Source organism: Aythya ferina, assembly GCF_964211825.1.
Source record: "Aythya ferina genome assembly, chromosome: 2".
Lineage (NCBI taxonomy): Eukaryota > Metazoa > Chordata > Aves > Anseriformes > Anatidae > Aythya > Aythya ferina.
The window spans coordinates 121,702,696-121,774,784 of NC_140297.1; the positions used below are offsets into that span (position 1 = coordinate 121,702,696).

The 72,089-nt window shown below is 39.4% G+C and overlaps 2 protein-coding genes across 4 annotated transcripts; one reads left to right on the top strand and one right to left on the bottom strand.

The window, feature by feature from the left end:
* The first annotated feature begins 4,191 nt into the window (after positions 1-4,191).
* Positions 4,192-17,906, top strand: SDCBP (syndecan binding protein). Its single transcript, XM_084508305.1, has 9 exons — positions 4,192-4,296; positions 8,136-8,201; positions 9,712-9,790; positions 12,292-12,401; positions 12,738-12,896; positions 14,237-14,412; positions 15,665-15,836; positions 16,225-16,316; positions 17,190-17,906. Exons 2-9 carry the CDS (start codon positions 8,151-8,153, stop codon positions 17,242-17,244), a joined length of 894 nt encoding a protein of 297 aa, XP_084364431.1. The 5' UTR covers positions 4,192-4,296; positions 8,136-8,150; the 3' UTR covers positions 17,245-17,906.
* Positions 17,907-20,704: 2,798 nt separating this feature from the next.
* NSMAF (neutral sphingomyelinase activation associated factor) lies at positions 20,705-57,572 on the bottom strand. Of its 3 annotated transcripts, XM_084508302.1 has the most exons (31): positions 57,438-57,572; positions 48,006-48,095; positions 47,828-47,906; positions 47,668-47,735; positions 47,544-47,580; positions 44,697-44,747; positions 42,248-42,319; positions 41,821-41,868; positions 41,670-41,722; positions 41,046-41,175; positions 40,019-40,090; positions 39,044-39,152; positions 36,964-37,140; positions 36,032-36,111; positions 34,583-34,673; positions 34,426-34,489; positions 34,245-34,296; positions 33,170-33,290; positions 32,744-32,875; positions 31,192-31,234; positions 30,638-30,795; positions 29,038-29,146; positions 27,971-28,029; positions 27,250-27,317; positions 25,501-25,568; positions 25,144-25,267; positions 24,342-24,425; positions 23,376-23,526; positions 22,831-22,933; positions 22,103-22,212; positions 20,705-21,076 (listed from the first exon to the last, which is right to left on the bottom strand). In XM_084508302.1, the coding sequence occupies exons 1-31, from the start codon at positions 57,488-57,490 to the stop codon at positions 20,982-20,984; spliced, it is 2,751 nt and encodes a 916-aa protein (XP_084364428.1). In that variant the 5' UTR covers positions 57,491-57,572; the 3' UTR covers positions 20,705-20,981. The 3 variants fall into 3 exon arrangements, with proteins under 3 accessions (XP_084364428.1, XP_084364429.1, XP_084364430.1); XM_084508303.1 differs by lacking the exon at positions 39,044-39,152 and having other exon boundaries at positions 57,438-57,506; XM_084508304.1 differs by lacking the exons at positions 31,192-31,234; positions 32,744-32,875; positions 33,170-33,290; ... (15 more) ...; positions 48,006-48,095; positions 57,438-57,572 and having other exon boundaries at positions 29,034-29,146; positions 30,638-30,777.
* Positions 57,573-72,089: the final 14,517 nt, after the last annotated feature.

The window sequence follows — 72,089 nt, forward strand, 5'->3', positions numbered from 1 at the left end:
TGAGGTCTGCCTAACCATCTCAGTGTTACTTCTTTGGGTAGCTGCATTCAAACCTATCTAAATTCCTGCTGTGTTTTCCTTTTCAGCAGGATCGAGTATTGCTGTGACCCAGTAAAGGCAGCACACAGAGGTGTATGGTCGGCCAGGGCAGAGAGACGTGTTTGTAGACCTCTAGTCTGGTGTCACGCTTCATCGAGACCACAGAATTTCACCAGTGGTGCCTAACTCAGAGACCAGGGCCTCTGCCTGAGCTAGACCGTATCTAATGTGAATGTATAAATGTTCACTTAGAGACATTGAGTGAAAGGAAAAACAACAAAAAAACCCCACTGCATTCCTGAGGAAGCAGTGCTAACAGTTAAGTTGCTGTTACTGTGAACTACATGCCTTACTTCAGCTATGCCAGGCTTCTGTTCTGTCTTTACGACATTAAAACAAAGGACGTGGAAATGTAGATGCCAGGGAAGAGCTGCTGCCTTTATTTCAGTTCCTTCCAGCAAAGTCCTGTCTGTGTCCCGGGCAGAGGAAAAGTGCAGGCGCCCCTCCTGTGTGCTGCTTGCAGCTCACGTCCACCCACTTCCTCAGGGCGCCCTCCGGCCTTCCCCTTCTGGCCTCCCCGCTTCGCTTCGTGAAGGAGCCTGAAGCCTGCGGGACCACTGCCACAGGGGCCGAGAGAGGTCTGAGGAGTAGGGAGGAGGACCATGGAGAGAGAGAGTGATGTTTGGGGGTGCCGCCCTGGGGTGGGTGCTGCTCCCTGCTCACTTAGAGGTGATAAACAAACGCTCTCGCCAGGCTCTCCACAAGCAGCTGCTGCGTTTCCCTCGCTCTCTGGTTGCCCCACAGGAGGCCCTGGGGGCTCGTTTGGAGAAGTGTTGGGCACACGCAGCCCAGAGCGAGCTCAGGAAGGTGGTCATTTAACAAACAATCCTCTGTATCCACACCAAAGCAAGGTAAAATGTCATAGAACAGAAAGCTCAAAATAATGCACTGTGAGCACACTCCAGTGAAGTGCCTCGACTCCCTGCCTGTACCTTGGGAGTTAGGACAGAAAATAAATTAGCAAGTGTTTGCACAGCACTCAGACACTAGAGTGTTACTTGGAAAAGACTGTGACAACATTAGCATTTCCATCTTCACAGCGGAGTTTGAATAGCAGGCAGGAAATTGGGCATGAAACTGCAGCTGAACAGTGGAAAATCATAAACTCCCCAAGCACCATCCATTCTGCAGGCTGGCAGGGGACAATGGGAGTAATATGTTAGATAGGCAGGATGAAATGTATGTGAACAGGGAGTCAGAAATAATGTTACCTAGGCTATTTTCATTCCTGTAGTTTCTAACATTACATACTTTAACTTGGTGAAGCTCCCATGATGTAATTTCTTCTACAAAGCAGGTTTTTACACTGAAATTCTTGTTTCTATATGCCAACTGCAACAATTCTTGTTTAAGAAGTCTAGAGGTGAGTGGGTACAACTCAGTGCAATGCAGCAGTTCCGCGTGTTGGTTTGGGGCTGGTTTGTTCCAGAAACACAAACAACACGTCAGGATATTCCTTGCACCTGGCTTGGAGCAGGGCCAGGTTAACTCATTCACAACTGCCCCAGGTTCAGAACTGCTCCGCTGCAGTTATTCTACTTCCAGTACTGACAGGGTGCTGTCTTGCACAATTTGTACATGCTTTCTGTGACTATTTGTAACGTCTCATTGTTGAATGGGTGGAGAGTTTCCTAGCAAACAAAAGCACAGTTTATTCCCAGGTTCAAAGGAGAAATGCAACTTTTAAAGTAACTACCATGTATTATTTTATTATGATTTTTGCAGCTGCTGTGACTGATACCAATCAGTAGGTGGCCTCTATTATTCTTTGAAAGTTGGCACAAGACCGGGGAGGTGGAGAGGGAGTATATTGACAATGGAAAATTACCATGAGATTGCCCATGGGTGTTCTAATTTTGGTAACTTTTACCATTTGTTCCGCTGCTCTCAAGCAATAGATAATCTTGGAATCCTTTTTGCAAATAGCTCGGGAACTAATCAAGAGCCATTTATTTGGGTGTTTCACATCCGATTCCTTCAAGCTCTCCAGTCTCAGAGGTGTTCTTGGAAAGGCAGAGGAGCCAGGCCCTTCTGCTGCCCACCTCTGAACTCTAGGATGCAGAAGTATCTCCCTAGTCCCAGATTCTCCCTTCACATTGCAGAAACTGAGGCACGTGCCATCCCCTTCCATGCTTTGGTTTCTCTGGGAAGGAAACTAAGAGATGTGGGTTTGGCTAGCAATGTAGTTGGAATTGCCTTTGGTCTACAGGTTCAAAGCATAAAGACCCTGAGACATGTTAAACTGCACTGGTTGCACAGATTAGACATAGATATTTTCAAATTGTTATCTTTCTATTTTACTACATTTTGTTCCTACATTTAAATGAGCAATAATTTTGAGGAGGTTAATCTTCCTCTGTCCAAAAACCTGTTCTTAAGCAAGAACATCTAAAGCATCTTCATACAGTTCTTCAAAATCTTTAATGAAGTTGTGTTTCATGATGCATTTGGAGATGAAGATGAGATTAATCTTTGTTAATAGGGCTTTTCATTCCCCCAGGTGGATGTGGTACTGAAGCTACCACCTGTAACTTGGACTTGGACACAACGTGCATCAAACAAATAATAGACTATACAGACATGAGTGTTTTGGTTAGGACATCATCATAAAGAATGAATGTCCTTTGCAGCTGCTAGGGTAAATGTGCATTTTCAGTGTAGGTCTGACATCCACAGACAAACGCTGCTACCTGGATAGTAGAATGTCTCAAAAGGTAACAACAAGGGATAAAGTAATGCAGAAAACAACAAGTAACAAGGTAAGGATGGTGTCTCTGCAATGAGAGAGACCAAAACAAAATATTGCCCTTCCATGGTCAGAACCAGTAACCAGAAGAATTGTATCACCTGGATGGCAACCCATTGTATATCTGCCATCTCCGTGCTATAAAGGCACTACCATGGTATGGATTCTCCAGGGTAGGTACAGGGCTTCACTGCACAGGGCTCACTGCAGGATGAAGAGTTAAACCCCTTTTTGAGGTATAAATCTTGTAAACTTTTCACTTCACTCATGAGGACTGGAAAATGCACATTGCAACAAAAATCTCCGTTTAGCATTAATTAAGGTTTTAATTGCACAGGTAGGTCAAATGACGAAATAGCCTGTTAGTGCCAGAAGGAAGGGAATCCCTTCCCTCCCAATCCCATTTCCTCCTCCTCCTCCTTCCCCCTGTTTCCAGCCACACCCTCCCTTCCTTTGCTCTGGCTGGTGCTGGTGCTCACAAAATCCTGTTGTTGCTAGTTTAGCTCACTAGCCCAGCAGAAAAATATTCATATTTCTGGGTGGATTAGCGTTGTGCTGGAGCAGAGTTTAAGCTGTCCCACAGAAGAGCCTGACAATTGCTGGGACTGGCTGAGGACCAGCCACCAGCTACAGGGCAGGAGAAAGGGACTGGAGATGGGAGCAGATCTCCCTTTGGGGCTGCTGAGCCGTTAAACACCATTGTTGAATGCTCAAGTTTATTTAGTTTATTTATTAAGGGAAGCTTTAGGGCACTCAGCATATTTCCATGCCTATATGATGAACAAGCTGTGCCATCAGGCAGTCTAGTGAAGATTTTGAAGACAGAGAATTGATGGTAGCCAAGAAGCATGGCAAATGTGTAAAGAATTATGGTAATGAAGTATAAATTTCCTCTGTTTTGGGTGTTCTTTATGCGATGGTTTATGCAATAGGGGAGTTTCTCCAGACGAACTGTGGGCAGCGAGCCACAGGCCAGGTGATGTGGTCACGGCAGGGCCCCGCGACGTCAGGACTTACAAACGCATGACGAGGGAAGGGAAAGCGAGACGAGATTAAAAATAAATAAACCAGTCACCGAAACAACGCGGAAAGAAAGAAAAAAAAAATAATTTATTTTCAAAAAGAACAAAGGAAAGCGAGCCTTTCCTCAGGCAACCAGGCGGTGAGAAGGCACTAAGCTGCGCGACACGCCGCGGGCAAAGCCCCGCATCTAACCAGGGACCAGGGCGAGGCACCGAGGGCCGGGACCCCCTTCCCCGTGGGGCAGAGCCGCCCCCAGCCCCGGGCTCCCCCTCTGCGGCCACCTCCGGGGTCCGGCCCCTTCTCTCGGCCGCCGCCGCCAGAGCATGCGCGGGGCCGGGCCAGCCCCGCCGCCGCCCCCGCTCCCCTCATAGCGGCGCCGCCGGGAGCTGCCGGAGCCGCTGGTGCCGCCGCTCGCCCCTGGGCTGGAGGTGAGGGGCCGGGAGGGGGGGGGGGCGCTTCGTTCCCCTTTGTGCTTGGGTACGGGGCGGTGTGTGGGGAGGGTGAGGGGTGAGGAAGAGGAGGAGGGGGCCTGGTGGTGTCAGAGGGAGGAAGGAGAGAGGGAGGGAGGGAAGGAGGAAGGGAAGGGCTTCGCCCGCGGAGGCTGCGCCGCCGTCGCTCGGTGCCCGGCGCGGAGGAGCCGCCGAGCAGCCATTTCGTGGGGCCGGGGGGCGGCCGGCGCCTTCCCTGCCGGGGCTGCCTCCCGCACCGGGCTGCGGTGGAAGGAAAAGAGCGATTAAATAAAGGCTGTCTGCGCTGGCGTCCTCTTCGTGTGTTGGGGTTTTGGGGAGAGGGGTTTGGTCGGGGTCTGTACTGCTTTCTCTGTAGGGCTGCTGTGGGTGTGTTGCGCCTTTTGGGGCGAGGGAGCCTTCCTTCGGGTCTGAAATGGAGGCGGCGGATTCCTGAGCAAAGTGCGCAGCGAGAGCAAATGCTCAGAGGCCGATTAGATAGTATCAGAACAAAAACACTTCTCTCTTTTTTTTTTTTTTTTTTTTTTTTTTTTCCTCTTTTATTGGAGGACGCTTCTTGCAAAACAGTTCCTGTCTTCCTGCTGTCTCAGCTCGACCTTCGGGAGGTTTTGTCCTTTAAAGATAAAACTTCGTCTCATGGCTTCTAGCTGCTCGGGAAGCCGAAACCAATACTTTGCTGTAGGTGCTGGTTTTGTGGCCTGCTGTAATCTCTCCACAGGACAAAACACTGTTATTCCTTCCCTTTGCCCCATCCAAATACCGTCTGTGGCTCCTTTCAGAGACGGCAGTCGCCACGGACAGGTCAGACTTCAGCTGGCTCTCAGCCTGCATTCAGCTCTGGTGTTTCCGACCCAAGAAATGTCGGGAAGCCCGTCATCTTCCAGTAGAGCCACTGTGTGTAGTAAGAGCCAGCTCCTGCATACAAAACTTCCTGCTAATAGTCCGAGAGTGTCACGAGTGCAGCCTGTCCGCGGTCTCTGCCCAGTGGTCAGGCACTTCCCTTGGTAAATAGGATCCTCTTGGTGAGACAGCCTGCCCACGGGGCTGGCAGCTGGGTTTATGAGCTTGAGGGTACTTGGAAACTGGCATTTTCTCCTTTTGCTTTCATTTTTGCTTTCCTGAAAGCTTCAGGTTACTATAGGTGTTCTCCACAGGATGTAGGAGCTTGCAAACAATTGGGGCGAGTAGCTCCGTGTTGGTGTAGGCTTGGGAGTCGCCCACCTCCCATCCTCTCCGCTCTGTGGTTACCACTCCCCTGCTCCTGCAGAAAGCCACGGCTGTCCAAACTTCATGTTCAAATCTGTTTGTGTTGTGAGTCATGGACGGATTCTTCCTGAGATTACTGGCAGTCCCCGACAGCGACGATTGCTGCTGAACTGTCATGTTTTAAACTAAACAGGGTATTTTGGGGCGTTTCACATTACCTAATGAGATGTGTACCTCGGTGTTACAACTGCCTGCAAGGAAATCAAAAACGCTCCTTGCTGGTGTAAAAGCAACAAAGCTGGTATGCAGGGAGCCGGGCTCGCTGGATGCAGTGACGGGTGGCCGTTATTTTGGGTATTTATTGAAAAACCAGAAATAGCAACCAGTGAGATTGTAAGGAGGGAGCTGGCAGGGCAGCTCCTTGGTGGCCCCGACAGAGGGTTGGAGTTGGAAGCTTCCAGCTGGGGAAGGGAGGTGGCCTGGGCGGTGGCAGAGCGGTCGGGTAAGCTGCTGGAGTGCTTCCCCATGTGTTTGGGGAGCTAATATATGTTGAGTTTTGCTAGTACTCTTCAACAGAAAGCTCCTTGTTCCTCATATTAAAGTAGAAGAAGTTTCAGATGGCAGTCTGGCAAGTGTGACCAGGGATTGCAGGGCAGGATGAGGGTGGTCTGTGGAGGAAAACCAAAGCTGGTCCAGGTGGAAGTTTGCTGGTGTTTAGCTTAGTGATATGGTTTAGCGGAGGACTTGTTAGTTTTAGGTCAGAGGTTGGACTTGGTGATCTTGAGGTCTCTTCTAACCTTGAAATTCTGTGATTCTGTGTGGAAATGGTCACTGGGACCAGAGACACAGCAGACCCTGGGTGCTGTCTGTGCTACCATGCAGATGTTGGAGCTCGTGGTGGGCTTCTGCTCCCTTTGTTGCCCTATGATGGGACCACTCTGTCCCGTGGGGTGCTGACTGCTGACTTTGAACGTGTGCTGCAGCTGAAATCACCGTGACCAACGTAGCTTGGAAGGAGATATCCAGCCTGATGTGTGTGCTTCTTCACTGGTATTGGCAGCAGAGTGCAGTGCCCAGGGACTGCATACCCGAGCAAGCATTTTGCTGGGCTTAGGTTTGCATTAGCCATTACCCCTTTGTGTTGAGCAAAAGCATTTAATTGTTTTCAGGTCAATGCTGCCTTAAAATGGAATTTTAAATTCTCTTTAAATGTGTTTAATTTTTAAGGCTTCCAGGTCTTGGCTATACGTGGTTTAGCTGCATCAACTTCACAAAATTATCAGTTGCACGTAATTACAAACACGTGGCCTGTTATGTCAGGGCAGTTCAGATCCCTGCCACGTTTTGGGCTCTTTTAAAGTTTTAATTGCAGTTTGACATGATACTTGAGCTCCTGGGCACTCTGCTGAACAAGTAGAAAAGCTGTTAGTGACCTTGATGTAATGCAAGGAGACATCTATTGTGTTCCTGCAGTGTCATGTTAGGCATCGGATTTTTTTTAATCAATTCGGTATCTGCATGTGAAGAAGCAGTTGCTCAAGGATTTATATAGTGGTTGCTTTTAGTCTGGACTTATAGTTAACTCGTTACGCAAATGAGGACCTCTGAAGTGTTTGGATGAGAAAATTAATCCCCAAACCAGAAGCTATTAGTAGTGCTGCCCCGTTAACTGTGTTCTCTGTGCCATATGTAACTTGCAAGACTTCGTCATGTTTTGATCTCTTCTCCTTCTGTTCCTCTTCTAGCCTTCCTCCTCTCAGTTAACACGTTCACGTAATTTGGGGTGAAATGTCTCATTACTCTTTTGCAAAGCTCTGTTGACCTTGGTGAGAACTTGAGTGAAGGATCTCTTGAAAATGGCATTGCCTAAAGCCTCTGGTGCCCAGCTGTAGCAGAGCTGAGCGTCGGTATGGTGCATTACAGGATCATGTGAAGTGTTTTTTTTTTTTAATTATTACTTCCTGTTAATGTTGTCACAGGGCTTTCACAACATCACATGAGAGGCAGGCTGAAGTCCCTGTGGATTTTGAAACTCACCTCTGACTGAATCTGGCTGGCTCATAATGTGGTACAAGCAGACATGGGAAGCCAGCTCTGTTGAGTGACTCCTTTTGTAGGAACATCAGAATTATCAGAGTGTTTAGATACTTGGGGTAATAGTGTGAAAGCTTACAGAGTTGTATATAAATTACTGTTGTGTTTGTGTGGAGGAATATGATTAGGTTTTTCTTTCAAACCTCCTCACTGTTGCATCATTGCCTCCTACACTCTTTCTTTGTGATACTTACTGTGAAACAGTTTTCTCTGTGTGGGATTTCTCATAGCTGAGACCTAAACTTTGGCACCACTAAGTATAGTAAATAAAGCCTATTACACAAAGACTATTATTGATAATAGATTAAATAGATAGCCTTAATGGAATTTGTCTCTAGTGCTGCGTATCTGTCATGCTGAGACTTGCAGGTCACAGCTGAACTTATTTAATGCTTTGTCTGTTTTCTCTTTTCTTTTTTAAGTTGTAACATTAGGTAAATACCTGATGTCTAACCCTGTTTTGTTTGCTTTTCTCCTTTCCGTGTCTTCCTGTAACTCAGTGAGACTGCATCAAAATGTCTCTCTATCCTTCCCTGGAAGATCTGAAGGTGGACAAAGTTATTCAGGTATGGGAGGCTTTTGTAAAAGTAGTGTTGGTGACAATAATAGATGTGTTGATATTTAGTAAGGGGAGGGGGGGGATTGCTATGGAAGTTGTGATGTAATGTTTTACCATTGCACTTCTAAGGATCATTGGACCCTTGAAGTTGTAGGTAAGGATTGTAGTTGGGATTTCTTTGTTCTGTCTGCCATGTCCCATGTGCTTCTTATGTGAAGATGCAGTTGGGTAACACGAAATTTGCCCCCCTGAACAAACAAACCAACCCACCCTGCCTGGAGCTAAAGATCAACTGCTAGAGTTTGTGATCTAAATGCTAAATGTGATCTATTTACTACTTTTATCTTTTGTGACCTCTGAATGAAGCAGTGAGGAAATGGAAGTAGGGTATCTCTGTGTTGATAGACAAAATCTGTGTCCACAGCAAATCAGTGAGATTAAAATGGCTGCTGGTTTAAACGTAAACTTCTTGCACCAAATATTCTAACCAGTTGTTTTTGCCCAGCATTTAAGTTAGAGACATTTCTTCTAAATATGTTTGATAAATAATGAGTCACTCTTGCTCTGAAACTTCTCTCTAAACAAAACTTCCTGAAGAGGACTACGGAATCTTCTATTTTTAAACATTATTTCCGTGAGGGGGGGGAAAAAAATAAAAAATCAAGTAATTCAATTGTCTCGTTGAATTAAGTGATTCATATGTCCTGTACAGCATAGTTTTCGTTGTGCTGAAACTTTTCCCCACCTTTAACCTGTGTCTTAGAGATAGATACTGGGATAGCTGTTCCTGTCATACTTAGCAGGCCTCTGTATGCTAATTTATTTTGGCCTCATGTATTCATGATCAGTGAAAAACAGGTAGCTGAGATACCATGAGGAGGAAGGGAATTAGCTTACTTTAGTGCTATCTCTTCTATTTGCAAGTCAGCAACAGACAGTGAAAACACTAAGTTTAGTTTCTAAACTCAGTTGTGCGTTTGGGACCTCCTGTAGAAAACTCCTAGGAGGTCTGTTTCTTTCAGAAGGTGTTAAATTAGTAGCACTGAATTGCGTGGAATGTGAATTGCAACCTGCAGGTAACTGTGGCAGAACTCATGGCTGATACCTGTAAGCAGTGAAAATGTAGAACTGCCATTCAACTGAAAACAAACCTACAAAACACTCTGCAAATGCTGTACTTCCATAATTTTAAATTTTAAAGTTTGTCAGCCAAGTTGAATGTGTCTTTCAGGGAGATCTTAGGCTCTTTAACTTGCTTAATAACAAAACTGGAACTGAGGTTGATGGTCAAGCTTTTGTGTTATTTGTGCAACTGTCTTTGAGGAAGGTACGAGTTTGTGTTGACATAATAATGCAGTATATTGTATTAAATCATTTGTTTCAAAGAAAACAGCTAACTTCAGAGCTTCAAGATAATGGCAACAATGTGTAAAATAATGCATAGTCTCCTGGCTTCATAGTAAAGATATTTGTAATTCCTCTTTTACAAGATAACACATGAGTTTCCTTGCTCTTAGGCTCAGACCGCCTTTTCTTCAAATCCAGCTAATCCAGCAATCTTGTCTGAAGCTTCTGCTCCTATTCCTCAAGATGGAGGTAAGATCATATACTGTGTGGTATCCTAATGTTTTGGAAAGCAGTTATGAAACTCTATAGTTAAAGTGCAGTCAAATACCTATAAAGATGAAACTGTTTACTGAAGGTGAGGCCATGCCTTTTTGGAAACGCTTCCCCAAGTGCAAACAAAAAAAAAGTGGCAAATAACATTTTTGTAGCTTTAAGAAGCCTTTTTTTTAAGTGAGCTTAACGTAACAAGATCTGTTGCTGGTACTGTTTGATCTCTCCTTAATGCTTACCTCAAATGCTTATGTACTTATCACGTGTTTGTAAACTTCAGAGAGCAGCCTGAGTCTGAGCGTCTTTCCCCTACCCCACCCCCAGCATATGAGCTTGCTGGGGAACAAACAAGCACAAATCTCTGTCAGTAGAGAAGAGGAACTTCACTACTGTCATGCAAGCAAAATAAAGCTTCCTGCAGATTTTGGGCTCAAAGGTCTGTTGGGTAATCCACCAGACCTAAAGTTGTATCGACTGATACCTCCTCCTGTTTACTCCATGCTCATATACACCCACAAACATGCATGGATATGTTTGAATTCTGGGCTATTAAGTTATGTTTGGTCTAAAGGACCTGAAATCTCTAACGAGCTTGACCAGCTGCAGTGCTGGAATAGCCATCAGGAATGTTGGTGGATCTGATATTAAAGCATGGTAGGTGTACCTTTGTCTCCAGTTCTGCTCTTGGAGTTGGTGCATCTAAGATCACTTTAAGGATGGATTTTCTACAGCTCACCTTAAATCCAGGAAGGATCTAAGTTCTTACCTGACCTAACCTCATTAGAGTAAGTTTGCTTCAGCAGTTCCTCTCCCTGGCAGCATTTCTTTAGACTGTCTGGAGTTTGAATTCTCCTGCAACTTCTATGTCTACTGTACTGCTGGCCAAATGACATTTTGACATCAGCTTGTCTGTAAATTGCTCAGGAGCTGTGTGTGGCTGAAGACTGCTTATCGCTTAGATCACCTTTCCTTTGGGATATGTTGTTAACAATCTCTAGGACTTGCCAAGCCCACAGGGGATCTCTGTCTTGGTAAAGGCAGGACAAGATACATCTGACAGCTCTTGATGATGTTTTCTGCTGTTTTGGAGACTCTTAGAATGAATCTTGCTATTACATTCTCATTCAATGTTGTCTTTTATGAAGAATGAAGAAGAAAAATCAATTCACTGCAGAAGTCTTGGGAAGCTTTAATTGCCTATAATCATAGGGGCTTGAAAGGCAAGCAGAAGATAGCCACAGAGCTACTCATTAGAGGTTTACTAATCTGTATCAGTGAAACCAGTTTGGAAATAAGATTGGGCAGTTCCCACATGAAACAGAATGCTCACGTGACAGCTGACAGTATTAAGGGACAAAAAAAGTTTTTCTTGATGGGATTAGAATTCTTTGTAATGGCCTTTGAGTTCCTTCCTGGAAAAGTAGCTTTCAGTTTCTGGTCAAATGTGGGTTCTTATAATAGCTGTTCTTAAACATATACCCATAAATGAACACTAAAAACATCATCTGTGTGGATCAGGGAGCCTATGTGCTTTCAAGACTGCCCCTTGTACCACTTGGCTCTCTGAGCAGCCTTTTCTGTCTCTGCTGATTTGGTCAAAAGGGCGTGTGTTCTTGTAACTGCTTCTTGTTAAATAGCATCACTTAATTATCTCTGGAATGTCAAGAGCAGCATCAAGCTTCTTTCCAGAGTGGTTTGACTCAAGGTCTGACAAATCTGACTTTTCTCCCATTCCCAGCCACCTGCTCCTCTCAGAGTAGAGGAATGTCCTGCTGGATATTTTAAGGTCCGCAGTTCTTTTTTTTTTCTCTTGGTATGAGGACTGTATCTAAACAAGACTTCAATTTGAACCTATGGGAAAATGACAGCCACTTTCTCATGAAGAATATTATAGTCAATTTTCCTCTGTGTGTTGCTTCTTTGTATGGGCTTCTGTTTTTTTTTTTTTGTTTTTTTTTTTTTTTTTAGTTCTATCAGATCCTACACATTCAGTATCTGTTGGTTCCATGAATTCCTCTTGCACTGCACACTTCTGTCAATGCCATTCCCTCACGCTTTTTCAATTTATCCTGTGTTCTCCAGCTATCCTGCTGTGGGGGTGGGAGGGAGAGTAAGTAGTTCCACACCAATTGCCTGTAAACTTTGGAGGAAAGAAGGGCTTGTCATGATGGACTGGAGTACAGCATTGGTTTTGGACCTCATCACCGCATAGCTAATGTTGGTTGTGCCATGAAAGAAAGGAATGAATGGAATTGCTTAAAGAACGTGGATAACTTTTAGTTATCTCAAAAGCACTGCTCCTGTAGTTGCTTTTCTCAGCTGGGCTAGAATAACAGTCCTGATTCAGGTGGATCTCACACTGTAATTTTCAAGTTACGTACATTACGATACTGCAAGGTTTGTTTAAGTTGTTGTCTGTGTGATAGCAATAAACTGGTTTGTTAAACATATTAATGGCTTTGTTTTTCTTGTTCGTGTAGGTTTATACCCCAGACTATATCCAGAACTTTCTCAGTACATGGGCCTGAGCCTCAATGAAGAAGAGGTGCAGAGAAACCTACCAGTGGCAGCAGCTGGTCAGCCACAAGGGGTAGGTATCAGTCAAGCATACCTTAGAAACTGAAAGTATAAAGAATAAATGTGTATCTACCATTCTAGATAGTAGACTTATTTGTAGTATGTATCCCACCTCACTGGTAAATGATTTTTTTTTTTTTTTTTTTTTTTAAGTAGCAGAGGCTATTTTTCTACAGCTTTAAACAGAACACCACACTTCCAGTTTGGGGGGCAGGAGGGGAAGAACTGGTGTTGTGACTTGCATTTTAATTTTGCTGCTTTTCTTTTTTTTTAATCACTTGATATAAACTGACATACAAGTATTGTAAAAAGTTGAAATTAAGTTGTCTGGCTATTTTGTCTTAATCAGCAACTGGTAACACGACCTTCTACTAATTACATGGTAGCTCCAGTGACTGGAAATGATATTGGAATTCGCAGAGCAGAAATTAAGCAAGGCATCCGTGAAGCAATTTTGTGTAAAGATCAAGATGGAAAAATAGGACTTCGCCTGAAGTCTGTTGACAATGTAAGTACAGAAGCTTGCTTTTGCCTATACAAATCCTACTGCTGAATTAAATTAGTAGTTGAATTAGTGTATGGTCAGAGAACTGTCTATTATATAATACTTGCTTGTCTGTTACTAGCATTTGAAAACCCTCTGTTAGATCTGAAACTAGGGCATAGACTAAGATCTAATTTTATAGCAGTAATTTATTTTCATATAACACCTGGAGAATAGCTGTAGTATTTCTTCAGAGTATAAAATGTCCTTGCAGAGCTGCTGTGACTCTAGTTAGCAGTTTAAGTACTTCCCAGAGTTTCCACAAAGATACAGAAGTCTTGAAGTTCAACAGTAGGCAGAGAAATGAATGTGATATAAAAGGAGAGGTATTTTTACAAACTCTTGCAATATGCTACTCATGAGAAAATTTAGGATAGTGAGGGTGTCAGCTATATACAAGGAGGAATTTAAAATCTCTCTTCTAGTTTCCTTTAACATGACTGTAGCTGCCAAAAGGTCCAGGAGGTTGTCTGCTTCAGAGCTTCCCTGTTTAGTTATTTTCAGATTCTCAGTATGAGAAATGCTACTTCTTTGTCTCTCTTTCTTGAGTGTGTTTTGGCTGGGTCATTTATTTACTCAAGGTTTCACATAGAACTACAGAATCATTTTAATCCTAACCCAGGAAATACTGGAGTTTTCCTAGAAAGTAGTGTGAATTCTCTGTTGCCTGCCCTCACCCCATGGGAGGGTTTATTTATCTTCTGTGTTGACATCCTTTACTTAGTTTTGGGGTTACTTTGACTGGAAACATTGTGTTTTTTTTAACACTTTTTTTTTTTTTACTTGAGGTGCTAACAGTAAGTAAAAAAAAAAAAAGTTAAAAACTAATGGGTTGAGAAAGAAGGAAAAATCTGCTATAGAGTTCTTAGTATTGATGATCTATTTCTCAAGCTATATGTAGACAGTCTTACACAGGAGTTGGTAGTCAAATTCCCAGGCAGACATGCAAATTTAGTACCAGTCTATATGACCTAGTTTTTCAGAATTCTTGTTAAAACAGTATTTACTCCTTCAAGGAAGGTGTTACTGTGAAGCACATGTCTCTTAATTTCTAGAAATCTAAACAGAACAGACTTCCTTATTTCCTAACATCATTCTAACATTAATATCTATCAGTCTCTTAAAGACATCTATAAACTTACTGAAATTTCAAAAATGTGTCTTAAAGACTTGATGAATTCGTCTCCTTTTGTCTATCTGGTTGGTATTACACAAGAATAGAAAACAAGGGCTGTGTATTCAGTGATTGGCCTTCACATTTAAGGAAGAACATCCTGTTTCTACCATGCCCCCTTCTTTTGCAGGGTATATTTGTCCAGTTAGTCCAAGCAAACTCTCCAGCATCTCTAGCTGGTCTGCGGTTTGGGGACCAAGTTCTGCAGATCAATGGTGAAAACTGTGCCGGATGGAGTTCTGATAAAGCACACAAAGTTCTGAAACAGGCTTCTGGAGAGAGGATTTCAATGATCATTCGGGACAGGTAAGACTGACTGCAGATTGTTGTTATCCATCTTGGAATAACTGTGAAGTTCAGGTCTCCCTCACCTGAGAAGCATGGCAGGCATACAAAATATGTTTGTCTACTTTACTATTAAAGATCATTAGAAATGTTCCTTTTTATGGGGAACAGTCAAAATAATATTTCAAAATAGTCACTAACTCGTGAAGTGCCACTGCACACCTCTTGCTTGTGCATGATGAGGCCTAACACCTTCAACATAAACTAATGAGTGATAGTGTAACGAGTGATAGCATAATGTAAATTCTGAGTTCAAGAGTTCTGTGCTTTCTCTGACACAATTTGACTTTTGCTTATACGTATTGAAGCTTCTGCTTACTGAAATACCAATAAAAACAGTATCAAAATAGTCGCTGTATTAATGAGCTTAAATTCTTCACTTCCATTTTTATTTAGCATGGTAGTTTTCTTGTGGACTTTACTGCTCACATACGAGTTCATGCCAGGCTCACTAAAAGTATGCTTGATAAACCAGTATGTTTTTAATCAATATAAGGTATTTAATATATATAGTAATAATGGGACAGATGCAACATGGTCTCTAGGCTGAGATGACAGAGGATGTGTGACGTGACTAAGTACATGTCTTCAGTAACTTTTTCAATGTTCTTTTGTGTTTGAGTCAAGTTTGACCCCAATGGGGGGCATATGACTTCTATTGTATTAAAACATAAGATTCCCTACTGTCTACCACTTCTGCGCCCAACTTCTGCTCTCTTGCTGGATTTCTTAACTTCTTAAGACAACTTAAAGATTTGTTGTTTATAACACAGTGAAAAATCTGTTGGAGAAGCCTTTAATCTCCAGAATCATGCAGTCACCTACAGTTGTCAAAATGGCCTGCAGTATTTTAGCTACCTGGTAACATTGGTTAGGCAGAACTTAAGTTTGAATGGGCATTTGTGTGGTTGGCTGTTGGGTGGTTTAGTAATCCAGAGGGTGGAATACCTGTAGAAAAGAGAAGACACAAAAACTTTAAAAACTAATTTCCATATGGAAAGTGACTTCAGCCTAGAAAGAAGAGATTACAATAGCAAGTAGTCCCAAAATGAAGTTAAACCCCTACCACTTTTGATTGTACTCTTTAGAGACTCATACATCAACTACATTAACCTTTTTGCAAATCAAAGGTACCAAAATAGTGTGTGGTTCTCTCTGTGGTTTGGTAGACTGAAAGCATGTTCTTGCATTAAGGTTATTCTGTTTCTTACAGGCCTTTTGAACGAATTATTACCATGCACAAAGACAGCACAGGGCATGTTGGCTTCATATTCAAGAATGGAAAAATAACCTCAATAGTGAAAGACAGTTCTGCTGCGAGAAATGGACTTCTTACGGAGCACAACATCTGTGAAATCAATGGCCAGAACGTCATTGGACTGAAGGTACATTTTGAGGCTTCTCTGTGGTTTTCTTTCTGTAGGCAGGGCAACTCATTCTCTTCCTCTCTACCTCTACCTTTTATAGTTGGTTCTCAGTTTTTATCTTTAAGGTATGCTTTGCCAACAAAGGAATAAGTTTTCCCCCTGCCAGCCAGTGTAAAATCATAGTAGAATGTCTATATCCTTACTCCAATGAGTTCCTGTAAGGGATGACTCCGTAGGAAGTTCATTAGCACTGCAGTTTAGTGATTTGCCCTGAAGGTTAAATACTGTAAGCAAGGAGTTGTGTGGCTGTTAAGCTGCGTGAATGTGTCTTGATTGGGTTCCTGAACTGCTGCGTTATTAGTCATCTCAAGTGATGTTGCTGATATGATTTCTTGTTCAATAACAGGACCCCCAGATAGCAGACATCTTGGCAACAGCTGGAAATGTAGTGACAATTACCATCATGCCTTCCAGTATTTATGAGTATATAATAAAGAGGTAGGTAACAACCAAATAACGCAGCCATGGTGTTAATTATATCAAAGCTGACAACTTATTTCGCAGATTAAATAAAATGTAATTGTCTTGCCATGAGAACAAACCTGATAGAAGGACTAGTTAAGGTGGTGAAGTCTGAAAGTGTACATAATCCAGTGGTTTTAATCAGACTAATGTGATGTGCTTCTGTTTTTAAACTGTTGATATGTTAGTGATGCTCCTTTGACTCTTATTCTTTTGAAAAACCCCCTTCTAAACATGACTCGACTAAATTTGAATCTCTGAGCACTTAGTACATGGATAATACCAGTCTTTGTTACCTTGCAACTAAACTGCTTCTAGTGCAGCTAGTTCTGGTGATGTAAACATGATTCTTGGCAGGATGTCGTTGGGTTTCTCTAATCCTTTGGCAGCACTAGCTTTCTACAGCTAAATCTCTCCTGGGGGAAAAAAAAAAAAGTTTTAAAGCTGCTAGGAATTAATTGTAACACTTTGAATGCTTAAAGCATAATTAAGTGTTCCTCCCCACCCCCATTGTATGTTCTTCCTACAAAGCTGTTTCCAGGACAGCCGTCTTCCCACCAGCCCTTTTCCTCCCTCCTACTTATGATACTGCTCTGAACAAATGACTGCATCTTGAAAGATGTTTGTATCACAACCCAGCTGCTAGCAAAATGTTGGGTATTGGGACATGTCTTATTTATGCGGTGTAGTGCAGCTTTTCTAGAGCAATGTATTTGTTAAAACAGTGGAGTGAGACTAATTTTTAAATCAAATTAAAGGGCTAGCAAGGACAAAGATACAGTGAACAGATGCTTTTAGTCGGCTTCCATGTCTGTCTTAAAAACCTGAATGACTTTTCCTTTTCTATAGGATGGCAACTAGCATTATGAAAAGCCTGATGGATCACTCCATTCCTGAAGTCTAAACGTGCATCATGTACATGTGTCTGTACATACATTTGATGAGAATTCCACTAAACTCGGGCTATTATACTCAGTGATTTCTTTCTTCTGCACATGAGCCTTTCTGGAGGCCAAGAGAAGATATGCTGCATCAAGCATTTGCATCTATAATGGCTGGGAATGTTACAGTTCAACATATCTTGTTTATTCACAAACTGTAAAACTTGTAGCCTTATATGCTTGACGAATGTGAAATTCCAATTGTGTTATGACTTTTCGTAGATCTCTTCCTTAGTTCACTACTCCTATAAGCCATTGCAACTAAAGGAACCAGATATCACTTGCAAAATTATGTGTTGTTACCTAGGGCAATGCTGTGCTTTGTATGTTTAAGAGAAAAGTATTTTTACTGCTTTCTGTCTGCAAGAGTAGATATGAAATAGCCTATTTAGAAGTATGGCTAGTACTAGTTTATTTCTTGTTCTAGTAAATTCTGTTTACACAAGTATGCCAGCTAAGCTGAATATAGCTGAAGGCATCATTCAGTAAGTATATTAAATAAGGTAGTGTACAGATAATCAAATCTTTTTATTACTTGTTATACGAATTGTAACTGATGCTTATCTCTCGCCTTAACCAAGTTCTTAAAGATTCAGAAGTAACCAAATAAATGACTGAAACTTTAGATGGTGTGTGTGCATGTTCTTGAGGTGAGCTGAGACAGGTTTCTTTCTTAAGGTCATTTTCAGCTGGCAAGAAAGACAAGGTAGGAAATAAAGTTTTAAATAGCTTTCTAACAAAGGTCATAGGCATGTTCAACTGAGATTTTTAAGTGATCTGAAGCTAAATGCCAGGTGGTGAGCAGTTTCTTTTTTCATGTTCTATTCTAGCTTCTAGCTGTGCAGTTCTCCTCCTCAGATGTTGCAGTAGCCCAACGCAAGTAATTTTAGTTTAGTATAAGTATTAATAGGTATGGGAAATCAATTCAGGTTTCCTTTCCTAAATGAACCAGGATCCAAAGTTGGTTGGAGAAGATGGTACCGGACTGACTTGCTAGTCCATCTAACTGAAGAAATATTTCAAAAGGTGAGTGCAAGTGCAATATATAAAAGAGTTCAAAGCTCAACCCTGCAATAAGGATAGTCCCAGGCTGCCAATCCCTTAATAGCCTGTGTAGCTAGCTGTAGCTTTTCCAGCTTGTAGGAAATGCACTGGGGGGGTAGAGTTGGGAACTCACAGACATACTTTTCTTCCTGGGAACACTGCCAAATTTAGCACTTCAAGTTCAGCCATTTCTGGCTTCTCAAATGAAGTTCTGTTACTGCAAGAGAAAACCAGTATTTTCAGGTTGCAGTGGTGATCAAATTCTTCCTGAGAGCCAATTTAATTGGATTGTCTCTAAAAACTAGTGGGGTAAGCACTTACTGGCAGGAACTGGTGACTTCATGCAGCCTTGGTATGGCTCAGAAGTGCATGGGTGTTGAGCCTGTGACCTGTAGCAATAACCTTAAGGAACTCTAGCACAGTAGCTTACTTAACTATGAAACCCCTGTAGCCCAAAGAATATATGGCCTCTGTATCTAATTAACTTCTCCTTAGGAGCAGACTATTTAGTAGGGGACAATTCTATACCCCTTCAAGCTTTAAAACCCCTTATTTAAGCAAACCTTTTCAAATATGTAAACAGCAGCTTGACCAGCTTTTCACTAATTAAATCCCTTCAATTCGCTACTGAGTGTAAGTGGATAAGTTGGTATGCTTATTTTATATATGTAACTTAAATAGTCTTAAAAAAAGTTAAAGAAACACACACAAAAAAAAAAAAACATGCTGCACAGAAAGCCCTCCAATGTGAAAGGAACATGCCTGTCTGAAACTTGAATAAGACAACCTGAAAAAGAGGTGTGTGAAAAGGGAAGGGTAGCTCTTTGTGGTTTTTCAAACACATTATAGTTCAAACTGAAAAACTGCAGGTTAGTACCTTTTATGCAGGTCCTGCTAAAAGGGAAAATGAATTGCAGTGCAAATTTTAAAGTCACAGTAGTATTGTATGCAGGAAGTCTAATGCTTGGGGCCAGGGATGAATACAGTAGGGTAGAGGTAAATGAACAATGAACGGCACAATTAAAACTTTTAACATGCTGCAAAATGCCTCTGAGACTTCTCCAGGCACTTGTAGAATTTGATTTCCATCTTTTTTGGCTATGTACAACTGTAGGTGGGAAATAAGTAAAATGAAAAGCAAAGAAAGAGTAAACACCACCCGTGTTCCTGCAAGATCATGTCTGGTAACAGAAAGTGCATGTGATGTGGCTTAATATTTTTGTTACATATGCCTTCACTACACAATAATTAATTGAATTTTATGTAATCAATCTATCTAAGTGAGCAATGTAGATTATATAAGTTTGCTTTAACTCTATACCATTGCAACACTGACAAGGTTTAAGTCCCATCATAAAAAAAAAGGTTAAATAATGCTACTGACCATAAAACAATTATTTTACAATGCTAACTAAAGAAACAGCTACCTCGTGTCATAGCTGTTATGTTTCAAAACCAAGGCATTATGTCCTGAACCTCAAAGGAGTGACAGTGTAATTTAGAGGAGTGTTTGTCCTGGACACGTTATGGCTAACGCTAAGAAGGTTTGCTAGAGAATACTGTCAGAGAAATAATAATCATGGGTCACAGTGATGAAATACCACAGCTGTAGGTGACTATTTCTTAAATATGGCACTTAAAGTCTATTACTTGAAGTCTTTACCCCCAGAATAGTTCCTTGCAGAGAAACATATTCTTAAGTCCCACAGGGAAAATAAGCTTGATACAACACCACTTTGACCTTGGGTTAAGACTAAAAGGATCACATAAACCCAGAAGTTGTAGCTCTATTTGAAAGTTGTATCGAAATTCCTTCCCAAAGACTATTTGAGTTGAAAGAAGCATATAGAAAAGGTGAAGATAAATAAGAAAAGGATAGTAACAGAAGTGATGAAAGGCAGCAGTAATAAAATCCAATTATTAGGGAAGATTTATATCAACATATGCATATGTATTACTTCTCTGTTAGGGGACCAGTTTTATACTTGGCTTCCTTTCAGGGTATTAAAATAGGGTATGGTTTTAGGTGTGTCCTTCCCACATTTTCTTTTTAACAATAGGAAAAAATAAGATGGAATGTGTTCTTATTCTTCTCTATGCCTTTGCAGATGATAACAGTTGGAAACTAGATAGCTCTAGACTGATCGCTGCTCAGCCCAACAGCTGCCTTAGCAGTAAGTGTTGAAAGTAGTATTTACCTTTGTATGCATCTTCACTAGGAAGAGGTTTCCTACACAAGAGGTACATACATTATGTAATGAGACACAACACAGAGGTGCAAGCATCCTTAAAAGACTTTTGCAAAAATGCAAAAGATTCTTCTTTTAAACCAGTTCAGACAACATGCCGTGATGCAGTCTATGTAAATCAAACAATGACTGCCAGTTAAGAGATCTTTAATTACAGAAAAATAGGTCTTTAATGTCATCTCATATCACTTTAGACAAGCATTTTCAATGATAGTCCATGAAAAATAAATGCATACACTGTGGAAGTTAAGAGCTCTCAGTGAAGTCACCATAATCCAGAAAGCTGTAGTTGAACAGAGCTTCCTATCTGGTTGAACTTCAGCAGCCATCATTGCACACAGTTAAGTTCCTTTAAAAGGTTTGGTTTAAAATAAAGAGTTCGTTTAAGTGTCTGGAGGGAAAGGCACTTAGTATTGCAGTTTCCAGAAAATGATTTGTTTGTCTTCCCCTCCTGTAATAACACTGTTGCATTGTTCATTCATCCACATGGACATTATACCACCTGGGGGAAAAAAATAATTTAGAATACAAGTAGTACTCATGAGAACGGAACATAACTTTTAAATAGGTTAGGGTCATCAGTATATATTTAGTACCTCATTATATACTTAGTGTCTATATACTATAAACTTATATAGTGTGAATGTAATGCAAAGAAGATGAGACTGCAAGGTGGCTGTTCTTATTCACAGGAGTAATCTCATGCTATACTGCCTCAGCTGATTTTTGGAATTGGAAGTGGAACGTAAGTTCCAGCGTATGATGCAGACAACACAGTAGCAAAAGGATGTATTGGGATAAGGGGAGAAGCTTCTCCAGAAAGAATTTTTTTCCTACATCATCTAGACTTGTCATATTAAAAGAATTATAGAATATAATTATAGAATATAGAATATGCTTAGAATATGCCTTATAGAATATGCTTAGAGGCCCACTTTTAAAGATTCTCTAGCTGCAGCTTGATGTTAATACAGCTCAAGTTCCAGATTACAAGTTTACAGAAGGGAAGTTTGAAATAACTTCATGAAAGCAGCCTTAAAAGCAAACTGAATAAAACTGAGATAGTTATTCCTTCTTCGTACATTTTGGTTTCTCATGTCTTGAAGACTATGCACATACATGTAAGATGTTTGTAAATCTCTAAACAAAATACATTTATTTAGCAAATTTTACTTAATCGTTGTTAGATTTACAGTCTGGACAGACTTTGATATAAAGTAGTCTACACTACACTTTATTAAGACTGTGAAGTACAAGAAAATATGGTATTTTTGATGCTACATGAATTAGAAAAGCCTAAGTCATCTGCCTCTGTTCAGTCTTGTAAAAAGCAGTACTGCTCCACTACTGTCACATTTCCTAGGAGGCTCATGTGTACCTCCTTGGGGTGTTCTGGTGTTTCAGGTAACACTTAACATCAAGAACAACTCACAAGCAGAGCAGATGACGCTAGAACTTGTCAATACCAACACAGACAGAAAGTCGGACACTTCCATTCAATTTGAGAACAAGAATAGTTCAGGCATACCTGTATGTCCCCTGATTCTTTCAGTAACTTTTCCACCAAGAAGGTCCCAGATCAGTAATTCACCGGACTGACTTCCTGATAAGATGGTATTTCCATCCCACTTGAAACACCTGCAAAAGTAACTCTGTAATCAGTTCACTTTAAGCTAAACAATTCCAAACAAAGCCAAAGATAATTGAAAACTGAGGTATGAAACTGAAGGAAATTTACCATTTAAGAGTCTTTCTGGAAAGGTTATTCCACATCCATTTTAAAGGGTCATGACCCAAACTTTCTTTTCTGACTGCCCTAAACCCTCCTGCCAGAGGGATAAAGTATATTCCCACAGCACAAGAGGACCCAGTCAGTTGTACATGTGTATGGTACATACAGCCAAGTGTTCTCATCTCATGAACCACTTTCACTTCCATCACTTCATGTTTCTGAAAGAATCACTTGAAGTGCAAAGACGACTTTCAGGGTAATGACAAAAGAAGTTGGTGCTGAAAAAGCAGGAGTTATTTGCTTAGATACCTGTTTGTTTTCATTCCGGTTTGGAAAGCTTGACCATAATGCACACAACGTACTAGGATGTCAGCCTTTGCACTTAAGTGCAAATTAAGTATTTAATTCAGTAAAACAATCTTCAGTATTACTACCCTTTCCATTCTGCTATTGTCAACCATTAAGCATCTCCACAGTTAACTAAGCTGGCCATGCAGCTTCATAGTCTGTGTTCTCAGGATTACCTCTGTGGCTCATCAGCAGTTACAGAAGATATGAGCATTCCAGTCTGCACATCAATCACTTTAAAACAGCAGTCTTCTCCTGCACTGAGTAGATGTCTGCTGTCTGTGCAAAAGAGCAAACAAAACAAAACAAAACACAAAAAAGAGCATGTTTAAACATGCAGCTCTAGTTATCAAAGCAGTCTACAGTACAGCATGTTTGCTGTGACAGGCCTGACCTGCTTATTTATACAAGATTTACTGTAAATTGTCTTCAAGCATGCAATGATAAACATTGGTCTAGAGTCTAGACCGCTGGTCTACACTCTAGTATGGCCTTATATAGAATTAGTACGTTCTTTTATTGTGGAGAATCACAGAATGGTTTGGGTTGGAAGGGACCTTAAAGGTCATCTAGTTCCAACCCCACTGCCATGTGCAGGGACACGTCCACCATTCCCAGTAGACCAGTAATTTCAATAACAAGAGTGTATTACATGAAATCAGGAATAAGATTCCCTTTGAAACTCCCAACAGTGCACATTAAAAACCAAAATCCAACATACCAGGACTAAAAGCAGCTTCAAACACAGTACCAGAATGACATGACAACTGGTGCAACATTGTTGCTGTAGTAACATCCCAAATACTAATGGTACCCTCTTTGGTTCCAGATGCCAGTACAGTATTTGCAGCATTAAGGTCGATTGTATTTACCTAGGAAGTTAAACATCCCATGATTTTCCTGTTCTTTCATGTAAGCCATCTTGAGACAAGTTTTAAACACACCCAAAAAAAGTCTCATCCATTAAGATACCATTTTATTTACAAAGGTTTTACGTTTAATTCTGCAACATCCTTAATTAAGTATAATTATTACCTAGAAAAAGCAAAAGATAGGTCCCTTTGATTATATTTTTAAATATTTTTTCTTCACAGAGTACAGAATGCAATTTGACATTTCAGACTCTTTGTACCCCTACCCTCCACCTAAATGCAAGACATTACCCTTATGGGTAATATTCTCCTTTATTCCTAAAGAACTTCAGTTGTTTCCAATACTCTTGGGTACTATTCTTAAATGTTATCAACACTGTTTCAATACTTGCTTATTTTGTGCCCTGTTAAAAAACAAAACACTAAACTACCAATCAAGTAGGTTTACAATACTTAAATATCCTAGAGTGATACCAGATGCTGTAAGTAAAAGTGCACATTACACAAAACCAAAAACTCTTCTCACTGTTGCTTCAGTCCACAAGAGTGCACCTTCCACCCAAGAAAGTAGGGGACATTGTAGAGCAGGACATTCATCTCAGATTAAAACAAAGAAACAAAAACAATAAACAAAAAACCCCAAAGCAGTAAACCAAACTAATAAAAACAACAACAACAAAAAGCTAAAAACACACAGCCAAACAAAACAATCCCCCAAGACAACCCTCATACTTTAACACATTATCTTGACTTTTGTTTTACTGAGCAACTAGTCTTCAAATTCTCAGATACTGTATCTCTCTCTGCATACTTACACTAACATCATGTTCTAACTCTGCAAGGAGTTCAAAGTGGTGTTTTTTACTGCTCAAGGTCTCTCCAGGAACACAGTGCCACACCTGTAAGACAGACATTTCAGTTTGCTCAAGATAGCATTAGTAAAACTCTGAATGAATTTCTCCATTCCTGAATTCTCGTATTAAAAGGGCTGCTTGTGTAACTGTGGCACAATACAGCAACAACAAATTGCACCATAAATCATTTACACTAAGCAGAGCAACATATTAAACATGATCATTACAACTCCAAGTAGGTTACAGAAGCTTACCAAAGTGATTGTAAATCACTGCACTGAATGTATACTTATCAAAAGCCATTTACAGAAGGCTTTGGGAATTTTTTTCATGTTTGTAACTTTTAATTTTAAATTATCTTTCAATCTAACTGTAAGCATGCTCTTTTGATTAGCAAGTGTCTGGTCCACTTGGCTGAAGAAATAAACTACAGAACTATCAAACACTTTAGAAGCCTATTCCAGTCAGCAAACAATTTTCAGTCAAGGTCACAAAACATTCACATTCCTTCAACAAAAGCAGTTCACCCCCAGAAGAGCACATTTGTAGTAAATTAGAATGAATTAGATTCCTTTAAAGTAGCACTTCAGCATTGAAACACAGCTGAGGTAAAGCTAATGAGCTTGTACTACAGTAAGATTATTTCTAGGATAAGTATTTATTCTACTACAACAGGTGCATCCACTCCAATGCATTTGTCTGGCTAAATAATAAAGTGTTAGCAATAAACAGTTATTGAAATATTAGAAATTTGTATACAAACCTTCACAGTGGAATCCCAAGACGCAGAATATAAACGCCCATCACGCCAACAGATCTTACTGACAGCATCATCATGTCCCATTAAGATGTCTTGACGTCTTCCAAATGCAATTGAATAAAAATATCTAATAGGAAGGGGTTATAAAAGCATTATCTCTTCAGAAAATTTAAACAGGTTTCTCTGTATTGATTAAAATAACTTTTCTTCTACAGTTTCTAACACAAACCCATTGAAAAAAAAACACATAGAAATATAGATACTGCATATTAACAATGAACTTCTGTATCTATAACCATAAATATAATTACCAAGGTACTCAATGTAATTCAATAGAGTCACTAGGAAGTAAATACACACATATGATTGTCCCATGAAGAACTTATGACAGTGGTATCTCCTGGTAAGATTAGACAAGATGACAAGGCCTGTAGGAAAAAGGAAAAAGAAAACATGTTTTTTTACCATGAGTCAAAGTGAAGTACATTAACATGCTTCTGGAGAACAAGAAGCATTGTAACTTCTTAAAAACAACATACAGGTGTTACATGAATATTACATGTACATAAGAAAAACCTTTTAAGTTGGACACTGGCCATCCTTTAAAGCAAGAACACTGAATGTCAGGTAAATAGAAAATTAACCCTAAAGTTCAGAAACACGTGTAGAACTGATGGATCTCTTTTTTCAAAATGCTGTTTTTCCAAGTAAATTGGATGTGATTCCACTCAGGAGAAACTGGGTCAGCTTTTCGTCTTGCAAGCTACTGTCAATTCTAGATGCAAGAAGAAACCAAAAAACATAGGTTTCTTTTGATGTTTGTTCTCCATGTCAGCATCTTATCTGCTCAGCTCTTTTAAACAACAGATGTAAATACCTAATTTCTATTATTCTCAACACAAAACATTCTTTACAGACAGGTGCTCAGTTACATTGCCATTAATGGAAGCAGAATAAAAAAATAAATAAATCAGCCCACTGCTTCTACTAGTATCATCTAAAACACGAACAATATACTGTTCTAAAAAACAGGTAGGCAGCTGGAGTGTTAAAAGACTATTGCTTCTGGCCTTTCTCCAGCAGATCTGCACTGAAACTACATAAGGGGTGGCAGAGAGGGAAGAGTACAAGAATGTACATGGCCTCCTCATGACAAATAACTTGTGGACTAGGATTCAGCAAAGAGCTCCCTTTCTATAGTGTCAACAGTGGAATTTCTAAGTTTGCCTTTGTTAAAGCATTAAGAATTCTTGTATATAAGTTCACCCGCTAGTGTGTGCCACAGAAGGCACCAACCAGGGTCTTGATGCTAAAATTTGTTTCGGGACCTGCTAGAGCATAACTACGGCTTCTATCTGGGCAACATATTTGGCTTTTCTCCCCCTCCATAGAGATGAGGGTACAGAGGAGGGCTAATGCACGCTAGTATCTTGTCTTGGTAAATTTCTCAGAACGTGACAGAGAGGGAATCTCAATGACCCAGCTCTGACCACAGTGCTCAAGCACAGAAAATCAAGTAAAGAATTCCTTTCCAACTTCTGATTTAGAAGCATGGGAAAAATGTTCAGAGGCTGCTGAGATCACTGCTCATGAAGAAAGGATACCTCGGGTTCACACAGCATGGATTCCACTTCCTGCCCTTGGCTTTCCTCTGCTGACTGACTCACAGACTCCAAACACTTTGCAGCAGTACGGCAATAGTGGGTATGAGAACACGGGTGGCATTTAAGCTTTGTGAATCTGTTCTTGTACTGAACAGCAGCTCAAGGTTGTACAGAAAGTCAACCTCTGCTCATGCAGAGGTATTTTTGTCTACCACAATCCCTTCCCTGGACAGCAGAGCAACTCAGAACAGCACTAACACAGATGTAAAGTGCAAGCCTTTAAATGCACCCTTCCTGTGTTCACATAATGTGCTCTCTTCTCTCCCTGGAGGCCCGACAGGGAATCTCAATTCACTCTACTAAATTATTCACACACAGTAAAACTGAGGAGGCAGGCAGGGAGGAAAAAAAAAAAGAAAAACACTGAGGTGTGCTAAGAGGTGTTTCTGTGAGTAGCTTTCAGAAGATTCTTAATGATGTCCTTTTTGTTTTGACAGCAACTTACCATGTTTGAAAAGGACACACTTCTTTGCAGTGTTTTTGATTCTTTGGAAAACATCTTCAAAGTTGAATCTAAGGATAATGGACAAAACAGACAAAAGACAAAAAGGACTGTTTTATATTACAGAAGCTAGTAATTTTGCTCCTGTTTGAATATTCAAATAGTTTATTATAAAAAGGAGGTATAAATTTCTCAGTCTTTGAACTAAGAATCTAAAGTGAGAAATTACCAACTTGTCAAGCCTAGATATAGACAATATTGAAATCTTTGAATTAAAGATCTAAAACTTTAAAAATACATGTACTTAAGCTTTTTAATTACATGAAATATATATATTTCACTTCATTAATTTCTGTAATAAGTGACTTGCAAATCTGACAATCCAGAAGCAAACAGAAGAAGCCTTTACATATTGCTTGATATGTTTCAGTATTCATAAGAAGTAATTAAGCATGAATCGAAAAAACAACAGTCTTGCATCTGGAAGATTAGGGCAAAGCTCCTTTAAAGACTGTAAAAAAAAAATTGAACTCAATTATTCTGGAAAAATCCCATATAATGTTGCCTTCATTTTGCTCTCAGAGAAGATATTCAAAGGATTCAATCTTAACTACATTTGAAAGCTTCATGCTGTTTTGTTCACAAAACATTATTTGGTGTTACAACCTATTACTGAAGTATTTACACTGCAGGTTCTAGTAAATACCTCTGCAATAATACTCACCTTGGGATGTAGTGAAGACAGAAGACCCATTGCTTGTGACTGCTATTCCAGTAATTGCCCTGTTTAATACAAGTAAACTTATAGGTGATTTCATAGGTTTTAAAACTTAACCACCAACTGACTACAGTTGAAATTTGTTATTTCATCTCTGTAAGAGTTAAGACTTTTAAGGAGATTTAAAACTCTACAGCGGTGTGTTACACAGAATCACAGAATTTCTAGGTTGGAAGACACCTCAAGATCATCGAGTCCAACCTCTGACCTAACACTAACAGTCCCCACTAAACCATATCCCTAAGCTAAATGCTTATATATAAAAATACATGCCTATATATAAAAATATACCTTGATATATGTGAAACACTAGTACAGGTCCTCCATATTGTTCTGCAATAACTTCATCCTCACCAGAAAGGACATGCCAATGTGAAAGGATTAATGATTTCACATTCCATCTTCCCAATTTGGCATTAGCTACAAACTACAAGCAGATACCGAGTACCTCAAGTATTGGGGTTTGGAATTCATACATTTTTTTCTCCTTGAATTTGATAGTGGTAGAGTCATGATAGTCTACATATTTACCCATCAACTGACTTAAGTCAGTGAGTTAGCTGTTAGGAAGCACAGAGCATTCTGTACTGCCACGAGTCTCTTATACAGTTCTGCTTCTATTTTTTAACTCAGTATTTTCGGAAAACAAATAATGTTTAGAAGCTAAAATTAAAATTTGTTTTCAGGATTAGGATTTTCTTAACCCCTAACAACCTGGTAACTGGGGACCTTTCTCACTGCAGATACTGCCTTGTTTTCTAGACAAGGAAATACCCCTTTTCTAGATTAGGTTATAATCACTAAGAAGGTAGTTCCAGTTGGTAAGACATCCTTCTACTGGTCTAGCCACTAGGAAAAGGGATGGGGTCAAAGGAAAACTTGTTCTTGAAAATACTTTTGCTCTTGTTCATTGTTATCATAAGCCCTAAACCATCATTCAGATTGATACACAAATACCCCTTATCCCCCAGTTAAATAGAACAATTGTGACTGAAAGGCAGAGTAGTACCTACTCTTTGTGAATTTTATATTGCTCATCTAATTTTAGTTTGGCAATATTATTCCAAGCAAGCGTTATACTTTCTTCTGTCAAATCTTCAAACGATTCTTCATGTAGAGAAACTGCAATAAAATGCCACAGTAAGTTTCATCACAAACAGAAGTCAAAAAGATGAATTTCAAAGAGCTAGGTAGTTCAAGTTGCAAATATAAATATGAAAGTACAGAAATCATGCAGAGTTTCAGGAATACAAATTTCTGGCTACTGTAGACAGAGACCAGATAACTCTTTTTCCAAATCTTTTCCTGACTGCATAGGGCTAAAGTAAAAAAATACCTTGTTGTCTTCCTCCCCTCCCCCCCCCAAAAAAAAAATTATGGCTTTTAAGCCATAGACTTTATGTAATACATTTCCAAAACAGAGGAGGCAGGAGGGGAGGAAAACAAAACACACACACACAAAAAAAAGAACCCTTAACACTTTCTGCGGAGATGTTGTGGTGTTCCTTTGAGATGCCAAGAGCTTTCCAAATGGAAAAGTACCAGGAAAGCCACCTACTGCTTTTTATCTTACTTCATTCTGTTAGGAATGTAGGAATTTTACAGCTTTATTTCACTGCAGTGTTCTCAAAGCTAAGGGATAAAAAATGCAAAGAAAACGAGACAAAGTAAAAATATCCATTACTGTAAAGAGGCCAAATCTAGCAATTTAACACACATGACCATTATTACAACCATATACAACTTTCAAAGCCAGTCATGCCATTTCAATGCTTCTGTTTGCCATGCTAAGTAGTAACCAACTTTACTTCTCTGCTTAAAAATGAAAGCCATCAAAAGGTAAGAGAATCAAGGACAACCACCCTGAGAGAAGTCTTTCCATGTTATAGCTGGGCTGAAGATCCAGTCCAGTTTATAGTAGACCACTATTCATATGATGAGAGCCATAACACCTTAATTTCAGAAAAATGGTCAAAGTTTCACATGAACAGAAGCCTGTGTTGACCTTACACATCCTTTTGTCGAAGTTATTCAACCGACATTTTCTTCCATACTTACTGTAGGAATAAAGTAATTTCTTTACAGATTTTCACTCAAGTTATGGTAGAGTGGAGGGAAAAAAAAAGAAACAAAACCACAACAAACTACGCGTTCATATCCAGATGCTCAAATTAAGTTCTTAGGGTTCACTTAGACCAAGCCAACCAAACACCCCACAGACATCCTTGTTCAAAAACTGAACAAATCTTTATGTCAGTTAGAGCGCCTGCAGAGATAGTCAAAGAAGTTGCTGTCATGTCAGTTTGATTCTGAAGTGCCACGAAAGGCCAGGGAAGATAGCCCTCCCACAGCTTCAAAAGCAAAGATTGAACAGTCCCAGAGGAGACTACTGGAACATAAGGCAAACTGCAGGACCAGAGCTCCAGGACAATGCATGTATTTTCAAATTTGAAACTGATCTTGTCAGTTTTTCCTCTAACAGTTAGTCAGTGTATTTATTTTGAGTTTGCTTAAAGGGCAAGTGGCCAGGAGAGTTATATAATGAAGTCCTGTGGGAAAAAGATACAGAACTCCAAATCAGTTACATTGTCAGTTTATCTGTTACACACTTACCTGGAGACTCAGTTATGGAAACACTGTGAAAAGATGTTCGAGAGGAGCTTTTTGATAATATCCGTTGGGGATGAGGAACTGTAAACAACTGTTTTGGCGTCTGTCCAAACTCCAAGATTTGTGTCAGCAGAGCTACTTTTTCATTAGGGTCCATAATACTTCAGAGGAACAAGATATTTAATTAGGGCAAGTTGTTTGTTTCCTCCCTGGAAGCATGGATCTGCACATACAGTTACTATGCCACTATCAGCAATCACAAATTCTTACAGAACAGATTTACCACAGATACAACACACATCCATACGACAGCTCCACTATTTTAATAATAATAAAATTTCACAGAAGTCGGACTGAAGAATCATTCAAGTTACAATCTTTCAGCATTTTTTAAAAATGACAACTCTGTATCAGTTCAACGTGTATTTGGGAGTCTAAAATGGAAGAGCTACACTGTTCACATACAGAGCTTTCTTGCAGACAGCAGAGAAGCTGAAGGGATACTGGCATATGTAGCTAACTACTTTAACAAATGTCTTCAGATTTTTGTTAATTACCTGTTTAAATCCACTCCTCCTTCATAAGTTAATGGGTGAAACACTGGAAAAAAAATAAATTCATACAATATAAATATACAAGGTTCATTTTCTTTAAGTATCTGCTATGAACAACTTATATTTTTACTCAACTAAGTTATATTTTAGTAACCAAGCTATTTCATCAAGCTAGAGAGTTTGAGATCCTGTGTTTTAATCCTGTGTTTCTTACTTGAAATAAAATCCAGGATTTCTAAGACACTCAGAAAAAGTTTCAGAAGTCAGTCCTTTCATAATGGTAGCAGCTGCAAATACAGTGAATTAATTTGGGACCTCTGTATCCGAACACTTACTTTGTCTTTTGTCTTTGTCATTCTTACACAAAACCCTTCTGTCTCTCGTCTGCTCAAGACTGTCTTGCAAACTCATCCACATTGCAATGAGAGAAGCACGCTGTGTTTTACAAGTTTATTTGTGAGACAACATACAGATGCCGTAACTTAAATGCCAGTTTTCCTCATTCAAAGCCTCTGGTATATTTTACTTGACACTTACAGCATCCAACCATATTGTAACCAGACCCTGCAAGCCTAACATACAGCCAATCATGATTTAAAAGCATGTGAAAAAGCATATTAATATATATTTTTAAAATCACATCATCTGACTCTTAAAGTAGAAAGCATTGACAAGCAAAATTAAGAGGTATTTATTCCTTCCCTCCCAGTATTTGAAAAGAACAAAATTTATCTATCTTGTTAAGTGCACTCTATCTCACGTTGTCTCTTACTTGTAATCCTTCAAAAGGATCAGGGCTTCTGAAATAGACAGAGTATCTTCAACTCTATAATACAAATCTGCTAATGTTCTTTTACCAAGAAGACATTTCCTTACCAAACAGTAACATTCTTAAGCTAAGTATCAGACCACTGAATAGACTGATTGTTGGTATTCCTACTAGGTCTAGAGAAATTAAACATGCCAACATAGCTATCCCATAATAACATCCTCTTTTATAAGCATTTACAATGGCTCTATACACGTTCAGCATATATACAGAACAATGAAACTTTCCACACACAAAGTATACACACTACACAAGGACAAACTCAGTCACCATGTACGTTTCCTCCATTCTCACTCCTAAACAGCTGTAGCCCATTAGATACTTCTTTCCCTTGACAATTCACAGAAAAGGAGGGGGGGAATTTTAGAACTGAAAATCTTACGCGGTAGGAATGTTAAATACACATTTGTGTGGAGGCTCCTACGAATTCCCATTCTTAACTGGGAAACACTACAATGTCAACACCACATTGCCACACCGCACTGTGTGAACAAATAACCGCAATGCTGCAGGATCTTCTTGCCTACCATTTAAAATACATCTTCAAAGATGCCAATAGATTTTACTGGATAAGGCACCATTTCCATTAAAGAACTGTATTTCCTTAAAGGATCAAGAATTCCAAGCATAATTATGAAAGCTCAAAGCAAATCAAGCATTACAGATGGCTGTTAATTTACTTTTTTTTTTTTTTGGTTTTGCTATTTCAATAAAATGTATACTTACCATTGTGAGCTGCAACTGCTTCAGTTCCCTTCTGCTTGTAGCCAAACACAATATCAATCCATTCATGAAGATGTTCTGATACATATTGACTCTCTAAAGCCTCTCGGCTCTTCTGAAGAAAATCGTCAGGACCTGGCAAGAAAAAGGTTAATTAAAGACGACATCCCTCTCAGTATTGGTATCCATTTATGTTGTTCTTCACATAAAAACCTGAGCCCTAAACAAGTAAAACAACACCAACAAAAAAAACACACCAAACTCAAATTTGCTATGAAAATTAAATGTAACTATTATACCAGTGTTTAAGAGCAAAAAATACTTCAGAAGGAAACAGAGTAAGAGCTTTTGAGAGAAGAATAATCCCAGGAACCTAATAACAATGATAATTTAATTCATTCATAAAACAAGAAGCTTGACTATTAGTACCTGATGCCCAAGGCGGAAGCTCTACATCTTCAACTGTCTTTCCACCTTGTCTTTTTCCCAAGTCCAACTTCAAACTGTTTACTAGGAAACTAGAATCATTTTCATAAAATTCTGGAATCAACTGGTAGAAAAGGAAAAGGAAAGTTCTGAGATCAGCTTAGCTTTGATCATTTTAAGTAGAATACAGTTAATAAAAAAATAAAGTTATTGAAATTCATACATTAAGCTCTAAAGGTGGATAGACATTTCTCCAGGCTTTCCTCTCTGTCAGAGAACATTGGAAACTTCCTTCTGTTACCCTTCCAACTAGGCTTCCTGGCTACCAACATGGTAATTCTCAAAGTTAAATTCAGAGTAGCATAAATATTTTTAACATTATATGTATGGCATATGAATCCATAATATCTAAGAGTATCTTCAGAACTCCAATTACAGAGCTGCCTTCTTACTTTTAAGACATGATTCAAGACAAAAAAATAGAATAAAAATAGAATTACAAGAACAATTTGAGAGGTTAAGTCAGTTATTTTAAAGACCACCACAGCTAACCATTCTTAATTCCACTATTAACTATTAAAATAAAAGTAGTATTTAAGTATCACTAACCCTGTCATCAAAGAAATGTTATTTAACAGTACCCACAATCTGGCAATCATTCAACATACTCCACAAGTTTTTGTCTCTAAAAAGCTCAAAAACCTAAGATAAAATTTCTGTAGTTTAATCTCTCCGGATGTACTGTTATAATGCAGCCAAAAGGATTTGAGCTTCCAGCAGGTGTATGAGATTCCAGCAGGTGTATCCAGCACATAAAATTGCATGTTTCACCCTTAATACACTTCGATAATTCCCCCTTATTCAAGTATCATTCATATGGACATTTGTCTTAAAAAGAATGTAAAACAAGCATGGAATAACACAATTATAGAGAAGAAAAGTTCAAAACTTTAAAGGTTTCGTAAAATGCATTAAATAGCCTCAATAACATATAAATTCAAATCAACAGAAGATATCTGAGAAGAGGAAGCTCAGTGTAAGCACTAAGAAGGACTTGAAACATTTTCTGGCCACTTACCTCTTTGAAATCTGTCGCACCATCCAAACAATTTTTCCAGGTTTCTGCAAGACTAGACAACATGCATCAATCACACAATTGTTAAACAAAACGAAACAAAAGCCATGTTAAAAGCTTTGTGCTCCCTTGATACCTATTTTAAAATGAAAACAACTTTGCTATAAACAAAACATAAACAAACCTGTTAAACGTTCTGTCAGCATGATCAAACTTTCCGTTCTGCAGACAGAGCATATATTCTGGCGCTAAGGAGAAAGAAAAAGTCATCAGATGGCTTCAAACCTTGTCCCCTTCTGAGGCAACAGTCTGCATAGAGAACACGTAAAAAGTTATCTTACCAACTCTAACAAGATAAAATAAAACATAACCCGGAGATGAATAGTGGCTCCCATACATGAACTTAGGTTCTGGCATTTCCTGATAACGTGTCTGCAACATAAGAAGAAGAAAAGAGTTCTGTTTAATATCAGCACTCGTGCCTTCTTTCAAAATTGTACACCCATATACTGTCCCTTTATCTATTTAATAAAAAAAGAGGGAGTTGAGGGTCACCTCCCAGATTTTTTTTTCCTAAAGACAAAACATATTCTAAGTACTAATAACTATGCTGCTTTAATCAGATCAGTAAATCAGTAAGAAGGCACAAAGGTTTTTTGTAATTCATATTCCAGAATTATCAGGACTTCTGCTTTTTTCTTCTCTCACTTTCCACACACCATGGCAGTGACTTAACTTCAAGTACTTGATATTTTTGCTTTTCACCTGAAGTTTACTAAGATTACGGAAGGCACATATTGACTGAACTCAGCCTGGCAGATTCCCTCCTGCCTTAAGCTCCTATGTGTTACCCCCAAACCCAATTGTACTTTAAACAAAAAGTCCATTAAGTATTTGCTGTTATTGAAGAAGTGGAGAGTACAAGCATCATCAGTATTACAACCTTAAGAACCATTTATGATTTTAAAGTACTTAATATTTTTATCAATAAAATGCAGCTATTCTGGCAGTATTTTCTTCTCTAATACTTCATTAAGGACTAATGAAGACTGCAAAACATGAAACATTTTCCATAAACTATTTTGGAATAGTCAACCTACCATAGTAGAAAATAATTTCATAAAAAGAATTAAGAGCAAAAAAAACTTGGGACCTTCTAACTGTAATTCTGTATTTGACTGTTTAGGAAAAGAAAGCGTGCCTATTTTGAGAAATGGAAAAAAATTGTGCACTGCTATCTGCATGTGGAAATTTCAACGAACTCTGATCTGCATGGATCTGTATTTCCTCCCCTTAACAAATTCTCACTCAAATTCAACATTTTTCTAACACGGAGATACTTAAGATTTCTGTTAGTTTGCCTTGTGTAAGGCACACATGCATTTTACATTATGTATTTTAATCCTTTGGTCTTGAAGTTTTATATTTCCGTGTATGTTAACAGTGCCTGCCATACAAATGCAGTTACAATAATGACAACTTGATGATCTTACTATAAAAAACAAAAACAACAACACCAAACACACAGAATATTTAAAAGTACAATACATACGGTATGTTACTAAGAGAGATGAAGCAGATTTAAATAATTTTAAATTAGTACCAGTAAAATCAGTACTAATAAACTGAAAATAAATATAACACAGTTTATAGGCAAGTTTGCTTCTGATAAGGTTGATAGTATTTTATATATGTGCATTAACTCCAAAAGGTTGCTTGACAAAGCTCCTTTTATTTCCAATATGTACAAGGCCTAAAATGTTCAGTTTAAAAAGCCAAGATATACATACCAATAATCTATCCAGCCTTTCCTTATTCAGGGCACCAATTGGTTTACTAAGATCACGGAATGTTTCAGGCTTTGTTAGATCTAAAAAAACATAGTTAGACTATGAATTGCTAGGAATAAATATATTCTGATCAATAGTAAAAACCACAACTACTACAACAATCACCACAGAAACACCCCAGTAATTCTTCCTCCTCCCCAGGTGCAAAAGAATAATATTCTTGCTCTAAATAGCTACTCAACTCCTTCCTTCCCGGTAGAATTGCTCTTAAACCACTTGCATAAGAGCTAGTGGTTATACGTGCTTGACAATTACTGCAACTAACATCGTCTTCTATATGAGACACAAAAGCAGCTGGCATTGCCTTATTTCTGCTCAGCTATTCTGCATGCTACAGTTAAAACCACCAAACAATCAGATTGCACTACTTGAGCCGGTGCTCAACACCACAACATTCCTCTACTCTACTGGTTTTAGAGGGACAAGCTTCCAAAACAAATTACACAAATATCCTTAACCAATGAGCCTATTTAGACACCATCCTTGTTAGCCTATTTCTTTCAACTTGAAATATTCAGAACTGTGAAAGAACACCTGGATCCTGTACATTTCAATACATACAGATTGTTCCACGAAAGGCCATTTTATCCATTCTTACACACTGAATGTTCAATACCACTGATTTTCAAAGTGACCAAGCAGATGCTAAAGAGCCTTTATGTGAAAAGTGAAATATTTAACAGAGAAAGTGAAAGTTCAGTCGTCCGCTGAACTCTTGAGCAAGAGTAAATACAAATGAAAACATCCAAGGCCACTAACACCAAGTGCATTTTGATGTACCTGGAACTTTTGGCAGTGTAACACCCATCCCCCCCACCTGCCCCAGAGATGTTGGGCATGATGCACTAACATGGCTTCTTGTATATACATACCTAATACTGAACTAGAGTAGTCTGCTATGATCCAGGGAAATACAGGATACTGGGAGAGATCATTGCAGCTCCTATCAGCCAGATTGTTGAGATGAAGAAGATATTCGTAGTTTGATAAATGTCCTCGTTGCCATTGTAACATGTAACTTTCAGCTGTATGCTCCGTAATATGATTTTCTAAAATGAAACATAACATTAAGGGGTTTTGAGGACTGGAGTTCCACCCACAAAATTATACTGTAATTAATATTAATCAATGTAAAATAATTAAGGGCACAGTTGTTTAAAAGAACCAATCAGGATTAAGTGGAAGTTTTGTGTTTCAATAGCTACTATTCTTTATATATTTTGTAATACCTGTTCAGATGGGCCTGAAGTGCAATTCTATGTGTACGTCCCTGCCCCCCTGCCCTCCTCCCCCCCCCAAAAAAAATAAAAAAAAAAATCACCCAGAAGGAGTTTTGAAGCTGAATATGGACACGATAGGTGGAAAAGATCCTGAAAGTTTATGAAGGTATAGAACAATATTTGCAGATCATGAATAGTGTTCATGGCAAACAGGCAATCTTTAAGATTTCAAGTTTCAAGAAACAGCTCTGCTGGGAAGCAAGGAAAAAAATGTTTCCTACTGGACAACTAAAGATGCCCACTGACAATAATTTATTGCAAGGAGTCACACACAAATGTAAAAGGAGTTCAGTATCAAGACAACTGAAACAGAGAAACTAGTGGAAGATAAAACTTTACCACCACTAAAGTAGGAACTATGTACCTGAAGCATCCAGCCACTGAGATGTTACAAGCACCTTTAGAAATCATAAAAGGGTGAGCCCTATCCCTAATGTCCAACATCAACAAAGTCTTCAAGACAGAACAAAAAACTTCACTGGAAGCGGAATAAAAGAGAGAAGACTGATTTTTCCACTCCACCCCCTTGTACATCTTTTGACCTCTTTGGAAAGTAGAGTTGCACTCAAATAATTTATTTCCATGGAACTGGAAGCTTTGACTTCATCAGTCCCTGCACCTGGAAACTTTGTCTTTGGAAAAAAAAGTACAGGAGAAAGTTATCCAGCAAAGTCTGAAGTGAGGTAACAGCATGCAATTAATTTAATAACAGAGGAAATCATATCAAACTCTACTTCCTTTCCAAAACGAAAATGTAAAAGACAAAAAGGATTCTCAAGTCAAGTGATTATTTCATTGTGGATTTTCCAGTTTCCTTTGTGAATACTCCAAGATTTGATGAAGTGGGGAAAATGTCAACTGGTATTTAGGCAAATTCATTAAAACAGAACTACAGTTCTGGTACAATAACAAGGTAGTACAAAATTTACACTTCCAATATTGGCAGTAAACATGGAGTTCCAGTGTTTCAGTTGTAGTAGTATTCTAGAAAAAATAACTATTAGCTTTTTCTTTCATTTTCTCAGTGCACATACTAGCATTTTAGAATGTTTGTGTTCATGATCTGCAAAAGATATGTACCACTTTCTAGGAATTAATGAATAAAAAACTTAACAGAAATGATAATTTAATTGTTTTTGAAAGGTGATTTTCATAATTTAATTGTTTTTGAAAGGTGATTTTCATCAGCCGTTGCTGCTGAGTTTGAGGAAAGTTCAAGTATTTGCCTGCACTAAAGATCCATTCACTACAGGAGCCTTCTCAACACAATTTATACCCAGACTTAACAGGGGGTAGGAATGGAATCCACCCACTATCCTCTCTATATTCTTCCAGCAAAGCACAATTCAGCTGAGTGGATCTTTCTTATTCCTTGCTTTGAAGAAACTCTATTTTATTATTTTGGTTTTTGGGCACTACCTATCAAGTTGCAGATTAAAGGAATCAGTTTCACCTTAATAATGTGAATGTGTCTCAGCTTTCATACTCAGTTCTTCAAACACAAACAAAAAACATGCCACTTTGCAACATTCATTTTGAACTTTGTTTGCTTCTACCAAAAATTTTTAGGGCTTATTCTTCCAATTCTCCCTACAAATCAAGAAAGCAAAACCCAGGCAAATTTCCCCTCACAAGAGTCTACAAACTACATTAATAAATAAATACTGCAAACCTAGATATGTTGCAATAAGGAAATAGAGCTCATCTCGATCTTGACAGCTGTAGAATTTCAAGTAGATATCAGAACAAAGATCATTTTCTGTGCAAAATACTTCAAGTCCCTTAGAAATTAAAGGGGAAGAAAAAAACAAATTGAAAGCAGTTACTGACAAGGTATAACATTCATGTTTTTACAAAATATTCCAGTTACTAATATCTAAAGCTTAAGACTAATAAGCTGGGCAGTGGTTTTGCCTACATACAGTCTAATGTTTTGATCTTTTCTGTTTCCAACCCTAAAAGTATTCAATTTACACCTCACTAAGCAAACAGATTTACAGCTGTCCACAGACTGGCTCCATCTAACTTGTTTAAGGACAGGTGATATATTTTTTGTCCTAAGTGAATGAAGTGAGGCAAAGAGTTAAAGAGTTTTAGTTTAAAGGCGTTTTGACATGCGAATTTTGTTCAATACTGAAATTTCAGTGTTAACACTGAGAACACACAACTGAGGTTCCACCACAGCACTGTCAGTATCCCTCAGTCACGTACAGCAGAGCTCATCACTCCACATTAGTCTCAAACTAAACTAGTGATCAGGCTCCCTCCATGAATCAATCCAGAGAGAAAATACACCATGAGAGGGCAATTCATTCTATCATAAGATAGGTGTTTGAGATAAACGGGATGAATTGCTCCCTGGAGGTACTCCCTTCTCCCTTCCCTTACACCGACTGCTTATGAAGGAAATTTTTCATCCTTGACAGAGTTCAATTTTCCTGTTTCCATCTTTCTGACAACACAGGGAACTAAAACACCTTCTAGTGTTTTAGGTTTAGTTTTTGAGTGCTGTTCACTAAATATTCCACCGTTTTTAAAAACATATATGTTTTACCTGATGATGCACACAACTTCAGCTGGTCAGTTTAACAAAACATATACACAGCATGCTGTTAAGATATATGTATATATATATATTTGATCTTACCAGTGGCATTAGACCATGTCTTCTTTTATAGATGCGACGTACATTTTGCAGTGTTATTTGTACTACTGGTTTCTGTAGGGGGAATGGGTAGGGTGGTAAGAAAGAAGACTGAGATATTCCAGGAGATGTATATTCTTTTACATTAACCTTTCCAATCAATCTGAAGTTTCTCTGAACTAGAGATACTAGCAATATCAAAGCAATATCCACCCATGTCATTTTAGAAGTGAAACTGGTTTTAAGCAGTTACTTTAAAAAAAGGAAGTTTGTCTTTGCTGTTGGTTCTTGTCTGAGTAGCAAAGCAGCTTAAGAATAAAAGATGAACAATGCATGATCACCTAAATCTGTTGCCAGTAAGAATTATCAAGCAAAAGATGTGCAGAACACAAAGATCTGTATTAAAAAATAAGGAAGCCATTGGGTTGCTGGGCAAAATGTTTGCCAATGGTGCCATCTAATGGATGAAAATTGAATGGCATTTTGTCATAAAAATGTGAAACACTTTACTTGTCTGGACACATTTTCAGTATATTAGTAGCCTGCTAGAACTATTGCTGCTACTTCTGTGACAAAGCTCCAAAGCAGTGAGATGCTCTCAATTTTCCTCTAGAGAAAGCAATACTCCGTTTAAAACCTAGATACATCTTCCAATATGAAGTAAATGTATATAAAGCTCTCACCAGGTAGGGACAGCATCAAAGAGTAAGATTAGAACTTTATCTTAAATGAAATTTTACAATAAGTTATTGTTAAATATTAATGGAGAATGAGCAAAGGACATTTTGTGCTTAGGCAGTAAGAGGTAAGTTTTAAGCAAGTTAGCGCAGAGTCAGAGTACTGAGATATACCAAATGAAATCAGAGCAGCATAAATTAAAGGAATGCTAAGGAACTTTTTATGAGAACTGAAAATACAATTTTTTGGAGATGTGCTGCATGTGCATTTAAGAGGAATAATATTAAAAAACCTGTCCACTAGAGGAGCAGCGTGCTCACACCATATGCAAGACCATCTATGAGGCACTTACAGGATATCCATTAAGAGGCTGGAAGTACAAGTTAGCATCAGTAACACACACATGCCCTGGATTAGTCACCAGTGGTGTCACCATTTCTGCTTTACATTCCATATTCAGCGTTTCAGAAATGCTTTGAAATCTACAAGTGAAGAAAGGGAGTAAGTTTACCTCTGGTTCTTACATACGCAGAGCTACCCTTAAATTCTTCAGATTAGTTTATAACCATGGGATGTCACAATGGGGACTTCACTATTTTAGGAAAGAAGAGAGTTCTTTGTTGAGACCTCTACTTTACCATGTCGTGTTCTGCACCATTCTCAGAGCAGTATACTATTTCTATGTTCATTTTTCTATACAGAGCTTTATTCTGCATATACCAATGCCCAGTTTGCAAAAAAATTAATAGGTAAACTGAACAGTTTGAAGAGGAAAGAAATGGGGGGAAATAACACATTCATCTTTACAACACATAATTTGTCATTCTCCATTCCAGGTGGTTCAGAATGTAAAGAAGATAACTCTCTGAATTAGAGAACTTGTGCTTCCCCGAGGAAGCACTTAAGTACTGAAGCAGAAGACTAATTGACCAGAATTCAAATATATTTTCCCAGTAGGAAGTTATTAGAAAAATACCTGTTTTTATCAAATGAAGTTCTAGCCAAACGGGATTGCAGTATAGCAGTTATCTAATGTGAAGAAAAAAGAAAATATAGTCTATGATCCAAATACAATTAGAGTTTCATTAGTAACATTGATATTCTGATAGAAATAATGAGATACTTACCATGGCAGCTTGATCTCCCATCTTATCTAGACAAGAAGCCCTGTAGAGCTAAAGGACGTTGAACATTAAGTGAAATAGCACAGAACTCCCACACAAGTCACAAGTCAATAGCAACTGGGAGTGTTCTTAGTGCTGGAGTACTACAAGAGCTATTATTCTTTCTTTTTAAAGTAGAACATGTTTGTTAATTATTATTATTATTACTTTGTCTATACACTACCACCCGGCATAGTAAAAAGCTAACAAGAGCAGCTTACAACTGTTTTCAGAACTAGATGCTATGTTCAACTGCTGCATTTAAAAAAAAAAGATACTCCCATCATTTCACTTTGAGAATAAGTTACTCAAAATATTTAAAGAAAGCTCCCCATCAAATACCAAAAAGACACTCTGACAAAGTGTGTAGTGATACCAAATAACCACATACCTGATGTAGAGTTTGCACAACATCTCCTACTTTCCCAGCCACATCCAGTTGGAATAAGTGTTCTGTAGTACCCTAAAACCAAAAGGATATTTACTATAAGTAAGTTTAAAATAAAGAGCAATAAAAAAAAATAAAAGAAAAAAAAACACCTAAAATTAAAATACACTAAAACCTTGTCAAATTGTTTCCACAGGTTGCAGTATATATTTGAAAGACCTATGTTAAACCCGAAGTTTTTTTTTTTCTTTACAAATCTATCTTCCCTGTGGTAAGCTCTTTACATAATAATTGGTCAGTCATTTAATATAATGCAACATAATAACTTTGAAGCGATCCATTTAATATAGTGAAAACATCTGTAAGTGTAGAACTAGTACATGCTCTAACTAGTTTAGTATCACAAACATGTAAATATAGAATTAGTAAATGCTCTGACTAGTAAATGGCAATACATTTGGACAGCTACTATATATAGTTTTTTAGACAAAATATTCCAGCCCATTCAATCTTGAAAGACCTGGCTTTAAAAGTCATCATTCTTCTCTACATAAGTAGTTTTAAACTGGAATGATTCCAAATGTAATTATATGTTTGGACTACTCATTAATAAAAACTCTAGGAAACCCGCTTTGGCAGGGGGGTTGGACCCAATGATCTCGAGGTCCCTTCCAACCCCTACAATTCTGTGAAAACCGCATGAGTATACCACACAAGTTGGGTGATGTTCATTTCTTTCATCTACAAAGTCTTCCCAGATCTCTCAAGTGTCATTTCATTTCTCATTTTGACTTAACTATATTAAAAGTATGTGTGCAGATCAGCTGACAGTGACTCTTACACAAAAGTCATCTTCAGCAAAGGTGGTTAGGATCCCTTGAAAGACCCAGAACGTAGTATAAAACGGTATTAACACATTTCTGTAGGGTTTTGTTTTATCTTTAGTTAGACTTTTAAATTAGGTATCAGTAAAACTTCTTCAAGACATTGATCGGTGGATACAATTGGATTAATTTAAAACTTAAGGAAACAAAACAATCTAGAATTTCAGTAGCAATTTGGTTAAAAACTTTGTAACATTTTACAAGCACACAATTTTCCTTCAACAGGGAAAGCATAACTTTCATATTCTAGCGGATGGTCTACAAGGGCTGCTTACAGCCTACAACGCAGAAGCTTTCATGAGCAGTTCTCTGTCTAGCTCTCCAGCTGCGTGCAAAGACAGCAATGCAGTGTTTTGTAATTGATCTCAAACGATCAATGGAAGACATGGAAGCTAAAATGTACTACCAGATTCCAGTACTCAGTGAAGCATCCAGAACTGGCAATGATCTAAGTGTAAGATATCTAGCAGCAATTAAAAAATATATATTCTGAAGTGACTTAAGGCAAACTGAACTTCTGTTTTAATTCACAGAAACATACCTGCACTTTTGTGAAGGAAATTGTAACGGTTAACTCTCAGGAATGGTTCAGGTATGAATGACTCTTGATTCGGGACAAATTAAAATGAAAAACCTTACAAAAAAACACTAATTCTTTTATCTTTTCACTGTTTTGACAATGTGATAGTTATAAGATATTTAATAAATTGTGCACTTGGAGGCAAAACGGAAAATACAAGGACCAAAACAGAAATCAGGTTTAACACAAAGAACTAATGGCATAAAGCAAATGAAAAAAAGAAAATCAAGAAATAAAATAAAATAGTTTAAGAGATATCAACAAAATAACCTAAACCAGTTTTTGAGAGAACAATTCCTACAATTTCTTGTCTCTTATAGCAGCAATACATATTTACGGACTCCATGACTCCTGAAATCTTCCACTTGAATGAATATGGCAAGAAATATAATACAATAGTCTGTTTCAATTCTTGCCTTTGGAAAGACTTTTTGGGCAGAAATAGTGTTTCAATGACTCTGCATTTTCATTTTGTATTTGTATCTTAAACCATCTCCCATTCCATCTGAAAATCCCTTACTTGTGCACTTCAAAGCCCTCAGGCTCAAGAATCGGAGCAGACTCACCCCATCAGCAGAAAGGAACCAGAAGCAAGCTCTGGTTTCTGCTGTAAGCAGACTTATCTGCCATTCCTTTGAACCGCAACGCATTCAGCTGGGAAATCTCAGTTAGGAATCTCTCATCTGGGTGTGCTTAGAACTGAGGAGAAGTGGCCACTAAATACCAGTGGCCAGCTGACAGCTCTGTCTGATTGTTCAGCCCACAGAGCTGCACTGCAAGGGCAGCAAGGTCTGCAGTATGTCCTCCAACAAATAATACAAATACGTTGTAGAAGAATTCAAGCACTGTTTTTTATTCAATGTGTACAATTTTTTAAGCTTTCTTGTCATATTCCTCAACTTATAATCACCTTACTGTTTCCGAAATGAGAGGATAGGTCTTTGCAGAACAAGAGTTCACTAAAAACAGTGAAAAATTGTATACTTACTCTGACTGTTTTATAGGGTGCAATAATGTTTCTTTCTTTAATGAGAAAAGCCTGAAAAAGCAAGAATGTTAGTTTTAGTCTGAAAAAAACCACACCACCCCAAACAAAAAAAGAACACATCCAAAAAAACAAAATAAACCCAAACCCACATCAATAATAAACATAAATCCTGATAAAGGCAGAGCTAAAAACACTGTTTAAGCAGTCAAAATACTGGGTTGCAATATCCTGCTTTAACAACCCTACATGAACTGCAGAAAAACAATGACCTTTTGTAGCTGCTAACCACAAAAGGGACAAGTGTCCAATGCATTTCAGAGGCTTACTCACTTATACAGTCAATTAGTGAGCTTTTATTCCCATCATATGACCGTCAAGGAGTTGCAAGATTAAAGGCAGTAAACATAGCCACCAGTCTGGCCCCATTCAACAGAATACTCCCCCCACCTTTTTGTCTGGCAGCTCATGTCCCTCGGGTTCTGCCCTGAAGGGAATGCCCCTTCCCATAGAGGCAACTCATGAAATACCCTGAGACCTCTCAAATGAGCTCTGTTCACTGCCAAACATTTTGCTTCCTGTTCCAACAGCCACAAATGTCAGATTTCCTCTCTCATTCAATAGCTCGCTTTTGGACAGTTTTGTATTTCTGATGCTACTCAGATCTGGAGAGGACCTTCCCCTCCTCCCCCCTCCAAAAAAAAAAAAAAACACAAAAAAACACACATGAAACCTTCAGATTTTCCTCTTCACAGCTCCTACGCAAAGGTTTAACTGTTGGCACACTAGTTCATCACCTTATCATCTGCTGTCTCAAAAGGTGTCAAAAGCCAGAAAAGTCTTGTTTTGCCCTGTCCATAGGAAAGACTCAAACTTGTTAAAATCTCATGCCTGATTAAGACTAACTCAGTCCTAAACTCCACAAAAGGCACCAGACTGCACTACCAACTGCATTATTCTACACCACGGCCTGAGAGCCTTTCAACACACCAGGCATCCATGTGGCTCCACCAGACCCAGTGCTTTGGTTTGCTTCCTACAGAGAGCATCACGCCTGTGGGTCTGCATTCAAAGGCAAATAAAGAAAACCAAAACCAAGAGAAATACTGTTATCAGCCTGGTAGATGAGGGTAGAGCAGTGGACACTGTCTACCTGGACTTCAGTAGGGCTCAGAAGCTAACATCATAGCTGACCTTTGCCACGTAACAACTCACAGTACGGGCAAGCCAGCAGAAATTGAGCAGCATGCTTAGAAGCTTGAAGGCTCAGCATGCCTCTTTAAGTGCTACATCAAATAATAATGGCAATTAGTTCCTTTCATCTGACATCGGCATTTACAGACCTGAACCAGGCTACAGGAGAATAAAAATCAGAGTAAGAGGAACCTACTTTATACTCAGCACTTACTACTGTACGATAACTAAATATTATTCTACACTGAAAGTCCCAAATTCCAAACTATGAGGGAAAAGCCAACAGCACACATCAAAAAACATATGGAAGCAGAACAAAAAATTTAGCATACTACATTAATTTCATATTTTGGAGGACCTTTATCCAATTATTATTTATATTTGCTGTTTTATAGTCATTATTTTTTAGTTTTCTTGTTACATAAAGCAAAGCTTCTTATCCAGCTATGCATTAACAGCTTTGAGCCCAAAGAAAAGGTGAACATGTTGAAGATGATCCAATTATTCACTGTGTACAGTTTCCTACAAGACAGAAATTCTACTAAAAAAATATTCGGAACTAGATCATGATTTATCATCAATACAACCACTGAGCGAGTACTTTACACTTGAAAGTCCCTATGCCTTTTATATAAAATACCAGCGTTATCATCACAGCAAAATGTTTCAGAGCACTTCCCCAGTGACAGAAGGATGACTGGCATGCTACACGTAGTGGGACAAATAACATTTGCCACTCAAAAAGTTAATTCTCTTTTCTTCATGAATGTTTTTATACTCATCTGTTCTTCAGAACATCAGCGTATGGGATGAATAAAAGGTGTAATGATATAAAAGACAACACTTTTTTTTAGACCACCTGCAAGTTTGCATGGAACAATTAGAAATACCTATAAACAACAACAACTGTAAAACACTAAATATAAAAAACAGCATAGACAAAATTAAATGCTTGGGTACCTCATTGACTGCCAGGGTACATAACACAAGGCCTTCAATCTTTGGTAAAGACATTTTACCTTCTCAAACATTCTAGCATATTTGTATTTCCCATCTCATCTCTGCTCTTTCCAGAAATGAAAACATGAGAGGTTTCTTTGTTTGTTTTAAGCTCTGGAACACTTAGCCCCAGTTTTGCAAAGCTTGAAGTATATTCTGTTAGTTAACATTATGTACAAACATGTTCAAGTTAATCACACCTCATGACTGAAACTTGAGCCCACATTTCAGGATAGCTACTGAAAATGACTGGTGGACATACAGTAGAGTCCAATGTTTTTATAAAGCTGAATTGAAAGGACAAAGATGGCTTTGCCATTGCAAATATATGCTGCAGAAAGAAAAAAAAAAATCTATATATATCTGTATCAAGATGAAAACAAGGATGATTAATAACCACTTTGAGATCAGTCTATTTGCCTTTTTCATTCAATTCTAACATTGCCCTAAGCTCCATTATAAAATGTAGTGTAAAAAAATCTTCTATAGTTTGAGATTTCCAACAACAGTCTCACATTAATGCTAAAGTTTTTCACACCAATTAGTTGTGTTTCCAGTCAACTTCTCACCCTAAAATTCCAGCTCTGAGAAAGACAACATTAAAGAATGTAACCTTTCATGTTTATACATCAAGAATCTGTTATATGCAGCTCTTACCTGATTACATACAACAGAAATCCCTCCAGATGTTTCCCTAAAATGTAAATAAGATATTTAAAGTGATGGGCATTTCAGCTTTTTAGAGTTAAACGCATATAAACAGTAACTCAAATTCACATACCGAGTGAAAGGATTATTTGCTTCATTGTCTTCTGGGGCTTTTATACTAATGCAGTCTCTCAGTGGTATCTGCAACAAGTAAGAAAAACACATACCCCTTCTTAAAAGCTTTTTAAAAGGAATCTTAATTTATCAAGAACTTGCAAGGTTGCAGTGCTTACCTTGATAATGGGTTGGATATTTTCATCAGGTTCAAAAATTATTGATTTTGAACAGATTTTTAGAGAACCTCTGATTTTTCTAGAGGAACAAAAAACAAGTAGTAGTTGTTGTGTGTGTTTTACAGATACATGAGACTACAACGACTAGAGCAAACAAATGTGTGTAAACCTTTTGTACCTTTCATCCCTGCAACCTTTATTTATGATATGATTAGCTGTGTGCTGTTCAAAGTAATATTCTTCCAGGTTAAGAAGCAGCAGTGAAAACCTGCAAATAAATAAACAAAAAATATTTCATTAGAAAGAAAACACCATAAAACAGTTAATGTTCTTAATAAAATATATCAAGTGTTTGGGAAATCTTCACTGACATATATAGAAACATAAAATCATTCAGGTTGGAAGAGATCTTCAAGATCATCTGGTCTAACCATCCCCCTACCACCAATGCCACCCGCAAACCACGTCCCTAAGCAGCACGTCCAACCTTTCCTGGAACACCCCCAGGGATGGTGATGCCACCACCTCCCTGGGCAACCCGTCCCGATGCTTGACTGCTTTTTCTGAGAAGAAATGTCTTCTCATTTCTAACCTAAACCTCCCCTGATGTAACCATTCTCTCTAGTCCTATCCCTAGTTACCTGCAACCTGAACCTCCCCTGGCACAACTTGAGGCCATTCCCTCTGGTCCCATCACTAGTTACCTGTGAGAAGAGGCCAACACCCAGCTCCCCACACCTTCCTTTCAGGTAGCTGCAGAGAGCAGTGAGGTCTCCCCTGAGCTTGCTCTTCTCCAGACTAAACACCCCCAGTTCCCTCAACTGCTCCCCACAGGACTTGTGCTCCAGGCCCTTCACCAGCTTCGTAGCCCTTCTCTGGACACGCTCCAGGGCCTCAATATCCTTGTAGTGAGGGGCCCAAAGCTGAACCCTGTACTCAAGGTGTGGCTCCACCAGAGCAGAGTACAGGGGGATGATCACCTCCCTGGTCCTGCTGGCTACACTATTCCTGATACAAGCCAGGATGCCATTGGCCTTCTTGGCCACCTGGGCACACTGCTGGCTCATATTCAGGTGAGCATCAACCAACACCCCCAGATCCTTTTCCTCTGCACAGCTTTCCAGCCACTCTCCCCAAGCCTGTAGTGCTGCATGGGGTTGTTGTGGCCAAAGTGCAGGACCCGGCACTTAGCCATGTTGAATCTCATCCCACCAGCCTCTGCCCATCCTGTCGAGGTCCCTCTGCAGGGCCTTCCTACCCTGTATGTGCCCTGTCGCCCTCCCAACACCTGAGAATTAATTAATTTAAAATAACTTTTTAAAAGAACAAGCCTGTACAGAAACTTTGTATACACATAAAGATGATTGACTGATGCTCTTCCAAAACAGTCAAGGTTAGATATTTCAGTCTGTTCATATGTCTGAGGCGGGAACCATCCTAGCATAGCCAGTCTTTAAGTAATAATGAGAATAACAACACAATAACAACACTACATTTAACTCGGATCAGTGTAAGCCAGTCAAAATATGCAATGACACAAAAGGTGGAGCAGGAACTCACATGGTGGAATGGAGAAGATAAGATCTTTCCAGGGCAAAGCCAAGTGACACTGGTTTCAAGTGTTAAGTGCAAACCACAGGCATGGTTTTTACAACATGGCTGAGCCATGCTATGGATACCCTCTAAAATAGCATTCTCCAACAACTTTTTGGCATTTTGTACCAGTGCCAGTGTTTGTTCAAGCCCACAGGAAACCTATTTATGGGCTAATCCCATAGAAAACAAACCACAACAACAATAAAAATTGAAGAAGTCTTCTCAAGCATTTAATCGCAGGATCACGGTAATGCCAACGCTCACGCAAGGCAAATGCAAATAGGTTAGGTTTGATATAACATAAAACTACATCCTCTAACAAATTAACTGCTGCAAATAATGAAAGCTCATCAGCTCTACTAACAGGGTGAGCACGGGGTCACCTATGCATTTCAGCAGCAGGGAATGACAGCAAGTATCAGCACAGCAGGCAGAGCAGCAACATCTTATTTCCCTTCCACATACAACAGCTTGTTTGTGGAGCCGGCCTGATCTGCAGAAGTACTTAACATTTATGCACATCCACGCTTTGAGCTAAGTTCTGCATTGTGGTCATGAGGTGCTTTACGAGGAATGCTTGTGACAATGCTAATAAGCACCAGGAGTCCCCAGAGCAGTATGGCACGTTTAAAAAGCAAGCAGTAAACATGTCGAGAGTTCAAGAAATGAACTACATATTAAACAGTCTGCTTGTTAGGGCAGCATATTTCATACTAGAAAAAAAAAAAAAAAACAAAAACAGCATTACTGGAAAATATATCCTGCTTATGTAAATTTTGTGTTGTGTCTGTGTTGCACTAAATGCACCAAGGCAAAGGTTTGCTGTACTTACAAGTGGGTCCACACGCTCAACACCTCCTCCTGACACCCCGCATCCAAGACTCTCTGCCCTAATGTTCTCCTGCTTCTGCAAAAAGTCCAGTGCATTATCTTTGCCCCTGCGTTCTTGAATACAGGTGTTTTGTGATGCCATTAACAAACAGTTAAAGTTAAAATGTTAGAAAAAAATACCAGTTACAACAGTATAAGCCATATAAATCTCCTTAAGAAAATTCAATGCGAATCCACAAAGGTCACTTCAGCCTTTCCCCCAGTTACCATTACTGTGTGTTTCTTGAATATCTCAGGTTTCCAATGGAGTTTCAGGGTCTTTGCCTTCACATATCATTTCTCAGAAGGCACAGTACCGATTGCCTTCTGTTTCTCATAGAAGTTTATCTTTCAAACTCACTGCAACCTATGAATGCACATCCTATCAACAGGTGTAAACTGAATTCCCAACTTTCAGAGGCTTTGGTGCCATCACTCACCTTCAAGAAGCTAAAATAGAAGCTCCAGCTCTGCATTTTGAAGAAAAAAGCTTCACTAGGAATATTCTACATCCTAAGGGGGTAGAGAAGTATGAAACCATAGCAGCTTCCACATAGCTACCATTAAATCCCATTTTTCAACGCATCACCTAATTGAAGTCACACGGGACAAACTTAAGTTTTCTAAGTTCCAATAGCCAAAATATTTAAAGTTAGGAACAAAGGTAACACTCAGATTTGCTTGTAAAATCTTCCACTTTTTTGTCAGGGAACAGACACTATGGACACGAGGGACAATCAGCTTCACAGCAATGATGTTAGAGGTCCCGTAAATCTTCTTTTGTGACAAGTGGTAAATCACGTTCAATAGAACTCATTTCTGAAATACTGTAAGTAAGTAGAGCCACTAACAGTAATTGTATCAATGGGGTCCCTCGTGAGAGCCTTCACCACACACAATGATACTTCAGGCTTGCCAGGAGTTTTAACAAGTATTTACAGGTACCAGGGGATCAGCTCACTCTCTGGTACATGGCATCAGCAGGCAAACACAGTGTTGTGAAGGTCTGAAAAAATAGGAGATCAATAGCTATACAATTATAGCAGTGGGGATCTTCAACATACAACTAAGCAGATGGACTGCAGAGGAACCAGCAGGGTGATTGTCTTCCGAAGAACTACAGAAGGTAGTCAAAAGACACTTGTGGTACCAAGATGACTGACACACAAAATTTATGTTATCAGCTGCTACATAGTCCTATGGCAGGAATTTGTACATATGTTTGGTACAGAGCTAGAATAGTAATTTGTTTCTTCTGGGTATGACAAGAGAAAGCAAACACACACACAAAGGAAAGGAATGATACCCAAGATACGAAACAGACTAAATGCATAGCAGTGGAGAACTGTATCTTGGTCTCAAGCCACCGAGCAGCTGGGCTATTCCCTGTGCTGCATAAGCCTATGACTTACCATGCTGCCCTGGAGAACAGCCTGGCTCACAAACCCAGTGTCAAGTCACGTAAGACCAGGACTAGGTAAGCCTGTTCCTTTTTCCTCATGTCTGACCCTAAGACATCAAGAAAACTCAACCTCAGCCATTAGTCAGGCAAACATCTAACCAAGGCCTTCCAGTGAGAAGAGCCAGACTGCTTCAATAATACAAGTGGTTTCACACCCCCCCCAACAGAAAAACAACAACAGAATCTATTTGTATCTAATTTTTCCCCAAAAAGCAAACCGTAAGTATCAACTGACAAATGTACAACACCACAGCTGAATCTAAAATGAAAAAGATTTTTTTTTCCTTTTAAAATTATCACCAAGAACTAGTACCTGGAAAAAGAGGTTTTGTTCTAATGCAAACACTTGTGTTTTTTAATAAAAAAGCAAAGAGATCTTCTACGTGTGGCTGCTGCTCTCAAACCCCATATTCCTCTCAAACCCTGTATTCCTATAGCACAGTAACAATGAATACTGGCTGCTATTGTTTCGGGCAAACACAAGAGGATCAAGTTTGCGGTATTTTTCTTAAGCATCAGCAAGTGGCTCATTTTAATCCACTTTTGAAATGTATAACCTCGTTGTTACTTGAAACTTCCCTGAAGTTGAATCACTTGAAACAAGTGATTTCATTAGCATTTATTAAAAATAGCATTACCTTTTTCTAAGTAGCTATCTTCTCTTGGAAAGCTCATGGAAACCAACTCAAATATCCTTTGAAATCAAGCAATGAAACTCATACCCTAGCATATTGTATGATGTGTTTATGCTGGCTTCCTAATAAAGATACATTTCACAGGCTTAACATTCACAATTTTTGTGGTCACCAGGCTATTTAGTTACTTACAACAGATTGATGAGGTCAGTAAGCCACATTTCTTCAGAAATTTCTTCAGGCATTTCTTCAGATACAATTTACTATTTTTTCCTCATACATTGACCTTGACACATTAAACTATTTTTAAAAAGCGATATATTGATTTGAAAGTGACAGAGAGGAACAAAACAGACAAGATTTTCAAAGAAAGCTCAGATGCTGTTAAAATATCTGTATGGGGGAATGCTCAATGCCTTATGTTTTAGCTTCTTAGCAGTCTGGTCTTTATCCTTGAATAAAGTCTTGCCAACAGTAAGTAAGCTTTCAAGAAAGCTTCTCAGAAAATGATATGTGCCTAATGCATTTGATCATTTCAAAATCTGAAGGAAAAAGGCTTTAACAGCTTCCCTTGTCCAACCCAGCCTACCAGCTTCCTCAGAGACCACTTACAGTTCAGGAGACAACTCACTTCAAACTGCAGAAGCCATCAAATTAGCAGACAGAGAGGAACACCAGCTTCCACTCGGAGCTGCGGAGTTCCCTCAGGATAGTTTTGCACAGGTTTAATAACCTGAATGAGTTCATGGAGGGGAACAACAAGTAACGCAGACTGTACAGCATGAAGGGGTCGGGGGCAAGAACACCGTGGCCAGAAACGAGACCTTTCTGCTCAGAGGGCAGCAGCCCTGCTGTCAGAGTGAGAAGGCAGCAGTGCCCCTTCCAGGATGAAATGAATCGGCAGCCTCCACGGCCAGCAGGGCAAAGCCTCGAGCTTTAACACGGGTGGAAGGGCATTTGAGCTGTTACAGGGTTTGCATTAAACCTGAGCTGTATCTGAGACCAACAGCAGAAGCAGCTTGGAGGGAGAAAAAGAAGAAACTTCAATGAAGGCCCTAATAGCGTTTCTGTGGAAACATCTTTGATACCCACCCGCATCCACTGGTGTTTGTCCATTAACTCTTTACTCATGAGGATCAATCTTTTAATAGCTGTTGCTTAAAATCTAAGTACCTACACTTAAGTGTAAATTAAAGCATGCTAATACAAATTTGCTTGAAGGCTTTTTCATATTCCTGTTTGTGTTGTCCCAGAAAAGTGGCATTAAGAAAATAAAAAAAAATCAAATGGAAGTGATGTGGAAGGTGTTCCCTTGTGATGAGAATCAGTATTGGTTCAAAAAGTAGCTTCAGGGGAAAAAAAAGGAGGAAGGGAAAAGGAGAAGGCAAGCACCTTGCCAAGACAAACAGAACTTAATCTGTAGCAGGAAGAAGAAAGAGTACCGCAGGTAAGGCTGGTACACAAACAAAGAAGTGAAAAACTCTGGTTGCTCTTTTTTTTTTTTCATTTTTGCCTTTTTCAAAAAGCTCCAACATAATTGCCACTCAGAAAAGGGCTGAGGAATATGAGTCAAGAACACACCCTAGATGCATACAAAAACTAAGCAGGACACTAAGCAGCAGGAGAACACTTGCAAAACCTAACCTCATGTGAGGTCATCTCCTATAAACAAGGTTTGGGAACCCAAATTGCACCCAAACATTCCTAGCATTGTTTCAAGTAAAATACAAAGCCATACACTGAACTCTTCATTTACCAACTACAACTTGAGGTTTGTAAGTCCTGCCAAAATGCTATAAAATATCCCCCAAGTAGAAAGTGTGTTATATCGGGCTTGGTTCTCAAAGACCAAGTGAGATTCAGCAGGGAGAGAACCATAATCCAACCCGACAACAACAACATAAAAAAAACAAACCCACAATTTATTTTATGCACCAATGTCATCTATCACCTGAAGCACCAAATCAGGTACAGGAATGAGCATGCAGGGACCAGCATCTCAGAAAAAAAAAAAAAAAAAAACAAAAACATTTACATTATCCAGAAGAAACAGCAGCCAATTGATCCTGCTTTAGATTCTTCATCTGTGATTGAATTGGTTCCATTTCCACCACTTCATTGCACACGCTGGGAAACTACTGGGGCAGAACAGTTTCAGGTGGTTGACTGGACACACCTGGGACAATCACTTGACCCAATACTGAAGTACAGTCCTCAGAAGTACACTGCCAGGGACGAACAAGCAGGCCACCCAGCTCAGCAGCAGCCTGCAGGTACACAAAACCAGCTCTAAGTAAACCTCATCCTAAGAGCAAAGTATCTATCGGCCAGCTGATGCATGAATAAAAGTCTTCCTTATGTGTATTTTGTCCTCAGAGGCTAAGATAAGGCTACATACTTAAACATGAAACAAAAAGCCAAGGGGACATCGATCTGCAGGACCTACATGCTACCAGTGTGTTGTCTTACGTGAGTGATGTGAACAGCAAAACAGATGAACTCCTCGAACAGGAAGCCGAGCAGGCAAACCAGCAGAACTATTTATAAAAAGCCTCTGTATCAAGTGTTAGATATGCCTACATTTGGGCACACAGCCAGCAGAACCCGGAACTCTATTTATAAAGAAAGCAACAACCTCACCAAAACGCCACATCATTTAATTTGAAGTTTTGTAACTAAAATTATTAAAGAAATAAATCAAATATCATACTAATGAATGCTGAGTGCTTTTACAGATTAAATTGGGTAATCATGTACACAACACTGCATTAATTAGAAGGGAACATAATATCTTTCTTCTCTCTGAACACCTAAGAAAAGTGAAAATAGATGTCTAGCAATACAGATACATTCGAAGTTAAAAATCCTGCCAAAATTAACCCAACCTCATTAGGTAGATTGATTTGTTTAATAAAAAATAAAGTAAAGCCCGTTCTTTGTTCCCAGTGTACAAACATAGGATATTTTAGAATGATGTTCTTTTTTTCTAGAAAATGACATAGTAAGAAAAGTAGACTTACATAATCAGATATTAAATCAGTCCAAGTAATTAGTTTAGGATTTTTTCCTGATCTCTTAGAACTGATCTTCCTTCCTCCCCCCAGAGAGCAACTATATAAGAAGATTAACTTTTTACCTACTGTTTCACTGTGCTCTCAACCAGAACTTTCATAGCTGGTACATTTGCTCACTGCTTTATATAAAAACAAACAAACAAAAACAAACAAACAGCAAACTAACAAAGCCACACATGAAACACCATTATCACAAAGTTTCAGAAAGGCCTGGTCACCTCACTCGGAAATAACTACAGCAAGATTACTGAAGATAAGAGAAGTGTGAGCTATTGTCCCTGTACCAATTACCCAGCAAGAAGGCTAAAAGAAAAGCTCCCAGAGGATGTCATTTCTATTAGGCAAAATAAACAGCTTTTTTTGTGCTGTTTTAAGGCAGGACTGCCTATTAGGAAAACAAAAGACAGGATTTGATATTTCACAGCCAAAAACGTTTTAAATTGCTTAAGAAATATTTTACGATTTCCTTTTTTTTTTTTTTTCTTCTTCAGAAAGGCACAAGAAGAGAGAAAGAGAGAGAGGGGAAGAGACACAATACATATGTGTGTGTATATATATATATATATATACATACACACACACCTGATTTCATATATACACATTTACTCTTATTTTACACATTTGTCAAATTAGGCAAGGGGAAGAAATAGAGAAATGAGTTTGCAGATATTTAGATGGGAAAAGCTACAAGTGAAAATGATGACAGAATTAATCTTTCATGATGTTCTCAAACTACAAACAAGAAGATACAAGATCCTAAAACGCTTCCAAGGAACCTTCATTAACTGCAGATCAGTAATGCTGACAGACATTGATAAGTTGGTTTTGTTGTCAGGGCTTTTAGGAGAGACTTTTATACCACTTGGATCTTTAGAGCAAATCTGATGAGTTGTGGCCTCTTCCTCAGTTTCTCAAAGAAGCAGAGACAAGTTATGTTAAAACCTGAACAGAGCTATTACAGTCATACTTCTAGCTTTTCCTACAGTGAAGATGTTTCACTTCACAATTAAAAATCCTTCTCCTCCTCCGAAGGAGCTTGTCCATACTCCACCCAGGACTCCCACAGTTAACTGAAAACACAGCAGTCCCCAAAAGCAGCAAGGAAAAAGATACTCAAGAAAGCAAAAAAGGGATCCAGAATACGTTCGGCCTTTGGAAGCGTTTCAAAAGCTGTAGCAGCTTCATCGGCTGAACACCTATGAATCAGAATTTATACGGGCAAAGTGAGCCAAGCCCTTCGTCACATGTTTTTCTCCCCAACAATAAACAGCACTGTGCAGCCAGGGGCAGGGATTTGCACAGGGCTCACGCGGGCCCTGCTCGGTGTCCACGCGGGCCCCTGTGGCTGCGGACCCCCCAAATCCTGCAAGGGGAGGGAGGCACCTGGGGGGCACCAGGGTGCCGTGCCCTTACCTGGCAGAGATCTCCTACAGGGCGATACGAAGCTTTATGAAGGGCTTTGAAACTTTCTGACGAGCCCGGCGTCGATGAGCCACATAAAAGAAAGTGTGACACAAGCTAAAAATAAGAGAGCGAATTCCGGCCAGGCGCAAGGTATGGGCTGTTAGTCACAGGCACACGAACTGCAGCCGGAGAGCAGGAAGGGGGCAATTGCGTTTAGCGCTGTAAGGAGCTGTCAGCCTGTAATTGAGGGGCTGACGAAACCCGGATCGTAACGCTCAGAAAAATAACAAACAGTGAAGCAGCGCTGTGCCACGACACCAACACAACCCAAAACAGCCGAAATGCAGCTTCCACGCAGCTGAATTCAGCCGAGCGAGCTCATTTTATCCCCATTTCCCCAGCTTTGCCCAGCACCTTTCCAGCCCCGGCTGCGGGGACCCAGCACGCACCCCCCTGCAGCGAGGGCGCAGCGGGCACGGCGCCTGCCGCCCCTCCGCCCCCCGGCACCCCGGGACCCTCTCGCCCGAGGGGTCCGTGCCCGGGTCCGGGTCCGTGGCCGTGGCTCTCACCTCTCCTTGGAGTACAGCTCCTGCTCCAGCCGCCTCCTGCGGATGAAAGCCATGGAGCCGCCCGGCCTCCCCGCCGCCGCCGCTGTCGCAGCAGGCCGGGCCAGGCCGCGCCTCAGGGAGGCGGGGAGAGTAGGGCCGGCCCGGCGGGTCGGCGGGGTGCCTGCCCTCAGCTTCCTTCCTCTTCCCCTTCCCCTTCTCTTTCCTTCCTTAAAACTCGAGCTGTGCTGGTTTTTATCGCCGCAGGTCCAGAGGAGCAACGCGAGTCGCCAGCTCGCAGCAGGGCCTGTGCCCGAAGTGGTGTCGGGGGGAATGGTTTGGGGTTGGGGTTGGGGTTGTCCCTCTCCATGGGGCTTATTCAGAGCAGGAATGCAAGCCTCGTCCTCCTCCCAGGGGTTTAAAACCTAAAAAACCTCCGTGGCAGGAAGAGGGAAATAAAACCCCACACGCTTTTAGTCCGTGTCACTGCAGGGGCATCTGAGCAACCCGTAACATGTGCGCTGACACGGTTTCACGTGAGGTAGGAAAACACTGTTGTTTGCATTTTTATAAGTAAAAAAACATAAAATAAAATAAAACTGAGTCACGCAGGGAATGTGATTTTTCACGTAGGAATAAAAAGAATTATAGGCTTGTAGGCCTCGAGTCTGTCTGATCTAATCTCTGCGCTGAGGCTGATGCAGATATATGTTGATCAGTGTTATTCAGACAGTTTCAATTTGTGGACCCGTAAACATGAATACGAGAAGTGCTGTATATGCTAAGAATTGATCTGCTTTTGCCATTTGTCTTTCAGGGACGTTTTAGGAGTAGTTCACAGACTCTAAGGAGGCTGTGCAACATGGTTTGAAAAGTGGTATCATCCATAAAAAGTATCTCTCTCTAATTGATTTATAAAAATAGCTATTTGAAGGAAATATACAACACTGGTATGTAGATTGCAACAATGTTTAACTGCATTTGTAAAAATGTATTTGCCTTGTATCCCACTTTATTCTTTTACTGCATTGCTTGCTGCCATCTCAAAATGGAAACTGACAATATTTTTATATTGTTCAGGTATGTTTTTTAAATCTGTGTGTAAATATATATACGTATTTATTTATACAAGTGTTTGTATGTGTAGATATGTATATCATCTTCACACAGACTACACAATTTTGTTCATTTTCCTCCCAGACTGCATTCATTAAATGATTTATTCTTACTGATTTTCTCTAGTTTCTTTCGAGTATGGTTTTTGCCTTTATCTTAAGGTGTGAGACCCCTTAGAGCAGTTCAGCTGAGGACTAACACCAACTAGAGTGTAAGAATTACAGCTTATGTATTAGACAAAAGAGGAACTTCTATAAATACATCCCAGAAATAAATTGCTTTTCTTCTGACAGTGTTACTTCTGCTGAGAACCTTTTCTAATGTACTGCCACCTACTTCTCCCCATTTTAGACTGTGCATTTGAGTTTTTCTCAGTTGTAACGTTTTGCCTTAGCCCTCCTTCTAACTATAAATACTTAACCAGGTAATAGAAATAGTTTTGAACTCTGACTCTACCTTGTAGCTCCCAAGTTGGTGAAAAACATTTACTTTTTTTTTATTATTATTATTTTTAAGTATATATCTATATTCTGTTACATATTGCAGATCATTAAAGGAAATATTGAATAGAACAGAAATGACAACATACCCTGACAGGATGTCCCTGAATATGCTCTTCTTTGTTTTTTTGCAAGCAGCATGCCAGTTGGTTGTGATTTCATGAAAACTGTATTTCCTTTACCTTTTGTTTTAATAAAACTCTCATGGGACAGTCTCCAAACTACAGTAAACTCAAGGTCTATGATACCTGTTTTTCTACTGAATCAGTGAAATTGATTGTAAAAAAGGGCATTAGATTAGTGTGAGATTATTTGTTCTTGACAAACCCATGTTAAGCTCTTTATAAAACAATTTTTCTAGAATATCAGGATTAAAATTAGCGTGTATATGAGGGGGAATGGGCTTAAGTTGCACCAGGGGAGTTTTAGGTTGGATCTTAGGAAGAACTTATTTACCAAAAGGGTTGTTAGACATTGGAACAGGCTGCCCAGGGAAGTGGTGGAGTCACCATCCCTGGAGGTCTTTAAAAGACGTTTAGATGTAGAGTTTAGGGATATGGTTTAGTGGGGACTGTTAGTGTTAGGTCAGAGGTTGGACTCGATGATCTTGAGGTCTCTTCCAACCTATAAATTCTGTGATTCTGTGATAGTTATGGATCTACTTACCTTAGATAGACACATTTTATCCTCTTCTTGTCTTCTGGAGCCTGCATAGTCTTAGCAGTTCAGAGATTACTTTTGCCGTATTATTAAACCAAATTCTTCAGGCTCTATTAATTCAAACCTATATCATCTAAATAGTTTTTAACCCATTCCTTCTCTAAATTCTTTGTAAGATAAATTTAACTAAGTATCTGGGTACATTTCCTTGTTGCATTTTCTATCCCTTTTTACCTGTCACTCATTTTGTACTGTAGGCTTTGTGATTTTATTCTTTTTTTCCCATTCTATTAGATTACTCTTCAGTTGTGTCCCCTTATTGTGGCCTTTTTTTTTTTTTCCAAATCCTTGAAGGACTCCTAATGTAACTTTAACACAGTATACCTAAGCTTTCTACAGTTTCTTTTGTTCACATCAAGATAGCTTGCTATTGTATGTTTAATTAAAAATGAGTCTATTGTTCTCTGTAGAAAATCTAGGTTAGCTTTAAATGACCGAGCACAGGCTAGACCATACAGAAGGGAGGTTAAATAACTCATATAGGATGTCATGCTGTGATGATGAACCTGCTTTTAGTACCCAGATTAGCTTGATTAAAGCTAGTTTAACTGTTCCTACATAACAATGTAATCTGTAGTTGGCAGTGGCAGCATGCTTTTTCTTCCTCTTCTCAGAATAGAGAAGCCTATTTTGCTAAAAATATGCCATGATTGCTTTCACCCGGTTTACCTTCTCCTTTTAAAGTCAAAATGAATTCTACCCTACTTGTCATGAAATTCAGGTTAGTAATGCCTCTTTAATTTCTGTCCCTTGAAGCAAAAGATCATCCCTAAAATGTAACAAGAACTTCATGGACCTTTTTTGCCCTGGTTACATCATTTTTCTCATTTTCAAGTAGTTGAAATCCACCGTTATCTCAAGGGCGAGTTTTTTTGTATACCTCTATTGCTCAGAATAAGTCAGAAAAAAAGCACGAACTTCCTCCTTTTTAAGAGAGCTATAGTCTGTTATGAAAAGTAGACCCCAGTGGTGACATACTGCTACTTCTGCCTTTTCATTTTCACAAAGATACAATCTCTCCCTTTCTGGACTTGATATAAAATGAAGCACCTTCTCTTGCTTTCCTCTGCCCCTTTTCCTTACCAAGCTGCATTCTTATACAGCTATTGTTGAAGTGTGCCACTGTATCTCTGATGATACTAAAACCATATTATTTCCACAGGTTTGTTAGATCCCTGACATTTGACTTCAAATATCCCTGCATGTCTTTCATGATTTTCTTTTCTCTCTTAATGCTTAATCATTTCTTTCTTCTGTCTTCCTCTCTAAGATTTCTTATTCCTGGCTCTTTGTGGCAGGTCACTTTTTCAAAGTCTCTCTCTCAAGTTGTTAAAAGATCACCTCCCTGCATATGTTAGTGTCCTCAGATGCTCTTTCCCGTCTTTGTTGAATTCACACCTCTCTTCTCAATATCGAAGAAATATATTTAAGGAACAATACCCCATGGTCATGTTGTTCAGACCCCCTGTCAAACCATCCACAATTCTGTGCAGTTAACCCTTGTATTTATTACAGAATAGCCAATGCCCAGTCCTCCATCATAGAGGTGTTAGTCTTCCTTCTGTCAATGTGCTGCTATAATCCTGTTATTCTGGCTAGCTTCCCACTATTCTAGATTTGTGTCATGTCAGCATCATGCTAATGATGTCCTTGTCACCCCTTGTATTTCCCAGGTAAAAACCCCTGCTCATTTTCCTTGTCCTGAAGTGGAGAGCAAATAATTGAAAGCAGCAGAATGACAAGACCTACTACTATTACGTTTTCATATTACTGCCATCTTAAAGAAATAAAGGGCTCAGTTAAGTCAACGTCCATGCATCAGCACAAACTTTAAGGCATACATGATTTTTTCTTTCAGGACTGGAGAGAACACATGAATGTATATCAGTCAGTATCACTGTGAATACAGGAGTCATATATTAGGTGTAGTATCATATGTACTGTGCCAGCAGTTTTGTTAGGGAAGGTTTCTACAATAGTAGAATAGCTTCTTCCAGAATAGCTTCTGGAAGATATTCTTCAGTAAAGCTTTGTCCTTCAAGTACCTAAAAAGCTTCATGAAATACAATGTTCAAGTATTCCATGTCAATCCATTCTGTTCTATGGAGAGTTTTTAGACATGTTCAGGAGAGGCTTAACCTCATCTGTTGAAGTCAGTGAAATTCCCACTGAATTACTGGGATTGTAAAAGGCTTCCTGAGTGCATTTCAAGGATCCATCCAGTACTATATTTATGCTGTAGTGTATGGTAATGGCCAATCCTTGACATGTTAATGAAAAGCAGAACTTGTAAAGAATGCTCTAGCTATTATTGTTAGAACTGGTGAGAGAACACAAGCACATTTTTCATGCAAAAAAAAAAAAAACATAGTCACCTCTCACTGTTTTTCAATGACATTTAAATTATTTTAAATAAGTTTGCCATTTTGTAAAGTTAGCTTTTTTTTTTTCTTTTTAAAGGTGAAAACAAATACTTGTACTTTCAGCAAGAGCTTAGGGCAGGTTAAGTCCTGTAAAGCAGATGCTAGCTCAAAGTTCTTTGTGGTATATGCTATCTTTTCATTGTATGTGTACTCACAGCCTAGACTAATATGTCTCTAACTGGTACATCTTGCTTCTACCACAGTAACAATAATAGAATCAACAACATCGGCAGCAACAATAATTAGATGTGCCATGGCTTAACTGTTTTTCCTGATCTGAATGATGACTTCGAGGTACATGCAGAAATTACACTAATTTGAAAAGAATCATATAAAATTTACTCTCATACCATTGCAAGCTCCAGTGTGAACACTTTTAAACTAGTTTTTAATCGGCTTATTTGTACTAAATTCTGCAAAGATTTTTTGAGCTAGTTGTGTGTACACAAAGTGTTTAACTGATTTAAAATCAATTTTAATTAAACCTATTTTGTCAACCAACAAATGCATAATTTACCATTTTACTTGTAGCAAAACAATCTTATAGGCAGATCTTTAAAGTCAGCATTTAAAGCTGTTCTATAAGAAAAAGAAAAGTGAAGACAAGGAAGAGAGAATTTTGTACAAGTATTTTACACAACAATTTAAATTGATGATTTCATACAAAGGTAATTTTTCTTGTGAAATCCCCCTGAATGACACCAATGATTAAAGGGAGTACTTGACTAAATGTTTTTGATTTTACTGACATCCTCTACCCAGACTTCTGCAAAGCATTTGACACTGTCCCCCATGATATCCTTTTCTCTAAACTGGAGAGACATGGATGTAAGGAATTGGTTGGATGGTCTCACTCAAAGAATTGCAGTCAATGGATCAACATAATGAGTGGTGTTTCTCAGGGATCAGTACTGGGACCCGTACTGTTTAACATCTTTGTCGGTGACATGGACAGTGGGATTGAGTGCACCCTCAGCAAGTTTGCCAGTGACACCAAGCTGAGTGGTGCAGTCAGCGTGCTGAAAGGGATGCCATCCAGAGGGACCTGGATGAGGTGGGCCTTTGCAAACCTCATGAGGTTCAACAAGGCCAAGTGCAAGGTCCTGCATCTGAGTCAGGGCAATCCGAAGTACAAATACAGGCTGTAAGGAGAATGGAGCGAGAGTAGCCCTGAGGAGAAGGAGTCCGGGGTGTTTGTTAATGAGAAGCTGAACATGAGTCAGCAATGTGTGCTTGCAGCCCAGAAAGCCAACCGTATCCTGGGCTGCATCAAAAGAAGCATGGTCAGCAGGGAGAGGGAGGTGATTGTCCCCTCTACTCTGCTCTTGTGAGACCCTACCGTGAGTTTCAGCTCATTTAGCTCTGGGGCCCCCAGCACAAGAAGGACATAAACCTATTGGAGCGAATCCAGAGGGGGGCCACTAAGATGATTAGAGGGCAGGAGCGCCTCTCCTATGCAGAAAGGCTGAGAGAGCTGGGGATGCTCAGCCTAGAGAAGGCTCCAGAGAGACCTTAGAGCGGCCTTCCAGTACCTACAGAGTGCCTACAGGAAAGCTGGGGGATGACTCTTTGTCAGGGGGTGTAGTGACAGGACAAGGGAGATTGGATATAAGAAAGAAAGTATTCAGAGGGTAGTGAGGCACTGAGAAAGGTTGCCCAGAGAAAAAACTGTTGGAACTAGATGTCCTTTAAGGTCCCTTCCAACCCAAGCCAGTCTATGATTCTATGATTTTAGTGTTCACTGTAAGGTAGTCTCCTCTAGGTCTCTGTATGCTTTCACTAACATTGCTAGGAGCTCTTTATCACAGTTTGAGCCATGGAGAATTCCAGGGCTGCATTCTCAGCCCCTGGTTTGGTCAGTTGAGCCTGTTTATGGGCCATAAAGGAGCTGATGTAGTCAAACATGAAATGGCACCTCTATAGGCAAATGCCTATCATTAGAGGATAGTTGTCAGAGAGTGCAGGCATCTCTTGAAACAACTGCAGAGGCATTTTAGGTAATGCAAGAGGTATGTTGTCACCGAAGTCTTCAACTGCTTTGATGTCTGCTATGGTCAGAGGTCAGACTACGGTCAGACTAATGAAATAGTGCAGGATGTATGCTTATCCCAAAATAATCCAGTACACATTTATATATCCACACTGGTGGGGTATACAGAACTAAATGCTAATTAAGTTTCTTTACAGGCATTTAAGTTTTAAAGATCAAAGGCAAAACTTTAACATGAGTATATTTACTCTATTAAAATAGGTTTAGGACACATGATAACTATACCAGGAAAAAATGTAGATTATGTTCATCAAGTAAGATCCCTCCTCACTACCTCAGTGCCCGCGTACTTCATGAAGTGATGACTTTGCTCCCCTCCAACATCCATAAATCACATCATTAGATTTGTAGAAGTCACTCTGATCTGCTGTAGAAATACTAAATATCTTACTGCAGATATTAGTTTGAAAAATAGATGAGTGGTTGAGTCATTTCCCTGTGTAACCTCTGTTTTAAACCTTTCAGTAACCTTATTACATATAGACATAGACTCGCAGTCCTCAAGACAATGGAGCTGTATTTGAAATAGCAGCAATGAAAATGAATATGGATAGTGATGGTGAGACAACCAGAAAAGTCTAGGAGAGTGGGGGGCATCTATTCAGCACAGACACATTATGCAAAAGTAGTATTTAGAAATACCACCTTTCAGATTAAAGTCTGATTTTCACTGTATCCGCCACCATAATATGTCACTTAAATGTAGTTACAGTTTAGAAATTTATGATATTGTTGGGTTTTCCCATTTTTTATGTGGGAAAATTGTTTTGTTGGCAGAACATCAGTTTGCAAATGAATACATTGGTTTTTATTCCTGTTGTGAGCAAGTGCATGTGACAGGACGTTTAAGAACGTGTATGTAGTATGTATAAAATCCTGTGGCAAGGGGAAGTTCAAATTCCACTCTGTGAATGCTAAAGTCTCCCTTTTTTGGTCAACAGCTTGAGCATTCTGCACGGAAGCACCTTCCCAGGCAAGGGTGGTTTGCTCAGATGTAGGGGATGGAAAAGAAAGCAAAAGAAGAATCGAGATGCAGGGCAAAGCTATGTAATTGTATTAGTTAGGCTGTAGCTGAAAACTTTCCAAAATCTTGGCCAAGGATATTTTAAGTGCCTATATGTATATGTATATGTATATGTATATGTATATGTATATGTATATTATTTTTTTTTAATATTTTTTTTTCCCCATAGGTAATAGTCCTAGGTATGTTAGTCCATTTATTAATCAACTACTGCTACTCTGTATCCAACAGGTAAAATGGATCCATAATTTAGATTAATTTTCAGAAATACATGCATGCATGTAATATTTCTTTGATATGTTTTAAATTATTGGTTGACTGTCTCCTGCTTTCCATATATCAGAACCCACTTCAGTAAAGATAAAGAGCAAGCCTATGGTAACGTAAGTTCTGTCTAAAACCTAAAGCTGTGTGATGAACTGGGGAGGTATAAGATCAGTTCAGCCAAAGCCTAAATAAGCAATCGGACCACTTACGTCTTAAAGACCACACGACAAAGATTTAAGGGCCCTTCCTTCAACAGCATTGCCATCCAGAAAACTTGACACATTTTATATGATGTGTAATGCTCATGTGCTGTGGATGTATTTCTGAATGCAAGACCAGATTTTTTCTTGACTGGAAACTTCTGTCTCCTCTGTCACCAGTCAACAGAGTTATATTTTATTTCAGAGCAGCTGGAGAAGTGACTAAAGGATACAGCACTTCTATTCGGAGGGATTGTTCAGAACAGAATTTCTTCAGGAAATAATCGTAGTGCAGGCGCTAAGGGTGGATTTTTCTCCCCTAAATATAGCCATAAATACAAGTTAAGCTTGTAATCTGAGATAGTCTTCCATATTTCTACTGTAGATCATAGCGTGAGAGGTGATTCACCACTCTGAGCTCAAACACCACCACTAGGGAGAACGCTTTGCTTCCTCTGGGATCTGCATTCACTGTGACCTCCTGAATTTTGATGGCCAGATGTGCCTGGGCAGGCTGTCCACCGGGCAGCACTGTGAAGGGATGGTTCACCAGCCATAAAGCACACCGTTCTTACAGCTTCTTTGCAAGCTGTGCAAAGTTCATTCGTTGTAGTGGAAACAGGGCTGCCAGCAGCTGACCGGTTAGAAGGAGAGGAGAAGCAGTCATTTATATTTCAGAGGGACTGCTTTTAATTCAAGAGCAGAGGTGAAATTCTAGGTTCTTGTGTGCTCTGAAAAAAAAATCCAAAACCAAACTAGGGCTTCTGCTCAGTACTCATAAGCATATGGTAATTTTTACAGTACCACATTTAGAGTTCCCACTTGGTATGATTTGAAAGAGAAAAATTCAGTATTTGATACTGCTGCCTCATTATAATAGCCTGACTTCAATGGCCTTCTGTTCACAGAATTGGAACAGAATAGGTGTGAGAAACTACTTAGGACTACATCACTCAGCAATATGCAGGAAATAAATTGAAAAGCTCTTCGTGCTGTATTCCTTCCAAAAATTATTATGATTGTTATTATTGTTAATTCCTAAAGGGGAAGACCATTGATGAAAAAGCTGTTTAACTTCAAGCTATCTGAGCCCTTCTTTCAAAAGCATGTTTGAAAGATGGTTTAGAGATTGAAACAAACAGTGTTTGGCTTTTCATTTTGGGGAGATTAAAGGGTTCGTCTGTTGCAATAGCATACTTTAAGTAACTAAGAAGAATTTTTAAAAGTGTAAAGCAAAAGATACCTACTCCTTTTCTGAGGTTGTGAGCCTGAAATCCACTGTTTCAAAGGAGCTTGTGTGCTCAGCATTACTACTGATCAGGCATAAAAGAATCCAGCACTCTGGTTGACAACTTAAGCAGCGGTGGCGTTGATTTGGGAAGAGGAGAAAAGAAGAAAAAATAAAGCCAAGAGTACGGTTTATCACCACAGGTGTCCAACAAGTGGGATGCATTTCTCCAGCCAGTTGTACACGTGAGCCGGATATTTTTGACATTATTTTCCTTCCTCAGACTGTAAACATTTTTTATGTCTTTATGTTAAGTAAACAGTATTTTATTTTTTTTTTTTGGAAAATGGAGCATCTTTTGGTTGTGTTTGTGTGATATGTAGCAGCATATTGTTGCCCATGACATTAAATACATTTCAACAATAGAACTATAGTAGATGATGATGACAACTGGACCATAATAAAGTCCAGAAAAACAGCAAGGCATACAAAGTATAAATTGTTATGAGGCCATAAGCAGATGTCGTTAGCAGAAGGAAGATGTTATTATTAGAAAGTAAAATTCTGCCTGGTTATTACTGGTAGCATTTGATTGGCATTCAGCATTTCCTCTACGCTGACCACTGCATCTCAGTCAACCATCTGTATCTGAACCCCTCCAGAATCTGAAATCTTGTGATATAGGGATGATGTTTAACTTAATTTCTCTTTTCATTTTATTTTTATTTTTATTAATTTCTTCTTGCATATGAGTATCTCTGGCTGATCTCAGCTTCTGGCTGTGCTCTTTGTGGAATCACAGAATGGCTTGGGTTGGTAGGGACCTCAAAGTCCATATGGTTCCAACCTCCCTGCCTTGGGCAGGGACGGCACCCACTAGATCAGGTTGCCCAAAACCCCATCCAACCTGGTCTTGAACACCTCCAGGGATTGGGCACCCACAGCTTCTCCAGGCAACTTGTGTAAGTGCCTCACCACCCACACAGTGAAGATTTCCTCCTTATATCTTATCTAAATCAACCCTCTTTTAGTTTAAAACCTCTCCCCCATGTCCTATCGTTATCTGCCTGAGTCAAAAGTCTCTCTCCCTCTTTTTTATAAGCCCCCTTTAAGCATTGTAAGGCAGCAATGAGGTCACCCTGGAGCCTTTCCTTTGGGCTGAATATCCCCAGCTCTCTCAGCCTTTCTTCATAGGAGAGGTGCTCCAGCCCTCTGATCATCTTCGTGGCCCTCCTCTGGACCTGCTCTAAAAACCCCACATCCTTCTTGTGCTGGGGGCCCCAGACCTGGATGCAGCACTCCAGGTGAGGCCTCACAAGGGCAGAGCAGAGGGGGACAGTCACCTCCCTCTCCCTGCCAGCCACTCCTCTGGTGATGCAGCCCAGGATGCAGTTGGCTTTCTGGGCTGCAGGCACGCACTGCTGGCTTGTGTCAAGCTTTTCATCCACCAGAACCCCCAAGTCCTTCTCTGCAGGGCTGCTCTCAGTGAGTTCTCCCAGTCTGTGCTCATGTCTGGGATTACCCTGACCCAGGTGCAGCACCTTGCACTTGGCCTTGTTGAACCTTCATTAGCCCACATGGGCCCACTTCTCCAGCCTGTCCAGGTCCTTTTGTTTGGCATCCCTTCCTTCTATTGTATTAACTGCACCACTCAGCTTGGTGTTGTCTACACAGGTCTCCAGATATGTAACTTAAAGCTTTGTTTTCCACAACCTTTTTTTTTTTTTTTTTTAATAGAAAATTAAAAGCAAACAGTTGTTAGTTTAATAGAAGCAAATAGAAGAAGCAAATACAATGAAGAAGCAAGCAGTTTTTGAATGATATTTTTTATAACTTCATAGGAAAGTGAGAAACAAAGCAGGAAGAAGTTAAAAAAAAAGTTATACATTTTAGTAAGTATTTAAAATGTAAATAGCTTGTAAATATTTCAGTACTGATTATTACAGTGCACTCAGGACACTCCCAGAAAACATGAAACCACTGTAAAAGCTAGGGAGTATGTGCTGAGTTTTTAATTCTTGCAGGCTTTTCACAAAAGAGATCCAACTGTAAACCACAGGCTCTTGTGAAATAGCACCATCACAAAGGTTTGTTCTTCCTTATATTTCACTGGTAGCTATAACCACAAGTGCTAACTGTCTGCACATGATATAGGAATTTGTAAAGGCAGAGGTGCTGTGAACTGTCAAGGAAAGTGTTTTACAGAATCATCTATGGTGTTATTTCTGGCCAGGGGACTATTGATCAGGTAACAAGCATGGTTTGTAGTCACACTCCATGCTGCTCTTGACCACAGCCAAGCTCTGGCAGAACAGTATTCTCAGCCTATTTCTCACTAGGGCATTACCTGGGATTTTTAAAATGCTTGTTTTTAGTGTCCTGTCTGCAGATCCTCAGCTCTCCCAACCTCTCTCAAGCGTGTTTTGTAGTTTTTGCACATCCATGGTGCTTCGTCCACTCAGTAAGCCTCACGTTTACCTGACTGACTGAGAGCTTTGTCTGCGGGTGAGAACTTAGTGCAGTGTCCTCAAGAGTCAGTGCCTGCACCTCAGAGAAAACGGCTCCAGAACAAGGTTGTGTTTGGGTACTACATTAATGATCACTAAGAAGTTGATTTACATGTATATTTATATAAATAAAATCTGTAAAAATAAGTTGTAGAAATGTTTTCTTGGAAATTTACATTACATATGCTTGTTTATGCAATGGTCATTTGTATAATAAGTCGACATACTAAAACCTAACCATTTTCCTTGCTATATTCACTTCAGTCCACTTAGGGTTCTTGTTTCTGACAGAGCTAGCTACTGCATTTCAGAATAAGGACTTATACACTGAGTTTATGATATTCTTAATTAAAAAAAAAACAGTATCAGAGCCTCAGATTATCACCATGGGATAAAAAATTATCATGATTTTTCAAATAGCTGAGACCTTCTACTGAATTATATATGGCAAAGATTTCAGCCAGAAGTTCTTCAGACCTTATAAACTGAGAAAACAGAGGAAGCCTTGATTTGTCAATGTATGGAAGGAATTTTGAAGCTAACTTTTAGATTGTTATGAGAAAAGCCCTAAGTAACACCTTGTGAAGCTATTCCCAGTAGCTATATTGAGAGGAGAACAGGTCAGTTTTCCATATAAAAAAAAAAAAAGAATCAGAAAAAAAAAACCACACCACAAAACAGAAGTGCTGTTTCACATTTTTGGTCACTTGATGGCACTAAACGAACACGGTATACATATTAATCGCCAACAGCATAAGAATATTTCTGTGCCAGTGTATTTTTTTAAGGCTTGGCCTGATGAAAGTGCTTTGTTTTGTTCCGAACAGATTTCAGACATAAAAGAGATTAAAAATAAACAAACATAAAACCAAGAAACAGTTGTGAAATCTGGCTTACTGTGTTCCTTCTGTCTTGCTAAAGTTCATGACATACTACAAATATCAGAAAGTAATGGAATACATAGCATTTGTGAGCAGAACAAAAGTCACTTTTCCAATATAATGCACTGAAGACCAAACCAAGCCTTCCAGGATCAAATCTGATGGACATATCTGCAGACCTTGAGCAGTAGTTTCCACCACAGTGTACTGCCAGCAGGTTGTTTATGGCCACCTGCATTAGGCAGAGCACACGGACATCCTGGCCCTTTACATATCTCAGTGTCTACAGGGAAATGGATAATATTTCAGGGCTAAATGTCAGGGTTAACTGCGTGAATGCAGAGGTGAAGGGGGGAGAGCTTGGCATGGATGATCTCAGTCCTCCTACAGGGAGCTGCTGGTGTGATTGATGGCTAAAGATGGGACTGCAGCCTGCTGTGCCTCCCAGTAAAGACAGCTCCTCATGGACTGTCCAGCACAATGGCTGTATTCTCTTTATTTGTACTTAGAAATCTGAGAGAAATCTCAGCTAAATGGAGCCTTTTTCAGGACTTTTCAGGATGTGACTGCAGTAGCAAGGGAACGTTTTTATTTGATTGATAGAAATTTTGAGCTTTAAAAGTATTTTCTTCTCCTACAAAGGTTGAAAAAATACATTTTTGGAAAAATTTTAAGAGACCTGGAATCAAAAATGCTTTGGCTGGATCAAAGAGAGTAGTTTGTTATGATAATGCTCTCTCTCTGGATGTTTTTTACTTAAACAGGAAGTCACTTAGATTTCAAAACCTCCAAAGGTTTTGAAAGACTTTTTACAACCTCCAAAGGCAATCTTTTATTTTGGAAATCTAAAGCAGGATATTACAGCAAGTTAAAATAAATAGTGGAGAGGGGGAGGGGGATTTTTTTCTTTTTCAAATGGAGATTACATTCAGTCCTTTCCCATAAATAGGCCTTAATGAAAGACAACAAGCCGTGGCACAAAATTCCCAGGCAGCTCTAGAAATGATGCTGCCGATTGCAACCACTCTCCCTCCGCCTTTTCAACAACCCTTCTGAAAGAGCAGCAGTGACTGGCTGAGCAGCACTTGCACAGAGGGGCTTTCATAGAGCTGAATTTGGGAAGTCCCATGACGTCACATGCATCTAGCTGAAGGGGAAGGAAATGTGGTCATTGTATTTAAAGGCCATTTTTTTTTCTTTTGATAATTTTTGGACTTACAGCATTTTGTACTTGTTTCCATTCTTGTTTTATTACCTGTTGTGTCTACTTGCAATATGGGAGACTTGGATGGTACTCATCCCAAAGGGAGAAAAACCTCCATGACTTCACCACCACTTTTGGAGCACTGAGCATCAATCTGCAGGGTTTTCATGTTGTCACTGTTGAACTGCTGCAGAGAGAGGGCTCTGAGGGGCTTCACTTTGTCATATCCTCTCGCTTTCCTTTTCCCAGTGATTCTGCAACGATCAAGAAGCATGGTGCTTTCCGGGGGGTTGTGAACTTTACCATGGCTTCTGTTAAGTGGTAATTTGCGAGGTGCCAGCCAGTGAATCCATTGCCAGAATTTTGGTTGAATTTGTAATCTCATGTGTCCTTAACCATGTTAAGTTAGAAGAAAGGGATTGGCCAAAGCAGTGCAGTGATTTCCACAATATGCAAAGCCAATTTCTGCTCTCTCTTCTATTCATGAAAGCACCTAGATTTCCACAGGAGGTAAATGAGCACAAATTTGGATTTCTTGGCTTAAAATACCTTGTTT

Excerpts from the sequence above, each read along its gene's own strand:
- SDCBP (XM_084508305.1), top strand. The coding sequence starts at position 8,151 with ATGTCTCTCTATCCTTCCCTGGAAGATCTGAAGGTGGACAAAGTTATT. Across the intron at positions 8,202-9,711 it reads AGGTGGACAAAGTTATTCAG|GCTCAGACCGCCTTTTCTTC; the intron begins GTATGGGAGGCT and ends CCTTGCTCTTAG. Across the intron at positions 9,791-12,291 it reads TCCTATTCCTCAAGATGGAG|GTTTATACCCCAGACTATAT; the intron begins GTAAGATCATAT and ends TTGTTCGTGTAG.
- NSMAF (XM_084508302.1), bottom strand. The coding sequence starts at position 57,490 with ATGGCTTTCATCCGCAGGAGGCGGCTGGAGCAGGAGCTGTACTCCAAG. Across the intron at positions 34,674-36,031 it reads AAAGGCTGGATAGATTATTG|ACACGTTATCAGGAAATGCC; the intron begins GTATGTATATCT and ends CTTATGTTGCAG. Across the intron at positions 21,077-22,102 it reads AAGAATCAGGGGACATACAG|GTGGTATAATGTCCATGTGG; the intron begins GTATGCCTGAAC and ends TTTTTCCCCCAG.